At 37.8% G+C, this 72,089-nt stretch overlaps 1 protein-coding gene and 1 long non-coding RNA gene across 2 annotated transcripts; both read left to right on the top strand.

Annotated features, from left to right (window-relative positions):
- The first annotated feature begins 14,521 nt into the window (after positions 1 to 14,521).
- Positions 14,522 to 48,903, top strand: RAB11FIP2 (RAB11 family interacting protein 2). The gene is made up of 5 exons (XM_052799267.1): positions 14,522 to 15,090; positions 26,526 to 26,968; positions 27,685 to 28,147; positions 41,065 to 41,110; positions 44,214 to 48,903. Exons 1-5 carry the CDS (start codon positions 14,738 to 14,740, stop codon positions 44,439 to 44,441), a joined length of 1,533 nt encoding a protein of 510 aa, XP_052655227.1. The 5' UTR covers positions 14,522 to 14,737; the 3' UTR covers positions 44,442 to 48,903.
- A 10,033-nt stretch (positions 48,904 to 58,936) lies between these two features.
- On the top strand, positions 58,937 to 71,372 carry LOC128147481 (uncharacterized). Its single transcript, XR_008237028.1, has 4 exons — positions 58,937 to 59,893; positions 63,453 to 63,609; positions 64,480 to 64,751; positions 69,673 to 71,372. It is a non-coding gene; the product is annotated as an uncharacterized LOC128147481 (long non-coding RNA).
- The last annotated feature ends 717 nt before the right edge of the window (positions 71,373 to 72,089 follow it).

The raw sequence follows: 72,089 nt of genomic DNA, 5'->3' as shown, positions 1-72,089 counted from the left end.
CTCAACAGCATTTCTACTATAATTTATATAACAGCCAAGTGCAGGGCCACTTCTCCTTTTTCGCTTTGTCTGACAATATCTCCTCGTCTTTTTTTTTTCTTGTTTATTTCAACTCAGGAGTGACTGGGGGCAGGGGAGAAGTGGAAGTTATGCTAATGAAATTCTGTGTTTCCCTTTTAAAGATACAAGCATAATCTTTTCCTAACATGCTTATTGCAAATTCAAGCATGCAGGATCAAAATTCAAAATTATTCTCACTCTCAAACAAATACATAAAAATCTCTAGAACACAAATTTAAACCACAGCAGAGAATACCACACCTTGAAATCAACAGACAAGTTCAAATATAAACCTGAAATCCCACCACTAAAGACGCTGCGTGGTGAATCTAGCCCAAGACTTTGTCTGTAGATGCACTTTATCAAACAACCCCACCTGGGACTGGGAGAATGAAGCGATGGCAGAGACCTCTCCAGAGTCACCTCTCCAGGAACTAAACTGACTGCAACTTGTCTGGAGTTGGATGTCTGGTTCTGGTTTTATTTCTACAAGGCTGAAGTTAAACTATATATTCTTGCCCTCTGTCATTTGACAGAAGAATGTACTCAGACCCCTAACATTTGCACTGCCTGTCTTGCTGCCATGGTTAAGAGAACCTACTGCCTTGTAAAAATGTAACTACACGTGTTTCATAAAAATCAATATAAAAATAACAACACTAGGGTACTTACATCTTTCTGGAACAATTGAATTCTGAAACAAGCATCTCTGGTTCTTCCTCCTGCAAATGGATCAAATTACATTTCACTAGGTAATAAAGTGTGGTACAATAGCCTGCCCAATCTGTTTTCATCTTGTCTTGTACAAAGTCTCAGATATACTTACTCATTATTCAACCTAATGGGCCTGCATTTGGCATATATTGAATGTTAGCGCTCTCCTTGGAAGTTGCAGAGGTTAACTGCTCCTAACAGTCTCTTTCCTTCCTTTCTGGGCATGTTTTCACCATGAATAATAGGAAAAACAGAACGGAATGTCATAATACCCTAGAATGAAGGTGCCGGTACAAACCACAGAGATGAAGTAATGGTAGCAAATGTTTGTCCTAATCCCTGATCATCCCAATGGAACCTAGCCCATACCTGGAAATATTTTGAAATGTATCAGGGAAGGAATCTGCTCCTGCCAAAATGCTTGCAGAATTGAAGGCCCACATTGTTAAGCATTATTATCATTCTTTATTCGCTTTATTGGTAGTGTTTGCGTGATTGTGGCTATGCATGAGAAAAAAAAATGCTGTCAGAAGCTGAACTGGAGATGTTACACCCTTCATTCAATTATCATTTCAGAGGAGGAAAGAAATATTTCCAAATACAAATGACCTTATTTAATGTTAACTATGAGCTAAATCATGGTAACTGTAGTCCTGGAAGTGGTCCTGCTGCAGCAAGTTAAAAGTAAAATTACTTTTGAAAACAGAAGCTTGAAAACTATTTGTATATAATTCCTAGGCTCTATAGCAAGGAATTACACAAACTGCTAATCACGCACAAAAATGAAAAAACTGTTGATCCAGCTGAAATTTTTTCTTTGCTCTTGTTTTGTGCTATAATATTTTTCTAGTCCCTGCACTCAAAGTAGATACATCACATTTTGATGTAGTTAGGCTCTTTTCAAGGTGTGAAATTGGTAAGTACCAACACCAAAGGAAAAAAATTCTTTTAATACTGCACTGTGCCACTTGAAGCAGTATTACCCTTTGGCTTCAAGCCAACAAACTCCAGTGAGAACTATTTTATAGCACATGACTATAATAAAAGATATTTAAACACGGCCTAACAATGGATTAAACTAGTAAGACATAGTTTCTGTTAGATCCCAAGGATGAATATCAAAAATAGAGGCAATAGTTTTGAAACAACAGCCAGCAGTGAAAAGTTTATTTCTAATATAAACCAGACAGTCCTCAAAATAATTTGTGGTTTATTTAATTCTTACCGTTCATCTTGTGTTCTTTTGAGTAAGCTAAAGTAAGACACCCGCCTAAAAACACCAGCTGGTTTAGATTTTGATTCTGGATCTCTAGTGAGCTGAAAAACTGTAATCTGCATCTGCAAGGGTGGGGAGTCATTTCTGTAAACAGGGAAAATAAGGATTTGCTGGGGGCAGGGAGGGCAGTTATGAGAAGGTGAATTTTGGGAGAAGAGAGAAAAACCAACCTCGCTAATATATTATAATAAATTACCGTTTTGTCATTATCTGGTTATGTTTGCACAAACATCAATTGCATGTGAGCCCTGAAAAAGAATGTCTCATTGCCTTTAATATGCACTGCAGTGTGCACCCATACAAAATCATTACTGTAACAAAACCAGCTGCGTGTAATAGAAAGCAAATGATTTGCAATGTTACTATAAGAAACTACTTTATTTCATATTATCATAAAAAGCACAGCACTGAAAATTTGCATGACAAACACAAGAATCCAGGAAATTCCAAATCTAATTCATTTTTAGGTTTTAATAGGTATTAACTTACGGAGGTGAACTGTTAAGAACATTTCTTGAAGAATATTTCCAGAGAGTTTAGCTGCAATATTGGAACTTGTATTTAGTGAAATGTGAACTAGTCCAGTAGATGAAGAAAATGCATAAGCCTTAAATAGCGGATTCACTGCTGGACCTAAAAAAGCTTATTTATTTTTATCACCACGCTATGGCTGAAGGTTTGGGTCTATCAAGGATCTCTCTCTTAAGTCATTGGGACTTCACTCCTCTGAACAAAGACTGCTGGATCAGATGCTGTTCTTCTTAAAATTTCAGTTCTGTTATCAACCTGCACAGTTACAGTTCTCAACTATTGTGAAATTATAACAAATAAACATGAGCAGTTTCAAACCCATGTTCTGCCCGGTCATACGGAGTAGTTGGGTTACTCAACTGATTTAGCAGATTACGAAGGATCAACTCCCAACTCTATCTCACACAAGCCATGAACCAAGTTTCTGTTGTCTTGTGGAAGGTGAGCCTATTTTATGTAACTATCGAAGGAGATAACAGCTGTTACCAAAAAGGTGGCAGGCATGTAAAACAAAAACTAAAGTCCTGAACAAATGAAGCTTTATAAGACCCAGGCAGGACTCAAACAAATGTTCAATGAAAGTCACTTTTATGGCTTTACTTTGGTTTATCGCAAGGCAGTAATAAATGTGTCTCATTAAAAGCCAGTAAAAGAACACCACCTACACCACCAATTGCTGTAACTGCAGATATAGCAGATCTGGAATAGTTACCTAAAGACCCTCATTTCCTAGCATTTAATGCTTCCATGTCCATATAAACTAGCCTTCTATGGATTTAAAGACTGTTGGATGCTAAAAGCAGCAGCTGTTGCTGGGAAAACGACACTTGCAAAGCCCTGTTTCTTTCTCAAGGTGAAGTTAGAGGAAGGTTGAATGAACATGGAGCTCTCCTTGGCTAACAAAAAATTGCCAGAGGAGAACACGCCAACAGAAAGACAAGCAATTCCCCTATTCTGGCTAGAGTGTAAGTGTTTTGCCTCAGCTTTATTGCTCAGCGGGTCAAATTCATTCCTGGTGAAATGGCAGTTCCCATGGTGAAGCCGCAAGAAAATTCTGAAACCTTCTGGCACCTGTCAAGAAATGGGGATGTGAAAGTGGGGGGAGGAACTGGCATGTAGAAGCTGGGATTAAGGGTGGGAGCCACCACATAAAAGGTTATTCTTGTTCTAGTTGTTAGAACTTTTTTATTGCATAGAATTTACATACATGCTTATTAAGTGGTTTAAAAAAGAAGCCTGACAGATATTAAACAGCATGCCACACTCTTTATGCTGCTGCCATACAGATGTGTCCAAAGCATAAACAGACTTACAGTCAGCACTCGGTTGCTCTATGGGAGAGTATCTCTGCAGTAAATTTCTCCAAACTTTTCAGGACAATTAACTTGAGAATTGGAAACTTTTTTTTCCCCCAGATTTGATCCTTTGCTTGATCTCTCACTGCTTTCCAATTACGCAGGGAAAATATATAGCAAGTGTTTTAATACCCTAGATTGAATTTCTTAAACCTAAGCTAGCAGCAGAATTACTGGGCCAGGGATTCTGGCACAAGAAGTACAGCTGTGTGTGAGCTGGTGGGAAAACTACTGGAATATCATGACTAGTCTTGGTGTTCACACTTCAAAGAAGCCATGGAAAATTGAAAATAGATCAGAAAAGAATGATTTCAAGAGCTGGAATATCTGCCTTGTAGGGATAGATGTATGCAGCCTAATCTGTTTACTTTATCAAAAGAAAGGTTAAGAGTCTTGATCATGATAAATTAATACCTACATGTGGAGAAGATTTGTAATGGCTCTGTAATTTAGCATATAAAAATTCATCAAGACCTAGAAGCTGAAAATGGTCAAATTCTGATTATGGATAAAGCAGACAGGATTAGCAGTGAGGTTGATCAGTCATCAGGAAAATTTCTACAAAAGGATTGTGGGTTCTTCACCCCAGAAGCTTTTCAGTCAAGCCTGGATGGCTCTTTGACGTAAGGAGACCCGTGAACTGGGCTGGGTGCAGGATTCCCAGGTGAGGCATTCTGGCCAGGGCAAATTTGTTAATTGTGATGATCCCTATGACCAAGGATGTGCTGGGGCGGGTCAATCTTATTCAGTTGAACTAGTTGGCAAAATCAAGATTGGTATATGAACCGCGGTAAAACCTACATCCCAAATAGTCCCCTCTTCACAGCAACGCTGATGTTCTGGGAAGCCCTGTCACCTATGCTTAGCTTGGTGCGCAGCTCCTTCTTTCCTTCCTGATACCTCTCATGCCTGGACTTTTCTGTAGAAAATATAAAAATGGAGCCAAGTAATCTGCTTTGTCCAATCCCACTGGTGCCACACACAACCCAACTGCTCCAATCTTTCTTCTACCTCTCTACCTCTTTTCTGTCACGGACTCCTAAATTTCAGGCTTGCCACTGGATAGAAAACTCTGGAAAAATGTCTTCTTTGGGAACATATGCTGGATACTTAAATGTTGCAGTGAATGTCTGTTTCTGTGATTTAAGTAATTTCAGGGATGAGCCTGAGTAAAGGTTATTTGCACAGTAATGTTAGTTTTGTGCCTCTTTAGTCACCACTCTCTAGGCATTATCATGCTGCTCAAACCCAGCAATGGTGCAATTATCAATGCCTTACCTAAAACTTTCTGTGAGCTCTTGATATTGTCACTAGGGATGGAAGGACCCATGTAGTGGCAGGACACTGTACAAAAGATCCTGAGATAAATCAATCAGCAAGAACATCTGATTGCCAAAGTGGAGCATTTAATTATATAGCCTTTTCTATCACTGTAAATGAAGGTGGACATGCTGTTGCAGTAGTATGGGAGAGAAATGGGAGAGAAAAAAAAATGAGATTGAGCAGCAGCAAAGAAACAAAGGAGAAGCTGAAGGAAAACAAAATATGGAGATGATTTAAAATCACTTATGAGACCTGTGCCTGCTAATGCATTTTTTCAAATGATTATGACTTACATAAAATACATTCAGACATCTTCTTCTCATTAGAAATACTGAGTTGAAAAAGATATAACCAGTATCCCAGTGTGTTCCTCTTACATGAGCTTTTGAACCACAGCTACGAAGTTGCATCCAACATTGGTATGCCTTAACATCATATGTTCTTGGATGATGAGACATCTGTGTTCTTACATGGACAATCATATTTACTCCAACATCAGTGAAAGTGTTTCTAGAGAACAATTGCTGATGTGTTAGCATGGCTTCTATTTTGCTATTGAGACTGGTATGCTCCATCTTTGATTTCGTATTTTTCTAGCAGATGGGAGTTTCAAAAGAGCTGCTATAGGGAACCTTCACTGTTATTCACTGCTTTTTCACAGTGAGATAGACAATGCTGTCAAACATCAATGGAAAAAGAAGGAGCACCACTGGCTTAAGCCATGAAGATGCAGTGAAAACCTAAGGTAATGACCAAAGTAAGAAAATAAATCACTTTTGCTAATGCAAGGTCCATTCAAAGTGGTAGGTGAAGAAGCTCAGAGGGTGACGTCTGTATCCTAACACTGTTAGTATTGACTTTTTTAGTGAGGTTCAACCAGAGAGCGCCCCAGTGGCAAACTTCCACAGCAATTCCTCTTTTAGAAGCAAAGACGAAGGAGCATGAAGTGCGAAGCTATATATCCAAGAAGAGATTGCAACACCAGCTAACTGTCTTCATTTTTATTTACTCAGACTCTAAAAAGAACGAAATCTGACTACATCGCTTTGCTTTCATGAGCAGGTACATTTTCTGAGCACAATTCTAAAGCGATAGTGGGCAAAGTGACAGGAGAGCCTCGGTAGATTTCTAGTGTAGGGGAAAGGGCTTCAGAGCTGCAAATAATAACCAGAGGCTAAATTCTGCTCTCCATCCCACTGGAGAAAATTCAAAGTAATTACCCCACTGACTTCAGTGGAGTGATCCTAGATTTATATTACTGTAAATGACAGCAAAAATTGGACCCAATATAGAAATAACTTATTTAAGGCCCTAAGTATAGTTGCACAATTCAATCTGTAAATAATGCCACTAATGCACATATGGCTAATTTACATCTAGACTATGAGAACATATCCAGTGCTGATTTCCAGGATACTTGAAGAACCAGGCAGTGCCAAAATAAATTTGCAGTATTCCCATAGCCCTCACAATCTTTCCAGCTTTTGGGGTTGAGAAGAAGATGCACTACAGATATTTTGAAAAAGTGAAATTTTATCTGTTATATAACTAGGTATTGGATAATTCTTACAAAAAAGGCATAGCACGCTATTAAGCAGCATTCCACATGTACTTGCATGAGGTCTGCAAGCTCTCTCCTCTCAATAAGTTGTTTTTATGTAATTTGTCTCTTACTGGGAGCAGAATTTTAGGAGCAGCTTGAGTTTTCTAAGAATAAACCATGCTTCAAAGAAAGAAGGGTTGTAAGTAACATTGGAGAGGAGTGCTTGGAATACATACATTTAATGCACATAAAACTTAACTACAGCAATTTAATTTAGATTCCTTCTCTAATCACATATTTATATTAAGACCTTGCTGAAGCCAAATTGAAATTTATATTGCTAGGAGGCAAAGATGATATAAAATCTGAATTATTCATCAATTCAGTAAGAGAAAAAATTTCTCCAAAAGCACCAAATATTGTTCTGGGTTTCTCTCAGCTCTGCAATGTGGGGTGGAGACTTAGAAAATCCATGTCTTGGTTTACCAGGGCTTGATAGGAGACATGTTAAGTCAAAGCGTAGCAAATACATCAACTCTTCTTCCTTCCTTCATAAAATATTTTATGTTATGTTATTTTATTTTACTTTTTTTTTTTTTTGGTATCATCAGGGAAGAAGGGTTCTCCTGTTACCAACACGCAGGAGGTGTTGAGACCCTGCAGTTAACTGCAGATTAATCACGGCTGACTCAGTGCTGCAGGTGGATTCCATTAGACCCTTCAACAACAGAAGAGACATGGGGTAGTCCTCTGGTAGAAGAAAATCCCTGGGAAGAAATTTTGAGGGCAGCTAAGCCTGGGAAAAAGTCTTAGGAATGAGCAGGAAGTTTAAATGTGTTGTTTTAGTTAAGACGACCAAACTTTAAGACGGACTTTTCACTTTTTTCAAGAAGCATGCTATACTTTAAGGTGGGTAGGTATTTTACCTGTTTGCTGCAGTTGCTAACTTAGTAGACAAAGGAATGATGTAAGCATAGCAATTTAATCTTCTTGCAAATAATTCCCTTTTGTCTGCCTGTGTACGGCAGCCTACTGATGTTCAATGTGTAGGTCCTGTAAAGTATTTTGAGGCCCGAGAGGGGAAAGAAGTAGAGCAGTTCAGAACTTCCATTACTAAGAACATTTTTTAGGACATAATTTTCTGGTATTTGCTGAGATTCTCCTTAAGAGAGTTGATAACTTTGGATAATTTCTGAAGTAATGGTCTCTGAGATCCTTGGAGACCTATAAAGAGAGAATAAATGCATGAGTTATTTAACCAGGAAAAATACCTCTGAAGAAGCCTCATACTCAGACAATGATAAAAATCTCTCTTTTTTTTTTTTTTCCCTCCTAGTTCATTAGGAAACTAGAAAGAAGGTCATAATTTTGAAGTTGTTTTTTTCTATTGATAAATGTTTCTTAGGTTCTGACAAGAATGAAAAAGATTATTCTCTGCACAGATGGCAAAATTATCCTTAACTTTCCTTATATTATTTATGTCCATTTCCAATGCATAAAAGTTGTTTGTGACCTTCAAGCATCGGATATGTACTGAAAACAAGACAAGAATGTGCATATTTAAGTCTGAAAACAGATGTCATATAGCCAATTTCCATTTCTAATGTAACTCTTTAGTTTGAGCCCCAGTTTGTGGTTCTGTGATTTTTGAACGGGTACTTCTCTAAGGGTCAACTTGGAGGTTTCTGTGAAGTTTTAGGAAAGCCGACGGCAAATCTGAATCTAGTCCTTAGCGGATAATTGTAGAAGAGCTGGATGTGACTGGTCCTGTCCCCCGTGGAGGTATTGCCGAAGACAGTTTGAATTCTACAGCGTCTAGGGCAGGGCGATGACTTTTCAGTGTGCCTGAGGTATCCCATGGCTACTGCAGGTTAGAAGTGCTCAAGGAGTTTGCGTGACGGGGACGCTTTGACAGAAGAGCAAAATGGTTTGCCTGCTTACGATTTGTGCAAAAGCTGCCGAGAGCTATGTGTTTTCATGTTTTTAAAAGACTGAATTGAAATCTAACCCAGACAGCTAACTAACATCTTGAGACACAGGCAGTTTGGGTCAAATCTGGATGACTGGCAAGTTTAATTATAGCATTTGATGACTGTTTTACAGCATTTAAGCCTCTTTGAACTTCACAATGGATGACAGTGTTGAAAGGCTGTGAAAGAAGTTCAGCTAAAAATGAACAAAAAAGATGATGCTTCCAACACTCTTAGTGGTACCTGGCGTTCATCTGAAGTCTGATATTGCACACAGTTCCACTGTATCTGTGACTCCAGGTTTCTGGTGGAAAAGTACTGGATTTCTATCAGATCAATGGACGATGGGTATTTGCCTGATTTCAAGCCTTCACTCCCCTCTTCAGAGATGCATTTCCTTTGCTGTTTTTTGTATGATCCTGTTTATTGCAGTACTGCAAGGAAGACAGTGAAGAATGAGGCAGGGGAGACACAAATTGCATCCTAAGCAGAGGGTAGGATAAAACCATAGCTGGCTAGAGAGAACAACAGCACAGAAGCAATGACAGTGGCCAGTACCTGAGAGCTCAGTACCCGTGAGGTGTCTGTAGGGCTGTCAAAAGCTATCGGAGAAGATTCAGCCCTGGCGTTGAGGCCAAACGCCAGCTCCTTCCGAGGAGACGTTCCGTAAGCGTGAATGTGAAAGGTAAAAGAGAGCACACAGAGCAGGACAGTGCCTAACTCACCCAGCCTCAGAAAACCTTGAACATTTTGGGATGTAAAATTTGGGTTCAGGGCAGAAATATGAATATTCATCTAGCTTTTAATATTTACATGAAAACACTTTCAGCTTAACGAATCATTTTCAAACCCAGAGACAAGAGACAAAAACAGTAGCTTGAGAAAAACCTTCCAATACACAGTGGTGGGCTTGAGCCCAGCTATTTGATTTCTGCAATCAATTAATTCTAGTGAATTCCTGAAGAAGTCACTAATTGAAAAAATAACGGCAGCTAAGATAAAGTTAACAGACAACAATGCTCAGTCTCAAAATGTGCATAGTCTCTCCAGAAAATGTGCAATCTGGACAGTTGCAACAGCTACTGAAAGTTAGTCAGCTAGGCAGAAAGCAGAAGCTTGTTACATGTCTAGACAAAACCAGCCTGTGCCTCACAACTACATAATGTTCAAAACAAACACGCTGCCCGAGATCTGCCAACAAAGAATTATTCAGCAAATAATTTCAAAGAAGAGATAGCATTTTCATTAAAAATAACAAAATGTTTCCTACTTCATAAACAGAAATCCGGGAGAAATTAAATCACCAAATTATCTGCTGCAGTTTACCACTGTAAGCACAACTGCTCTGATCCTCTTTAGCAAGTACGTAACTGGAAATAAAAAGCAGTGGATGGAGCTGTCTCGGCAGCACAGGCAAAAAGATTTTCTTGCATTTTCTTTTGCAAGGGCAGCCAGAATATCAAGCCTCATGTTTAATCAGATGTACTGTTGGCTCAGGAGGGAGAATTGAGACGGTATTTCAAATTACTGAAATTGAAAAAAATCCACCATAATTCTGGGAATTCCCTCTTTAAAAAACAATCTAGATCTCCTGGGCCAGAAATGCCTGGAAGAATGTGTAATAGAGATAGATGGCGCGCATGAGGATTAAGGTTCCGTATTAAATACGCCATAGATATCCACTGTTGTTCTCTGATAAACAATCATTTTTTTTAAACTCACTCTCATCGCTATATCATGTTTTCTGTCCCAGTCCACTCACGCTGAGGATGTTCTAGCATGAATTCTTCCAGTCCTTGGTTTTGTTTCTTTTAGAGGATTTTGAGCTCAAAGTGTTGTTTGGAGCTTGCTATCAAAAGTAGCTCCCTTGAGGGCTATATTGTGGTAAAAAGCGTTTCTGAGGATGGCTGGTAGCTCCTGTATCGTTCTTTGCCTTGCCCCTTTTCCCTGTCCTCCCAGTGCCTGTGTAGGATTGGAGAAAGACAGCCAAGAGAAGCAAGCCCAGAATTCTTGCTGCTGAAGAAAAAGCCATCAAAGCTGGAACATCTGGCCTCAGAACACTGTTTCACCATTTCTGATTTGCACTATCTGTATTATGCTCCTGGTGGCTGTTCCAATGCCCCCTCCCCTTGTAGATAATGTCCCTCTCTTCTCTCGTGTTGTTAGTCCACTTAGCTATTCATTCCTAAATAAACCACTGAAAATAAACAAACTTGTGGGATTAAGGAGCATTTTGATGACGTGAGCTAACTAGAAGGAATATGGTGACCTTGATACATGAAAAGATGCGAGTCCTTTTCACAGAGAAATCATGAATTACAGATCTTGCCAAAAACCAATCTAAGAAAAATTCCTCCCTTTACCCAAGAGACATTTGACTTTTAATTATCTCTTTCAGAGTCCCTAGACTTTTCTTCTCTTGTATCTATTTTTGTCTGCGTATTCTAATCTGCAAAGAGACAGTGAAAACGGAATTTGTCCACCGCTTCTGTCAGCTTCATGGTATCCTTCCTCACGTGAGCTGTTGTTTGGTTAGTGCCCATTTCAAATTCAGGCAGAAAAAATGATTTCTCAAAGATTAGTCATCCTCATTAGCATTCCCACTGTACTGCTAAGGCAAAGTATTTAATATTAATGACCACTGATATTCCCGCACTGTTTGTCCTGCATCCACAATGCTTGGCCTCAACATGGGGAGGAAAACAAAAGCAAAGAAACAGTACAGTCTCGTAACCAAAATGGTGCATAGAAAACAAAATGGGTTTTCTAATATAACACTCACTAAATCATGGACAGTGAAGAGCAAAACCTACAGTGCATGCAGCCACTGAGAGGTGGTGGTGGTTTAGTGAGCGGGAATCTGAGTCGTTTCTGGATTAATGCTCTAACATAGTGCCAGGGGATACTGTGTTGCTGGAGATATCATTATTTCTCTGAGATGTTTTGTCATTTATATCGCACGTTACATTCAAGAAGATGACAATGTCCCTATTCCAAAGAGAACGAAATCAAAAGGCCGGATTGCAACTTGACCCTAGAGGGGTATAAGAGGGAATAAAATGTATCTGGTGCACTTTTGAGCAGAATTTACTGCACCTTTGAGCAGAATTTACTTCAAGCACAGGGGTGCTTGAGAGGGCATCTCCCTAATGCCTGCCCCACCAGCTGTGCAGAGAGAAGGAGAGACATGGGAAAGGGAGAAGGGCTCCGCTCTCCTCGCGTGCCAGATTGCGCATGAGGAGTAGAGGACTAATAATCTGCTTATTTTTGAAAGCAGGAAAGGCAGGTTGGGTATTGTATTGATATATTGCATGTGGAGCTACAGAAGTTCTTCCACCTTCCCCTGTTCAGCTGTGTGCATATGCATTCCAGTCAGCCCCTGTTTAGAAAGAGACAATAATAAGAAATTATAGAATACCAATAAAAGACAACGAAAAAGCACAAATCCTGCCTGTTGTAAGAACTCATAAAACTTTTCCTAAGACACAGCATGTGAGACATGATGTTTGACTTAAATTTCTGATTAAATAAATACATTCTGCCTACCTAAAATTCATTTCTTGTTTTGATTTGACGAGTGCATCGTGCTTGGTTTTGATTTAGCGCAATGAAGAATATTCTATTAAAACAGAATTTGGATGTGGTAAAATTCATTTAAGAAATAATGCGATGTACATATGTCTCCCTGGTTTCCAACAAGAACCCTGTGGTTTTCTCCCATGGCCTAAGCCTCCTGCAGAACACTGTCACCATAATCCTTCCTGGCTCTTCCAGCCTGAAATGCTGCTACTCTTTCCCTAAGCACAGCAGTTCACCCTGGGAGCTTTGTTGACAGCTCTCTGCAAAACATTTGGGAAAGATACCTGACGATGTGGTACGCTGGCAGCTAGAGAGGAGGGGTAGTGATTTTCAGGTGAGGGGGATAGCCGTTTATGCCAAAGAGTTGATGTGCAACCATAATTTGACCATTAGTATCTCACCAATACAAACCAAGGCAGATAACCATAGCATTAATAACTCTACAAAATTACTACCCTAGATAATCCATTTACACGCTTTTGTCTAAGTATGATCCCAAGACATGTTGTGAAGTTATCATTTCCAACTGGACCATCTATTTTCCAACATCAACAAAAATCAGATACAATGTGGAAAAGGAAAGAATTGCCAGCACTGTGTTAATTACCACAGCACGCAGATAAATATCGTTCCCAGTCAAAACTTAAGGGTCATTTAAGCAGTTATTTAAATTGTGTACAGAGATAATGCGAGCTGGGACTCAGTCTACTATTGACCGTGTGTAGGCTGGTGATCCCCAACCTTTTCTGACCCTGGACAATAACTCGCTCAGCATTGAGCGTTGCGGGCAGCATCGTACTTTACTCTCCCTAATGGCCTTCAGCTTTAACTTTTTAATTTCCTGTAGGTCTCAGCAGTATGAGAAGGTCTCCCAAGGTTTTTGTTGCTCGCTAACCCGTGAGCTGTGGGCTGGGGACTCATGAGCGAGGGGCGGTGGATGAAGTATTATCTGACTTGGCTGCCGATCTCCCTGCTTGTTCTGGTTTGCGGGGGTGGGATAGACAGCCTTGCAAACCCTAATTGCGTGTGGGCTTCTCTTCTTTTTTTTTGGAGAAACAAAGCTAATACCTGTGACTCCGCTTACAGGTGCGCATGTAGACGCACACGTACACATGTAGCCTCCAGGTGTACCATCAATAAAGTTACGTCTCCTCAAAACATCTGACAATTATTTCCGCTTTCTCATTTAAATCCAACAGAATTACCAGGGCGGGCGGATGGGGTGGAAAATAATGAAGGACTTCCCAAAGCAGCTCGCAGCGGGACGGGCCGCCTGAGAGCTTGCTCCAGAGCAGCCCAAGGCCGCGGCCGGCTGCACGGCCGCCCCTGAGGCCCTAATATGTAATATTAAAGAATAATGATAATAACAACAGCTGTCTATGGAAGCTCCCTCCTCCCCACAGCCGCCACGGAGATCCCTCTCCCCTCCACAAATAAAAATAGTGACGGGTTAATTAACGAGACGGGGATCTCAGGCGGGAGGGGACCCCGAGGGCCCAGCTCCCCGTCACCCCCGGGGGAACCCCGGCCTCTTCCCCGCCCGGGGGAGGGGGGCCGTCCGCGGCGGTGGCCGGTGCCCTCGGCATCGCCTGCCCCGGGTGACCGGGGGGGGGGTGGGTAAGGCGGAGGCGAGGCGGCCGCCCGCCCCGGCGGCGATGGCGGGGAGGGGGCGAACCCTGCCCTCTGCCCTCTGACCGCCGCGGAGGCCGCCGCCGCCGCCGCTGGCAGCATGGGGAAGGCGGAAGCGGCGGAGCCGGCCCGTCAGGCCGGGCGGCGGCGGCGGCGGCGGCGGCGGGGGGAGAGCGCGGCGAGAGGCTGAGGGAGGGAAGCGGGCGGGAGGGCAGCGCCGTGACGGCCGCGGCAGCCCGGCCCGACACCGCCGTGAGGAGCGGGGCGGCGGCGAAGCACCCTCCCCCGCGCTGCCCGCCGCCCTGAGGCACCGAGCCGTGAGGGGCAGGGGGAGGCCGCCGGCGGCCTTGCGGGGCCCGCGCCGGGCCGGGCCGGGCCGCGCTGAGGGGGCCGCGGCGCTCCGGGCCGGGCGGCGGAGGGGCCCTGCCCGGGGGATGCCCCGGGGCCGGCGGGGAGCCGGGCCGGCGGCAGCGGCGGGAGGGGAGCGGTGCCGGCGGGCCGGGGGAGGCCGGGGGCGGGAGGGGAGTAGTGTCGGTGCTGCGGGGGGAGCCTGCGGCCCCCAGCCATGGAGTCGCGGGTAGGGCTGCGCGGGGAGGGGGGGACCTGAGGACTGGCGAGTGCCACCCGCGGCGGGGAGCGCTGGAAGAAGGAGCGCGCCGAGCCCCTGGCAGGTGCCTGCGCCGTAAGTGCCCTTAGGCAGGAACTCGAAGACTTACGGACTCGGTGTTTGTTGCTGCTGCTGCTGCGATCTTCAAAGATGATGTTGGCAGAGCAAGCCCAGAAGTGGTTCCCAACTCACGTGCAAGTGACGGTCCTGCAAGCCAAAGGCCTGAAGCCGAAAGGTAAAAATGGCAGCAACGATGCCTACACCATCATACAGCTGGGCAAGGAGAAGTACTCCACCTCGGTGGCTGAGAAGACCCTGGATCCCGTCTGGAAAGAAGAGGCCTCCTTCGAGCTCCCTGGATTACTCATGCAGGAGAATCCAGAAAAATACATCCTGTACCTGATTGTCATGCACAGGTCGCTGGTGGGGCTGGACAAGTTCTTGGGACAGGTGGCGATAAGTCTGAATGATATATTTGAAGACAAGCAAAGACGGAAAACAGAGTAAGTCATGGTTGGTTGTTTTCATCATCACTTGTATTCCTTGTACACTTGGGAGGGTGGGAAGTAGTAGCCTTAGTATCAGTGTACTTTGAAATGAAATTAGGACGTTTCTCCCTTCTGTGGTGTGCTCAAAGCCCCTAACGTATACAGTCGTGTCACTGTGGCCTGACCTCTTCCAGAGAGAAGTTTACTGTAATCACAGTGGTCGCCCTGCTCGGGGAAGGACTGTCAATAACATTAACATTTTTTGACAAATTCTTGTGTGCAACATGAACTCATTACAGTCTGTTTTTCTAAAGTTTTTTTTTTGTTGTTCTGCTCAGGGCCATATCCCCATTCAACTCCTACCTCAGTTTGAACCATGTACGAGACTCAGACTCCCTGGAAGCCTGGTGTCGTTCTCTTTAAAAATGTTTTCCTTCAGTTGCTGCAACCAAGTGTCTTTAAATATTTTATATTTATGTTTTAGTGGTCAGTGAACCGTCACTTAATGAAGGCTTACCACAGCAGCGCAGTGCTTTTCTGATCCTGATTAGTCTTAGGCCGCGATCCTGCAGGCTGCTCTGTACAGCAGGCCTCAACAGAGAAGACTGAAGAGAAATTTCTGCTGTTGCGGTAACCTCTACCGTTACCTACATAAGCCTTTGTCAAATAAATTGGCCATTTGCCAGCAAATTCTGGCACTGGAATGCAAAAAAAAAAAAAACAAACCCAGCATCACAGCAGTTTATTAGGCTGAACTGTAAACGTATCTAACTCTCTGGGTTTTTCAACTAAGTTAGTAAAATTGTTATAATTCCTAGTTAGGACACGGTTGCACGAAGATGTCTGGTACCTGTGTAATTTATTCTCCAAAGTGTATGGGAATAAGCTGTAGGTGTAAGCGTACAGCAGGCATGCCTGTGACTATATGATTTGTGTTTGTTTTAGCTATGCTTGTCCCACAGAAGTAGTCTGAGAACAGCATGGAGACCTCCAAGCTAGCTATATGTAGGCAGAGACGTATGAGAGCTGACAAATCTTTCTGCAGTGGTTAAAAAGTTCCTGCCCCAAGGTGCCTTTCCTCCTCTAGTGTCTCTTCAGTGGAGTAAAAAGGTTCCTGTGCCCAAAGCTCAGCTGTTAAGGTTAAAGTCTGGTATTTCTTCTGTTAGTGATGCTGGGTCTATGGTAAGGTGCTGGACTTTGCATCAGAGTGACCAAGAGGCTGGCATTGTTTGTCTGTCACTAACTGTGCTGGGGAGGCATGAACCTCCAGCAGAGTCAGAGCAGGCAGCTGGAAGCAGAAATCAGTACAGCAACACCAGCCAGGTCTAGTTGATAAGACAACTGTTTCTGCAGCAACCGACTCAAAACCTGGTCCTGCTTATGTGCAGTGGCTGAGGTTGAAGGAGCACCAAAGACAAGTCAAGGCTGTCTTTGCCCTAGTGGTGTTTTGGTGGGTTTTTTTGTAAACTAAATTTTTAGCAAAACAGTATGTTCAATAACCATATAATAGGAAAGAACGTGTCTGTGCAGAATCTCTTGTGGGTTCATGGTCTGAAGTATTATACTTTTTAATTGCTTATCTTTTTAAGGACAAACCAGTTATCTTGATGCAATACATGGTAATGCCTGTAGCCTTAGGGTCTTAATTTCTATTTACACTTGACTCAGGAAGTTTCAGTGCTCTTTAGACATGCATCTTAAATATTCTTTAATCATCAGTTGTAATTATCTTGCAAGTCAGTAGGCAACTGCCTTAGTTTAAATACCTAGCTGCTCTACAGAAAAAAAGGTGAATGAATGAAGTAGAAATTCTACTAACTGTAAAAACTTTGTAAATCTAGGTAGAAATTTGTATTCAGAAACTGGAGGAAAATATGTAAATTATTCATGTATTACTGTGAGTAACAAAACATCTTTTCCCTTTGAGGAACTATACGCTTCTGCACCAATTTTAGCAAAAGTAGTGTTGGAGTCTTACAAAATTATTGCAAAAATTTGCAAGTGGTGTAATTAACATAGTCCTCGTAGTAGTTAAATAAACATTCAGATCTCTTCAGTATTTTTATATGAAGTTGTGCTTAGCAGGGCTTCATAGGTGTTCTTTATTTTTTTATTTCTTTCTCTGAAGTGTGAGAGAGGAACTCGCGCTATGTAAACGTGCAGCAGTGCTTCCCTAGACCACTGCTGAAATTACTAGGGCTCCCCAAGAAAGCCGTGCTTTGCCTGCGAGCTGTACTGCGCAAGATGGGGCCTATGGGGAAATTTTTACAAACAGCCTTAGTCCTATTTTCAGAAGTTACTTGAGCATTTAAGATTGCAAATCTTATTAAAAGTTGATGGGTGTTAGGCTTCTAGAGCCGAACAGCTGTGCTTGTAAAAGTCTTATATACATGTAAAAGTGCAGATAGGTGGTTAGTGGGATTTTTGGCAGCACATACTCACTTAATGCCAATTTAAATTGTTATGAGATAAGAGCCACTGAAAGTCCCGTTTTCCCATTGGTGTCTTTAGGTGCTTAGAAACCTAGAAAATGTCCTTTTTGAAACTCACTTCTGAAAAAATAATTCTGAGTCCTTAAGTGTTTAGATGTTTTTGTAAAGTTATCATGGTTTTCTACTTGTATGCCTTTGTGCAATGCGGGTGTGTAGTTGCTGTCTCCTTTAAGCATTAGTTGGAGACGTGGATGCAATATTTGTACATATATGTGGGAGGAGGGCAAACTTTCAAGAATATATTTGCAAACGCGATCTCAAACAAAACGCTCTTTCTTTTTTTCCTTTTATTAAATCCTTTTAGATACAAAATATTCCTAGTCCTGTGTTGGCAGTAAACTAAGGGTAATATATTTGGACCCGAAGACCTTCTAGCCGTGACTATGGTGTGGGAACTGAGACACCCAGTGCCTTTCAAGACCAAGTCCAATGTCTTTATTACCAAAGCATTCTGATGGTTGAAAGCTATATTCATTGTTTCAGAAACACTAATCTGTTTTATTAAGCAATGTTTTTACTTTCAAATATGTTCAACAGGCTTGTGGTGTTATTAAATCCAGAGTTATTTTCTTATGTTGATGTAACCTTAACATTTCTTGCTTTGTTTGGGGATGAATGAGATCCAGTTATTTGATGAAGTGTCTATTGGTAATATTTCTACTTTTTAATATATTTAATAGCTTCCTCTTTCCAACACAGCTGTACATATGGTGCTGTAAGAGACAGACTCAAGAGTCACTGGGGTATTGCAAAAAAGATATTTAATATTCTGCACAATGCTGAACCCTGTCAGCAATTCCCTAGTGCTTTTTTAGTAAGGAGGTATGAGAAGTGAAGGCTACCAGCTGATTCTGAATTCCTAGGAAGACCGTAGGGTGTGTGACATTCAGCTTTTTGTATTTTTATTTTTTTTTATTTAGCATTTTATAATTTGGAATAAAAATTTAAAAATTCACTGCAGCTTCAGAAACATTGTTAGGGAAAAATAATCCTTTTTTTCTGTATAGCTTTTTTTGTTACTTGTCATATCTTAAGAAAAATACTCTCTGCAGTAAAGTTTTCAGAGAGAGGCCTCATGATAGGATTTGCGCGTCTTTGTTCTAGTAAACTTGCTCTGGCGCAGGACTTAATGAAACAAAGCAGTATATTTACCATAATTTGATAGTGAAAATTTTGTACGCACCATCATGCAATGTCCTTTTTCTTTCTTTCTGAAACTAATGATTTTTCGAATTCTTAAAAGTGAAAATTCCTGGGACGGTTAGATCCAGATGTGGCTCAGATGGTCCCTTACTTCGTCTCTTCCAGAGACTTCAGCCAAAGCATCTGCAGGATCCTAGTTAATTTTCTTTCTGTCTTGGTGCAAAAATGCCCATCACACTGTGCTAACTTTGTAAATTTATGTCTCTGGCATCTCTGCTGTAGTTGGAAATGGACAGGCTCTTTTTACTTCTTCTGCTCTTTTCTCCAGAGTTGAAAACTACGCTGCAGATGCTGAGAGATTTTACTGAGTTTTTTTTAACAGTTCAAAAAGCTTGGGAGATACTGCTTTATTGGAAGTATATTTAGCATAAGTTTTCAGATCTTAGATTTCTGACATGGTTTTTATTTTTTGCAGTAAAATCTTGTGGTTTTTTTTAAATTCATCCTGAGAAATACATGACAGTTTTTTTGGTCTGCTGTTGCAGAATAAATATACCTCTTTTGCTCTTGCAGTTTAAATGTACATGATGATCAATGAATGTGTTGTTTTAAAGCATATATACATTTTTGTAATAATTTCAATTCAGTTATAATTCATAGTTGCCTTAATACTGCTGATGATCTGACAATGCGTAACATCAAAACAAATTTTTGAGTGATCATGGAATAAAAAAATACTCATTTACTGACATGTCTTAATTTAGTTTTTTTCAGTAGTTTTTCTTAATGACTTAATTTTCCTAAGGACTTTTCTTAATGCTTAGGTTTTTTTCTCTAGTGTGCTAAATGAACAGAACAATAGAAGAACAAATTCCGTTAGCTTTCACCATGATGTTACTTATTTCATCAGCATTTGCTTCATCCTTGTTGTTCTCTAATCCACTCTATTTATTGTCCATTCCTTTATTAGCTTTCCTGAAGAGCTAACTGTATTGTACGTTCAGCTGATTTAAGATGCAACACTTGTCTGGAATGTTATAAATTTGAGGAGGGCAGGTGATGGTAGAGTTGTTATTTCTTACGGAAATTTTGTTGGAGGAGACATCTTTTATTTGTGACTTAATTCCCCTTCTCCCTGGTTTCTATAATACCTCAACACCACACCACCCACCCACCCCCAAACCCAAATTGCAGCAGTGTTGTAAAAAGTTCTTATTTGAGCACAATACAGTGAAGGAATCTTGGCCTTACCTAAGATACTTCTCCTTTGCTTACATCGATCATATAAAATAGTCCATATAAAATCGTCAAAAACAGCTTCTCTGCAAACAAACAAAAAGAATAATGATTTCCCACGATCAATACCCCTGTGTTGTAAGCACTTATTCTTTAGTGCTGCTGAGCTTCTGGAATGATATGAAAATTGTGTGACTTCCTCCAAATGAATGTGAATTCCTTCTTGGCAGCCTCCCTCTTGGGTATGGACAGGTTCCCCCTTTGATTGCTTCTGCCCTGTCCCCTCTCTCGTCTGTAGCGGCATAAGCAAGAGGCAGGTGCTCAAGTAGGTGGCTTCAAATACAACTTGAATTGTGAACAAGCAAACAACTAGTAAATGGAAAGTATGTCGTGGGCTCAGTGCTTGTTAATGAATAGTGCCTTTTAAAAATAATTCTACAAAACATAACACTTTATAAATGTTATTTACTAGTTTTGCATCTTAAAGTTAGTTTAAACCAGAAAAATGCATTTTAGATGATTTTAGGTGATAAAACTAAATAGTGGTGGAAATGGCAGGCTGTAACAGAAATTACCAAAATGTTGTGGTTAAAGAGAAAAAACTTACTCCCCTCTAGTCAAAAGTGGGAAGAGTAGTAACTGAGAAATTTGTTAAAGGCGCAGAAATAATGAGCAGCCTGGAGGATCCATATGGATTTGTGCTGTTCCTTTTGTGGTACTACTCAGGAAATGTAAAAAGAATGAAGGAAAGTTAGTAGTGAGGAACAGAAGAGAAAGGTAGTTATGGGGGAAAACAAAAAGTTGCGCCCAGTTGTAGTTTTATGGGATTATAGCAATATTTTCAGATTATCTAGTAATATTCTCAGCATTTACATTTTGACAACAAATGCAAGCACATCCTCTGAATAAGTCATAATTCTGAGTCAGAGTCTGAGTGCCATCTGGATTGAAATACTCCATTCTCTGTGCACACACACACTCAGCTGAAATAATTGACCTTAATTCGCATACCTTCAGTTATTTTGTTTCTAAAATAAAAGTTTTCACACATAGTCTTTAGCCAAAATAATAAGTAAACTAAGACCACTTTAATTACTGTGATTCCAGTTGATGTTAGCTAACCCTTTAGTAAGGGTGTTGTGATATGTCTCAGTTCCCATATGTATTGTGGTGTTACGATGTCACTCTGTAGTATTTATTTTTAAACTCTACTTTGTATATCTCATTTCAGTTGGCTTCCAGAAAGTAATAGCATTCATCTTTGCAAATGTCATCACTTATTTTAATAAATAATCTGTTTTCTTCTTCATTTCCCCTCATACACAATGTAGTCTGTGCTCTGCCCCTTGCCTTAATTTTCCTACTTACTGACTTTTGGGGCAGTCTCTCGGCATAGTATCTGAGTGATTTATCACAAAATGTACTTCTGCATTTTTTCAAAGTGCATTTGCTGCTAATCAAAATGTTAGACAGTTCTGGGCTCCGGGTGTTGTTTTTTTATCCATTAGCTATGGTTGTTTATGTTAGTGAGATTTTGTGAAGTGAGTTTCTTCAGTGTATCTCGCTTGAACATCATAATCTAAGATGAAGTACTGCTTTCCTGTGACAGCTGATGGACATGTTCTGTCATTGGGATTTTGATGGTCCTTTTTAGGGGTAATTTTGCTGGTGTAGAAAATTCTCCTCATCACTGTGTAGCAGATTAAAGTTGCTTAGCAGATCAGGATGCTGATTTTACCTGTAAATCAAGGTTAGAAGCCTTGTCGATACTGTGATGATTGTGTGGCTTTTTGCAGAATTCCTTCAGTAATTTGTGAATTAAAATCAAGATTTTGCAAAAATCTTTGGGTGCAATCTAATGATTTCAGCAAAGCAAATTATATCAGCTCAATAGATATTTACTGGTAGAGTGAAGGCAGAGTGGCATATTTGAGAAGCAGCAAAATGGGTGGGAAAATTCCTTTAGCAGTTTCCATCTTCGCCACTGGCAAGAAGGTGGAGTCAGAAGGTCATCTGTCATGCACAGGTTGAATGTGCCAGCTAGAAGTCTTCTAATTCCTTTTGAAATTGGTAGACAAGTATCCCAGTGGTTTTGGAGGCTGTATATAATTAAAGTATATAATGAAAATGTAATTAAGATTACGTAGTGTTTTTTCTTACCCATACTGTTCCTATTTTTCTTACTGGTATTGTCAACCTATCCTGCTCACTGTTAAATGGTGAGCAGAATAGGTTGAATGACACTTCTTAAAAGAAGAGACCAGGCTAAGACTTGGAACTGTCAAATTCCGTGGCAGATTTGGAGGATAAGACACCATGACGTCAGCTTCCTGCTATTTGGAGAAGAGAAACAAGATACTGGTTTCAAAATATTTGCTAAATGCAGGATGAAGGTGCAATGAGAATAGTGTATATAAGGAAAAGAGAGTTGGAAAACCGAGTTCGTGGGAAGAAAATGAAATCAGAAAAAGGGGGGGAGAAGAACAGTTGAAGAAATTGTTTTGAAAATATGTTTGTAGATCACTAGCTGTTTAGATAGAATAGGCAAGCCAGAATTTTATAACTTGCATGTTTATAGTAACTAACTTCAGTTTTCTCCTTCACTCTTCCTGTCTCCCTTCCCTAAGGTAAAGGGTTCAGCACTGCTAATACTACAAAATTTACTTTAATAGAATTGCAGAAGATGGTTACTGTCTTTCTTAGAAATAAGGGAGTTTGCTTTTTCCACCCCTAATTGTAGGTATGGCCAAAATTGAGTAATTTTGTCACGGTTAGAAAATAGCCATGTTTATTCAGATAGGGGTTGAGTTTTTCAGGGCTGACTGGGCAGCAGGATTTTTCCTATTCAGCCTTGAATCTTGATCTTCTCTTTACGGGTTCAAAAAAATTGTCAGCATACAGAGTGGCAATTTATATAATACTTACAAAATAAAAATGATCAGAAACCTGTGCAAGACAGGCAAAGCCCATTAGCGCACTCAAAACCAGATGAGAAAAAGAAGCAAGGGTTGTTCTGATGGAAACCATAGGGGAAAAGTCAAAATTAGAGGGTGTATGGAGGACGTTGTCCTACAGAACATTTGAAGGTGAGAGCAAGAAGTATGAATGTGATTCAGAAGGCAATAGGGCTTCCTTTGAAGTTGGGAAAATTTGCCAGACTTTGTACAAGGTCTGTTTAAATAAAGACTGTCTGCAAGACTGGATGTAATATTTGGTTATTAAATAAAAGGGCATCTGCTCTCATAAAAGCCACCCTGTTTTGTTCGTGTATGTTATTGGCTATTTTCCTACTTTGTACAGGCTTTCTATAGAATAAGCTTATGGCAGCCTGACAAATGGAGCATTTATTGTGGCTAAAAGTACTGTAAACAAAACCAAAATAGCAAGTTTTATTGGCTTTTATAATACATTACAATTTTTTAAATTGGCAGTGGTATAGTGGAATTCAGTATTTTAGGACCCAAATGTTGTTATCTGAAAACAGTGGACTTCATTTTCCAGTTCTTTTTTCTATTATATACAGTGCTGTTTTTTCTATTTGTTGCTCACGCCCATGTGTTGTAGAAAGAGATTCTAATAAGAAACATTTACAGACTCAGTTGCTCATTCACGTGCAGTTCCACACAAATGCATTGCCTACATTTGTTCTCATCTGTTTAAAAAAAGTAATTATTCGCCTTTGAATTTGAAGAAAATCATGATTTGAGTCTGCTTCTCATATTGTCTTGTTATGAGCTGAAGCATATGGAACCTTCATTATAACTAAAACAAGATAAACTCTCCAAGGTAACAAAGAAACCTCCTTGAAATGCCTATGAAAATTAAATATCTGTGTTTTATACAAAGATTTAATCCAGCAATCATTATTCAGATAGAAATTCCACTGAACTCCAGAGGAATTTTGCTGGAGTAAAGAGTTTATGATGAAATTCTATTGGAATCAGTGGTAGTGTTGAACGTGGTCCCAGCAGGTATGAGGTCCAGTCTCTTATGCTGTTGTGTTCTCTTCTTAGGGTAAGGTGAGTTTCTTTGTTTTCCCAGCTGAACTTATTTTTAGTGTCAAGTTCTTCAAAGTCTGCTTTGAAAACAAATGTACAGGCTGCAAAGGCAGTGTATTAGTTGTGTGCTGGAATTCTGTCCTTCAGACCTGGTGAATGTCAAAATAGTATGCGGACATATGCCGTTAGCAGGTGAGTACTGATAGTGACACCGAGTGGTTGTTGATTCATGATAACAACGTCAATAATTGAGTTAATTTAAGTTCTAAAAGAAAATGCTTTCTTCCACACAGCAAAAGCTTAAGAATTTATGTCTTGATATTGTTCTAAAACAAGTTAGCAAGTGTCATACATCTGTTTAAAGTTTCGCTAATTCCTAAGTAGAAACATACGATAATTCGGCAATCTTATTATCAGAGATACAGTATTAATGTTTGAGACCTGGGGGGGGGGGGAGATGGAGAAGGGGAATATCTTTTCTTACAGTGTAGGCTGAACCATTAAATTTGAATGTCAAAAAGTGAGGTCCTCTCTGCCTATTAAGCCTCTTAAAACACTCATAAGCCTTATTTATGTTTAGTGTCTGTCTAAGAAATCATGGTGAGGACTTTCTTAGTTTCAAAGTGATTTTTGGTTTGTTTTGTTTTTTCTGCATGGGCAAGATCTGTCTGATGGAGATTTGTAAGCAAGAGCTTGCTCATTATGGCTGTGTATTATTTTTATTTTTTTAAGAGAATATATGAACATATTTTCTTTTAAAGAAGAGTTTTAAAGGAAGTGGGCTATCTTGTCTTCCAGTTTTTGCGATATTATATGTCACAAAAAAGATTTACTCTTGGTTCTGTTGTGTGTATTTTCTGTAATGACTCTATAGATGAATTGAAGAGTTTCTGGAATCAGTTACCAAGAAGTGAACTGTTATTAACTAAAAGGAAAAACGATCCATCTTCTTCAGACACATAACATATTTCAGGTTTTGCATTTCATTTAAAATACATAAATGAAGTTACCTCACAAGAGAAGGAAAGCTTTCTTCCTAAAGGTTTAATTGTCCTACTGGTTTGAGCTTATGGATCTACTGGTCTGGATTCATGTTGTCCAGTGCTGAGACAAAGAAGGTCTGATATTTCTCAATTATTCTGGTTTGGTATGGGATATAAAACCTTTTGGCATCACAAAGCAACAAAAAAAGTCATAATACTCTTTATCATTTCATTATTTATTTGGCGGGTCACTTTTAGAAGTATTTTCACAACTCAAAAAATAGTATCTCTGCCTGAAAATTTGATTTCAGCTGTCACCTTTAAAAATATTTATGAAATCGGAAAGGAAATTGAGGGTTATTTTCCTCCTTTCCTGACCTTGTTTTCTATATTTGGCAGTATTGAATAATGTATGTATAACCGCATAATCAATTTTGCATCTGTGCTGATAGGCAATTTCATTTCTTTGTCTCCCGTTCAAAAGTTACTTCATCATGATAATACACTGTTGTGTTAGTATGTGTGCATGCATTTCTCCTGACAGTGGGTTTAGAGTGCTTCTTTGGAGCTGGCAGATCTGAAATATGCCCTTGTGCCCTTTTTGAAATAGGAAAAGGCTATTGATGATGGGTCTGGAGATGGGGTTGTCTTTTGGTCATTCATTTAGGTGAAGCTGTGGAAGGAGGATTGAGCCATAATTCTGCAGGGACAACAGAGCACAACAGGGAATGAATAAGACACTTGGATAATGATAAAGCCTTTGTTGGACCTGGCAAAGAAGCACGCTTGGCTTTTTGAAACAGATGATCACACCTTTGATCTCTTTTCAAGGAGTGGGGGTTTATGTCATGGTTCCAAAGCCTGTGGAAATATTTCCGAAGTTAATCCTCCTGGTGACCTGCAAAAGAAGGGTCGGCCGTTAGATACACCTACGTGCTCACTGTTCTGCCACTGGCGCTTGTGGAGTTACCGTCAACATCAGTAGGGGTTGCAGGTGCAGAACAGAAATGATGGTTGACTATTCAGGGGTCTCGGATACTTCTTTGCTAGTGCTAGTGCAGTTGACATAAATCTTAACCAGTGGCTAGAAGGAAGGGGAAAAATGTCTGCTAGCATATAAACCGGAGCAAAACCAAAGGAGAAAAGGTTACTAGATGAAATACTTGCCACATAGTATACATTCAGGTTATATACATCACTGTTAAATGAAGGCCAATTGAAAAATATCAAGTGTTCTTTTAAATAGCAAAACAAAATGTATTTGGATTTATAATTAACATTAGATACAAATACTCCTTTGTGAGCAGATGTGAGCCCATTAGCTGTGATGGAGTTTAGCAAGCTTCCATGGAGTTGAGGTTGGTTCTCAAAACACGTAAACACTGCAAAGAGCTTCGTGCTTGCTTAGTTTTAAGTTTTCTTTTCAAAAACAAATAATAGACAAAGAAGTTTTTCAGTACAGGAGTGTTTCAATTTTTGATATGAAATTTGGTTTTCATATTTTAAATTATACTAGCCAGATATATTAACCAGCTAACCAGAGTTTAATGACTAGCCTCCAGAAAACACAACTTAACTTGCTCTTTTTCTCCTTTAAGGTGGTTTCACCTAGAGTCCAGACAAGGGAAGAGAACTAAAGACAGAGGAGAAATAAAGGTCAATATTCAGTTTATGAGGAATAACATGACAGCAAGTATGTTTGATTTGTCAATGAAGGACAAAACCAAATCCCCTTTTGCTAAACTAAAAGACAAAATGAAGGGTCGAAAAAATGATGGGACATTTTCGGATACATCCTCTGCAATCATCCCAAGTACTCACATACCTAATGCAAACATAGAGGTATGTAGTGGTGAAGTACAGATGAAATCAAAACCAAAAAAACCTTTCCTTTTGGGACCTCAGCGGCTATCCTCAGCTCATTCGATGTCAGATTTAACAGGCTCACATGTCTACTCAGAAAAAATGAAATCCAGCACAGTTGGCTACTCTCATCTTTTCAGGCGTCAGCTAGACTCTTTTGGTTCCGTTGATGAAGGTGGTAAGTAAAACTCATGACCATTATAATTACAGTTCACTGCTATTAGAGCATTCAAAAGTCTGTTTCTTTAGTTTATGAAGCAATTACAAGGCCAAAAAGTTAAGAATTATTGTTGGCCTATTTTTTTTTTTTTCACTACCATTAGTTGGTGGTAACTCAGAACTGCTGTTTCTGAGCATAAGAAATAACTTACATTGGTCATAATTTATGGTAATTTAGCATTTTTCTTCTTATGTCCTCATTTGAGAGTATGTTGTAGTGAAGTATTGCATTCTAGAGGGAACTGGAGGCAAAATAACGTCTTGTGAAAAATAATTCTGTTTAAAAAGTTGAAAACTCTCACCAAAGTTTTAAACCTGATTTATACAAAGAAGTGAAAATACTTTGCATTGGTCAAAGTTACTGCGCAGCAGTAGACTACTGTCGCTTTCTGGAATGGCACACTAGTCACAGCTGCCTTCTTTGTAGAATTTAGTTTTCACACAGGAAACAAAAGTTTGCTGTAGTGTCTACCCATAAACATTTCTGAATCACAAAGTCAAGGCCATAGCTGTTCTTTTTTGTTTTTTTTTTTAAATAGCTTGCTTACTCAGCAGTGTTTTGAACTGAGACTCAGTTGCAAAGCTTCTAGACCTAAGCTAAAATGGGTTCTCTGCATGTCATAAACTATGCTATAGTATCTCGCTGATAATATACTAATGACAGATTGTTTGCAGGGAGTCTAAAATCTCCACATAGAAGGACATTAAGTGTTGATACTTCTAAAATGAACCAGCTTGACAGCACAGTTGATGAAACTGCACTTGAAGCACAAAATGACCCATTTACGAATGTGAGTGCTTCGTTACCCCAAAAATTTGCTACACTGCCAAGACAGAAGAATCCATTTGAAGAAAGCCCAGCAACATGGGATCAAAACATAAGTCTGTTTTCCAAACCTGTTGAAATCAGAAAAGAAATTAAAAAAGAGAAAAAAGAGAAAGTTAGTCTTTTTGAAAGAGTGACTGGAAAAAAAGATAGCAAGAGGTCAGATAAACTTAGCAATGGGGGATCAGACAGTTCTACTGACTTGAAATCACCTAGTGCGTTTGGTGAAACTCATCAGGAGAGTTTTGATTATGATTCGACTAATCCGTTTATGACAAACTTCAAGCCTACAAGCATGTTGCCATCTTCAAGGTAGGTTTTTGCCGTATTTCAGTCTGATATCTTGAACATGCTATATAAATGAAAATGTGAAGTGTTGAGGAACACAATCTTTATGCTTTATATACATTTATATCATTGCTTATCTGTTTCTAAGTAAAAGTTATGAACTTTTTATGTAGTTTGATCTTTTCTTACTTCATTTTGAAGTTACATTTATATTACTAATACGTACTGTGAATGTTCTTGGGTACTTCTGTTTTTGGGAGACCTTGTTCGTACTTCAGAATTGTTTCTTCCTGAAAGTCTTCTGCTTTCACTGAACACTCATTGCTAATTATTACACTGTCCAAAGTCAGTGTTTTAGAGGGAAAGGTTTCAAGTCTAAGGGAAAGGTGAAACGGAATAAATAAACGGGTGAAGAAAATGTGAGTAATGAACACAAATCCTGGATGTCACCGTTTGGGGAAAAAAATGGATTTAGGTTCTATACATTAAAGCACAAGAGTTAAAGACCATTCTGTTTTTAAATTGGAGCACCTACATGGGCACTTATCACGCTTGAATTCATTTGGCTCACTGTAGCTTTGCTGAATTCAAGTCATTGCACAAGGCAGCAGTTTATGTGCTAAGCAGAATGAATTAGGTTACAGAGGCTGATAAGAAACTTTGATTTAAATAATCCATTTTAATCTTTTTTTGTCTATCAACAGTTAACTTGTTTTCCTTAACAAAAAAAAAAAAAAAAAGGTGTGTCCCACAGCTTGTTTCCTTTCTGGCTTTTGTTTGCTAGTGAGGAAGATATACTCTGCTCTTTCGCCCTCTTTCTTTTGCTCCCCCTCTTCCCCCCCTCTTCCCCCCCCCCCCCATACACTGTTCCCAATAGGTAAATATTTAAGCAGATAATTATGTAACTTTTATTCATTTGCATTCTCATTTTTTTTCTGTATATTAATACCAGAAGTTAAGTCCTTTTTTTTAAGGTAACGATTAATTTTTATTTAATGACTTAAATTTGGTAGAAATTGAATTTAAAATTAAAATGCTCCAAACCGGAATTTTAAGGTTGTAAAACAAATCACCATTTTAAAGGAAAACATGGCTCTAATAAATTTGCCTTTTCCCTGTCTATTAGTTCCTTAATTAATGACAGAGTAGTATTTTCTTTAAAAAAAAAAGTAATTTGTTTCTTGTTATCTTGTTCTTTAAGATTTTACAACAGATTGATCTTATCATATCCCAACTCAGTTTTATTCATAGGTTAGAATGCATGCACCCCTGATTTAAACTTATAATCATTTTCTTAACAAAACTAATCACGGATGTGAATTAGATAAATGAACTGAAATGGAACTGCTATAGAAAAGATTTGGTTGCTAGAAGCTCATGCAGACTTCAATGAATTATCTTCTTAGCGTCTTCTATGAGTCAAGTCAGTTCCTAGTGTCTTAAATAACATGTTTACAGACAGAGTCTTAGAATATTATTTATTTAATAAAGGATTTCTCTAGATTAGAGTAAGGTTAGGTTGTAGCTTGGTTTGTCAGAAGTTAAACTTCCATTTAAATAAGCTCCTTTAAAGAGAAGTAATTTAAATAACAATTAAAATTACATAGCATTTAATTTTTTTAAAATGAAAAAATGTATTCAGGCAGATGCTAGATATAAGTAGTGAAATCTTTTGAAGTTCTTGAATGCAGCAGATCTTGATAAATATAAATCTTTAACGGTAATCATGATGGACTTTTTTTTCTTTATTTTGTAATTAAAAAGCTCATCACAGTCCCCATTCAGAAGGACTCTAGTCATTTGTTCCCCCTCTTTGTATGAGTCTCTTTTACTAGTTCTTGACTTTCATGTAAACATAAACTTTTGATAAGACAAATAGATATTCTGTTATTTTCAAAAAGCCAAAAATAGTAAACATTTTGACCTTTTCTATAAGACAGCTGTTATGGAATAATATCTATCACGCAATAATTTAAGTTAGAAGCTCTCAGTTTTTATATGCTCCAGTATTATGTTCTGTGAGAATCTTTTAGAATAAGTTCACTTTCTTTCAAATGTATCTTGTACAATTATTTTCTTTTGAAGTAGAAACTAATACAAAATGTGCATATTTAATAAGTTTACAGTTTAAGTTTACCTTTTATCTGTGGAGGATTTGTTGAATAGAATCCATTTTTAATTTTTCAAACTAGTAATACTGTGAAGAAAGAATTGTATAAATCTGTGGGCACAAAATAAATGAGGTTGAGTAACAAATTCAGTATGCAGAAAGCATACACAGGGAATTGAGACTTTGAGTTGTTTTTTATTTACTTAACACGCTATTAAGCTCTTTTGGATGGATACCATTTCCACAAGTAAACCAGGCAGTATCTTTTTATTAAGGTGTGTCCAAAATCAGTGTTCTGGTGTGAATGAGGAGTTTGCTCTGCAGGTGGATCTCCCAGTTAACCCCACTTAGCTAAACCTTTGTTTGAGTGATGGAGCGGTCCTGGGGCATGTGAACTGGATTCCTGTCTGATGAAACTCAACTGAAAGATGTATTCCAGGAGCACACTGTAGCCAGAAAAGGGCGTTCAGTCCATGGGACCAGGCTGGAGATAACGCAAAGTGGAAGAAAAAAACCCCACAGCAACCCTCTTTTCCCACCCTCAAAAAAAATGACCAAACCCAACTCCTTTATGTGCAGAGTGTGAAGGTCAGGTTCTTAGCACCAATGAACCTATGTCTGTAAAGTTAGTGGGAGTCTTTTCAGCAACTTTGGTGAGCTTTGGGTCAGGCTCAAGTGCATCCTAATTAATTGTGTTTGGTAATGTTGACTAAGCAGTAATGATGTGCAGGACAGCAGCTCATAACAACATCACTAACTGACGGCTAGGTGAGTTGCAGAACAGAGTTGCTGAATAGCCATTCCCCCAACCAACTGTACTCTGTCACTAATTACTCTTATTTGCTAATTAAAAGAATGAAGATAAATGCATCTTCCACATGTGTTTCAGCTGCTGATACAGAAGATGTAGAAATGGTTCAGCAACAGTTACAGGATGTTTTTTTCCTAAAAGCAAGAAGTATCCCAGGGTTATTTGAAAATTATTATTTACTTTTATTACTACTATTTATTATTGTTATTTCAAGAAGGTTTGAGAAATATTTTGGAAAAGCAAAACAAAACCTGCCTGGTTTGTGTATAATACTAGTTGTCAGGAAATCACAAAATATGGACCCCTAATTTCTATTAACCTCTGCTCTGGCAAAGGCTTGTTCCGTGGCTTTGGCTAAATCACTTAGTCTCCCTGCTCCTGATCTGTAAAATGGAGATGATATTTTGTTACCTCTTACAGATGCTGAGTGTATAAATTAGTATTTTTTAAGGGTTTTATAGATACGGTATTACAGTATTACATAAGTGTTAAGATTGGGGTTTTTTATTGTCTGGTGTAGGTGTAATATAGATATTTATGAGCTGATTTCTTGACAATTTAAAAATGCTGCAGTCTCATAGTGAAACAAGAAACGCTGTTTCTGCAAATATTACAAAACCTGTTAGCTCCAGAGGATTTATATCATACAGCCAATGAAGAATTTTTAAGTGCACAATATGTCTGGTATTTTTAGCCAGCATTTACCAATGATAGTTTCGTCATTGTACTTCTTAATCCACTGCTTTGAAACTTTTACCTAATATTATCTTAAATTGCATTCATTCTTACAATTACTGCTATGGTCATGGCTCTCAAGAGGTTAATTTGCAGTCAGGAGCCACGTGGATTTTGTATTGAACACAGTTAAAGAAATTGAGGGTACTCCTGGAAAACAAAGATTTTTTTGTGCCGTGACCAAACCTTATGCATCATTTCTCTGAAATTGTTTGTGTTTAGGAAAATACACTACAGTAGGCTAATAAACTGATGTGAAAATTTCTCAATTTACACCACTTGACAAGTGCTAAAAGAAAAGCATCTTTAATTTTAATGTGTTATTAGGACCTTTTTAGAGAGATTGTACAAGTTATTAACAAGGTCCTCTGAGACAGGAGACGGGTAATTAACAAGACCTACAGAAAGAGAGTTTAGGTAATTAACAAGATCTTAGGCACTGGACAGAGGGAAACAAATAGTCCAATATTTAAAGCTGACAGGTTGTTACTAGTCTGATCAAATTCCAGATCTGGGAAACTGAATTGACAGGTGTTTGGGAGCTTTCTAATGTTATATATGTAATATATATACATAGACACAAACAATATAGCTGTGTGGCTGTGTATACATATATGTACACATATATAGAGAGATGCATTAAAAAAACCTTTAAAAGTAGCACTTTCATGACCTAAGTATTGTTAAACTCAGACAAAAGAAGATAAAGCTTGTGCCTACATACCAGTTACACTTTATCTCAAGTTCTGGCAATAAATATGTTACATTCTAAACAATGTGGAAGATGGAATAGTGGAGGAGAAAGAAACATGTATCTTCTTAGGATTCACTGTAACAATTATGAATAATGTTCATATTTATAAAATTAGTTATTGGTCAGTTGGACCATAAAATACAAAAATATTTTTTAATTTTTTCTCTGTGTTCTTTTACTGCTTCAGCCTTTTTCAAAAATTGCAAATCAAAAAAACCCCAAACAACCCAACCTTTAAACTCATTTCTTTTGCATCTTTCTGCTTTGTCTGTCCTTTCCGAATGTGGTTATTTTCTTCAGCCTCTCTCCCCCATACTGTCATCACACATAGCCGTTAGAGCTGCCTGCCTCTCCAGTGTTGCCTCTTCCAGACAAATCAGTATCTGCAGTTTCATTTTTCCCAATGGATGCAATGTTTGAAATAAGCGGTGTCTCTGCATTTTGATGTGTTCATTACTAGATTTGGAAAAAAACAAACACTGAGGTGCCATGAAAACATGAGGCTCTTGATAACTGTGATGTGTTTGGATCATGTGAAATTGTTAAGTCTAAAGAGCAGCTGATGTCTGTTACATTTCAGCAAATATTAAAATTTTGTGTGTGTGATGGTCAACCAGTTGGAGCAGCTTTTGCAAAATCATGGTGTTACGCTGACTTTCTAGGTTACTGCTTGTCAGTTGAGCTATGTTAGTAGAGCAGGTGCCTGTCTCTAGTCAACTGCAGTGGTAAAGTAAAACCTGTTAGCTTAAACCATAGTGAAGATAAGTTATTAGTGCAATAACTTCAACATCGTCAAAAGATAAATGACTGTTAAATGGTTTCGATCTCGCCTGTTACATATGATGTGCCTGAGGCATAGTTACTGGCCACAGCTCCATTGGAATGAACCTGAGATGTTGCCTGATCAAAGCAAAGGATTGTCATGGCTGTATATTTCTTTACCAAATAGGTCATCCTTTTCCAGTGTACAATACAGCTCACTATTTTTAATTTTCATATGCCTTGTTCAGAAATGTTCATCTCTAACAAGTTTATTATTCTGCTTGCTAGACTGTTCTGACATTTTAACGTATTTTTTTTCTCTGTTAGTCAAAAAATGACATCAAGTGAACTATGCTATTTTCAGAATCTTGTTTCCCCTGTCAGTGTTAGCATGTTTTATTTTAAGAACAGCATACTTCTGCATTGCTTTTCTTGAAATGAAAGGATTTTTTTCGGTTCTCTACTGAAATTTGACTAGACTTATTTCTAGTCAACTGTGATTATCTATAGTCTAGGTAGAATATTGATAGACTATGACAGTGCATTAATTATACTGTAGACCGTTAATATTTGTTAATTCAGGGTGGTAAAGCTGTCAGCAGAGCATTATTTCAACAAAACAAATACATTACGGGTACGTGAGAGGTAAAGGGAAACTACAAAACGAACAGAAGTCATGCAGGGATTCTTAGTCTGTCCTGCCAGGACTGTTATCATCCAATTTAGAAAGATCACCGCATGTGATGAGAGAATAATGAAATCTTTTGCAAAGCTACTACAAAGCAATGGTCACAATATTTGGGACATCACTAGAGTGGGTTGGAGCAATCAATTCTGAGAGAGATATTGTAGAAATACTTAGTATTAATCTTGACTTTTGCAGACTCTTCACCAGCAATCACTTACTCCTTATTAGTTGTCTTAGGAACATTGTTTTGAAAGTTCATCCTGCTGGCTGCATGACAAGATTTTTTTCAAGCTGTCCTTGTCTATTGGTGTACATTAGGGAATGTGAAATCTTTTCTGAGTGGATGCACGAGGCATATTATCTGTCCCAAGGGGAAATGCACTGCCTGTTCTATTTTCTTTTAAGAGAAAAATAATTAAATAGTTATACCCAGTTTCTTTATTAATAAATGCAGAAACTATGTAAAATTAATGAACTTTTTTCTTCCCTGTTTCATTATAAGAACTAAGAATTAGTGCTATTTTTTTAAGCATTCAAAAGTGGTTCTGGAAGTTTCAATATAAGATTTTACTTTAGGGTTGTTTGATATTTTTGGTTGACTTACAGATCTCTAATAGTAGGGTCTTCTAGTGGAGGTGCTGGCACAACTTTTAGTATAACAGTTCTTTAGTGGTCTCTTGAGAATAAAACTTCATTAGTTTTTTAGCCATAGCACAACTGCCTAGTAAAAGGAGGAATATTTATATGCTTTAAAACACTTTTTATGTAAAACTGTTGTTGTTTGTTTACAGAAACTTTAATTAAAATTCAGTTGAGTACACTGTGTGAGATCACTTGATTTTAGAATGTCTTATAAGTCCTGAATAATAAATGAATTTGCACGACTAATGCATCCAGCGGTGTGCAAGTACAAGTGCCATTGTTTTAAGATACTTACATTTTTGGAAGGAGAAGGCTAGTGTTCTGGAAGAGCTTGTGAATACAGCCCTGTATGCTTCTGCTTCCCTTGATCTGTCTCCAGCAGTATCAGACACCTCAGAATTGGTCACCAGCCTTTTGTGGATCCAGATTCATGTCTGTTTTCAAAGTGAAGGTGTTTATACATAAAGCCAAAATTTTGTTAAATTTTTCGAGTTGTTTTAACTGAAAGTTTCTGTGCTTCTGTATAGTTGCATTGCCATGTTTCTACTGTGCTAAATTTGAGATATACGTAAGCTACAAGAGAAAAGGCAACTTCCTTGAAGAGCATGTTGTTCAGGATCATTATCAAGCACTATATTCTGAAACTATAACTTCTTTATCTCATGGAGCCTTCTGCCTTCTTTGAAGGGCTCCATAGAGTGCAGCAGCATACTCATGAACAGACCATTTCCAAAGTAGTCTATGTAAAGAATATGTAACTTGAGAACAAATGATTTGCAAAAAAAGTGTGTCTTACATTGAAAGTTGAGGATTTTTCGTCCAGTTTCTTAACTCTTGGCCTGAGACTTTATAGTAATATTAAGAAATGGAGTGATAGCAACAAAACCTGATACTCTTTGTGTCGTCCTGGGGTTACACAAACTCCAGAAGGCCTTGGAGCATGGCTTGACAGCAGGACAATTTATATAGTGAAGTGTCTTAAGTGATGTTCCCCAGAATCTGATTGGGAAATAAATGGTAATACGCTTACTCCGTACTTGCTTAGCTGCCAGACATGACAGTCATTTCTTCTCAGAGTATAAAGTGATGTCTGCATTGCCAGGCACAGCAGGCTAATAATATTCTATGGAAAGCTAAGTTTCTGAATTTCATTAACTGTATCTGATTTTATTCATTTCTTTTGTGTTTCTAGTACATTGGTAATAACTTAAATTGCATCCTAATATTTCAAGGTTTTGATACGTGTTGTGAGAATCCAAAGAAAAATGCATAAGTAATTGTCGTGGTTTAACCCCAGCCAGCAACTAAGCACCATGCAGCTGCTCACTCGCTTCGCTGCCCACCCTGTGGGATGGGGGAGAAAATCGGGAAAAGAAGTAAAATTTGTGGGTTGAGATAAGAACGGTTTAATAGAACAGAAAAGAAGAAACTAATAATCATAATGATAACACTAATAAAATAACAACAGTAATAATAAAAGGATTAGAATATACAAGTGATGCACAATGCAATTGCTCACCACTTGCCGACCGATGCCCAGTTAGTTAGTTCCTGAGCAGCGATGCCCCCCAGGCCAACTTCCCCCAGTTTATTTACTGGGCATGACGTCCCATGGTATGGAATACCCCTTTGGCCAGTTTGGGTCAGCTGCCCTGGCTGTGTCCCCTCCCAACTCCTTGTGCCCCTCCAGCCTTCTCGCTGGCTGGGCATCGGAAGCTGAAAAATCCTTGACTTTAGACTAAACATTACTTAGCAACAACTGAAAACATCAGTGTGTTATCAACATTCTTCTCATACCTAACTCAAAAACATAACACTGTACCAGCTACTAGGAAGACAATTAACTATCCCAGCTGAAACCAGGACAGCAATGTAATAAGAATCAGTCCAAAGACTGAGAAGTAGGAATAGGAATGATATTTCAACTCTAATGGAAAATGAACATGGTAGAGCTTTGCTAATTACCTGTACACAGACGTTCCATATTAAAGGATAAAACCTGAAAGCTCATACTGAGCTTATTGGTGTAATGGATATTTTACAGGATGTCAAATTACCGTAGAAGATTTCAATACTTTGAATAGTAATGTTTAATGTAAAAAACCTAGTTTTAATTTCTAATAATATATAGTACAATGATCATATAACTAATACGAATAGCAAAATATAAGTAAAAAGGTTTTGTTCCTTAGGAAAATATGCTTTCCATACAGCATAATTTAGGAGCCCAATTCCCATTCATTATGTTGTCAGAGTAAATGGTTCAGGCACTAAAATGTTTAAATCAGTTATAGGAAAGATTTTTTTTAAACATTGTTTTAATCTCTAGGCATTTAGAAACTAAATATTTAAGCAGCCACTAGACCTAATGTTTGAATTTTTAACTACTATCACACTTCAAAAGACAAAATTACAAGCTCCAGTCATAAACTTGAGCTTGTGATACATCCTGAACTCAACTCCACTGTATTGAAGTTTCTATACAAACTGCAAGTAATCAGCATGCAATGTAGGTATTTAACTACCTCATAAAAAGTAGGTGTTATGAAAAAATGTGAGAGTTTCATGTAGTTCTAATGAAATGTATTTAACTAGGGAAAATAACAAGAAAGTATAAAATAATATGCTTGCTATGATTATGAAATAGTCATCCAAAACAGTCTACAGAATCAGCATTATAATATGTCTGTCTCCATTATTAGTTAATATTTTTATTTCTCATCACTTTTCTCCCCCCAGCAACATGGCGGTAGAGAAGGGTTCTCATCTCAGATGAGCTAAAATTTAAATCCAAGCTAATAAAACCCCCCAAATTCAAACAAACTTTACTATTCAGTAAAAATGCCCATGTAAAGAAAAAGGTGCGATAAAATAAGGGATATGATACAACCTGATAAAAATATCTGATATAAAGTAACTGTTAAGGAAAGTAGTTGAATTCCCAGATGAGTGAAATGGGGGACACAACTAATTTCTCTGCTAGATTGAAGAAGTCTGTTCTACTTATAGTGGGGTAGGGGCAGTGTAGAAGTTGGGTGGCTTGCTTGGTCAGTGTCACCTGTGTGATCCTACTGCAGCTGATTTTGAATCTGTGCTGGTGTGATTTACCTCCCTTTTACTAGTTCCTAACTTTCTTGAAGGTGAATGAAAGTTTATTAGCTGTAAAAGACAACCCGTGGAGCTTCTGTTAAAAATCATTATGGGACCTGGGACCTGACCTTGAGGCACGTGAGACTCCGCAGTGGTGGAGAGGGGGGTTTCTTGTCCTGTCTGGATAAGTGGAAGAGGTAGATAATGACTTGATTCCTTGAGATGATGCAGGATGCAGGAGCAAGAAGCTAGATAAGCTCTTTTCAGTGAACAGAAAGAGGAGTAGTCAAGCCAGTTTGTGTAGGTTGGAAGGTATTTCCAGTAAGGACGCGTTAGACTTAGGTGTAACACCTGGGAGTTACAGTGTTAATGACAATGAGCCAGAGAAACCCAGTTTGACTTTAGTTCTCGGGGTGAGTTGGCAGAAAGTCCTTCTGTTAGAAAAGAATCATCCTTTTACTTGTAAACTGAGCAGATTTACTTTGGGCATAATTGAGAAACAATAATTATAGAATCCCACAATGCTGCTTTTTTTTACAATCACTGTTCACAGAAAACTGCACTCAGAAAAAAGCTAAAAGAAATTTTTTTTTCCCAAGCTGTGAACATAGTTTTTTCATGCTTCCATAGCAAAAGTTCCTGGCCAATTTATCTAACCCTAGGGAAAAAACAGAGATGGGACTATAACTAGCATTATCACTATAAACTGTGATTTTAACACAGAAAAAAAAATGACATTATTTTTTATAATTGCTTAGATCAGTGGTTTCAGAATGCTCTTAGGAAGTCAAGAAAATGGCTGCTCGAAGGAGGCTTATGATGGTTGTACAGCATGTGGGCTGTAGTCCTAGAGGCATGTTTTCTGTAACCGATTGCCAGTAATCAAATGAGATGGTAACTTCAGGAGTGTATTTTTGTGATGAAATTTAAATTAAAAAATGAACGGTCTCATGAATTTCAATACACCAAACATGCAACTCCCCCAACTGTAGGCATTCATAATTTTACAGTATTTTCTTTTGAGGTATTACGTGGTCCTCTGACAGTGAATTATGGGTACAGCGGTGAGAGCCTGCGTCTGCTCACACTCACCTCGGGCTGGAAGCGCTGGCAGGAAACCTGCGGGGCTCAGCGAGGCCGTGGAGCTCCTACCTTACTTAGCAGACAATCTGATTTAAAAAATGTTATATGCAATCTCAGCACCTGTTTCTTCCTTAAGAAGCAGTATATTTTCCACATATCTCTTTAAAATATGAGTAAGAGTATTCATGGGGTTGGGGTTTTTATTGGGGAATATTTTGTTTAACAGTTTTTCATTTTTTGCAAGTATATTCAAATTGCTTCATGTAAAATAAGCAGATGTGCTCTTTTGTAATTGCAGTTACAATGTCCGCAATGTTACGGAAATGATTGCGGGTTTTTTAGCTAAAAAAAAAAAAAAATTAGTCCGTATTGCCAGTGATTTATATTTCTGATTTTCAAACGTAACTTTTAGTAGTCAGAACTGCTGCTTTTCTTTAACTGCTGCTATGAAAGAGTCCTAGAACTTATTTCACATAAACTATAAAGTCATTCAAGGCAATGAAAGATCTTGCTTTTTTAACCTTTCAGAAAGTCACTCAGTTGAGCAGTCAGGCCGTATTATTCTATATCTTGTCTAACATGAGGAAACAGTCCCAAAAGAAAGATATCCCAAATTAACGCCACACTTCGTTAAATAGAGACATTCTTGGTTTTCACCAAGCTAATTCGATCCAGTTCAGTTAACTCATTTTTTTTGTACTCGGATCACGAAAGGCAGCCATGAATGAAGGAAGTTCATCATGTGTTTGACACATCAGTGTGAAACTAAAAGGCGGGCTGTGAGGGAGTGTTCCTGCCTTTAGCTTTTTAGACAATACCCTATGAAAGAGGCCCCTCATTCAAAACTGGTCTCCAGCAAACTAGGCAGGCTGCTGCGGATCACTGTTACAAACAGGTATAATGGGAATTAGCCAGAACTTGATTCGTCAGACACCTCTTGATTTCTAGTTGTGACTGTTCGTGTAATCCAATCTTTATCTAATATCCTCAGTCCAGCAGATGGTTCACGGGACTTCTGTATAAGCAAGAGACTGCCTACTTTGGAAATAAAAAATAATGTAGAGAATAAAAAAATTTCATGTAAAAAAAGAAAAATTGTAATGTAAACAAAAGGGTTTTTTACAGAAACGAATCAGGTTTTACATTTTACATAATTTACTAATGTAAATTATGTCCCTTCCACTTCTAGACCATGAAATACATGGCGCTTAAACTCAGATAACAGTGATGAACAGTCACAGAATACATGTTCCTTACTTTAAGCTACCTTTAAAATAAAAAAGAAGTGTAAACATATTTTTGTAACTTTTTGCATTATTCTCAGTCAACAAACTTCACCCTTGACAGCCAGTACATGCAATCTAACGAAATAGTAGGTTCTGTGATGTGAAAGAATGATGTCTGCTATAATGCTACCAAGTAAATGGTACTTGGGAGCCATATCCAAATTCTGAACACATTTTCAGAGAGTTAGTTTCCTCTCCAAACTTGCTGTAGCAAGTACATGAGAACATAGCAGTACAGATTTTTGAAGATATTTGCATCAACCTGAGAGACCAGTGGACCATGTCTTAGGCCTGACACGTAGACAATGGCTGCTTTTATCAATATCAGCTGCACTTTTGCAGTTGAGGAAGAAAAAAAATCTGAGCAACATCATGAAATAGCTTTGCTTTTTGGATATGTGGGATAATCACTAGGTTTATAAAATAATAGATTATTTACTTGATTTTAAGTATGGAACAAAAGTTGATGACAGAAGATGGCTTTTCAGCTCTGACTTAAGCTGGTGATCTCACTGGAATTTCTAAAGGACCTTTCTCCTCTAGCAGCTGCCATGAAAGCTGGGAATACATGTTAGTCTGCAGGGTTTTGTTGTTTTTTAACAATCTCATCCCAGGGACCTGTTTCCAGAATATTTCATTTAAAGTATCTCCTTCTGCTTAGAAGCTCGAGCTAAGTCTAGAGATCAGAGAAGAGCAAGGGAAGCCCTATCCATAATATCCTTTCTTATATTTCTTAATTACTTACTCAAATTTTGTGACAAAATAATACAAAAAATACAAAAAAATATGGACAAAGAATATATGAAGATTTCCATTAATTTTGAATATTTTCCTACTTTTCCTAAGTTCAACAAATCAAGAAAATAAATCATATTAAATATTTTATGGCTCTATACCTAATTCAGTAGCGTCTTCTAGTAGGTGTTTTGGTCAGATAAGCATGCACTGCTAATATTTGGGGTTTTGGCTTTTTCCCACAGTTTTAATATGAATCCTTCTGGCATTGAGGACCTCAAGAAAACAATGGTGAGTTATGAAGTGTTACGGAAACCCATCAGTAAATGCCAGCTAATTGGTGCTTGACACAATATAAGCTATTCTTGTTTAATCTCTTAGAAGGAATGTTGGGGTTTTTTTGTTTTTCTTTTGACACATCCAGAAAATCTAATTTGAAAATTACAGGCTTAATATAAATTTGGAAATAAAGAAGAGTTTTACACTCAATATACAGTGTACTTTTGGTATGATGATGTAGAGAAGAAGAGAAAAATTAGATCTTCGCAAAGTAATCTAAAGTAAAAAGAAAACGTTGCTTTCAGGTATTTCAGATGACTCTAGAGAAGTAATAGTCAGGTGAGGAACTCTGCATTAGGCAGTGATGTATTAATTGACCTAACAGGAGTTTCCTATCACTACAGTTGGAGACTTGAGGACAGTCTTTAGATGGCAAATCAAAATGGAAGCAATGAACTGATATATATGGTAGGATTAATAATACAAATAATAAATGAACAGCCTCTCAGAAAACACTAAAAACAGAAATACTAGAAGTTATTCAAAATACTCTTTTGACTCTAAAAGTACCTAGAATAAATTGTGTACCAAAAAAAATCCACAGATTTCCTATGCAGTGTCTTTGTTTGAAGGAAAATGTGGTTGTACTAGAATCTGTTCTGTGAATAGATGAAATCTTTAAAAGTGGGTTTGTTTTCCGTCTTTAAAATATATGGAAAACAAGTTTCACAAGCGAATATGACTCTGTACTGTTTGGTTTTTGCTGGTTTATGTAAATGATTTGCAATAACATTTGCTGTTATTGTAAATGCCCAAGTTTTTATAATGTAAGTAACTGGTGGGAGATGTCAAAGTATATGAAGGCTGCCTTTGATCAGATAGTAAACTGAATTCTACCAGGCGGTTACTTAATCTCTGACAAAAAGCGACATCAAAAAAATTGATTTAACTTAGCAGCTATTGTCTGTAAAGTAACCATAATTACAGTTTCTATGTGCTTGCAAATGTACTACCGCAAATCATGTAATTTATTGCTGGTAAAAGCATCGGTTTAATTCTTTTAAGAAATAAGATGTGAATTGTTTTATTTAAAGGATTTAAAGGTGATAAAAGAAATCCTTGATGATTTTTCTTTTGGAATACCGGCTATCCTAAATGTCAGTTGTAGGATTATGAGGTGGTGCTCATTTAATACAAAATACAAATTAGGAGGAGAAGAAACTATATCTCAACCATAGTTTTGAATGAAACCATTTGAATTTTTTTTTAATATTCAAGATTGCTTTCTAAGGTGTTTGAAGTAATTTATTATTAGATTCTGCAATAATAGCCCTCACCAAGTTATTATATTTCTTCCTTGTGCATCACATTTAGTAATTATGTTTGTATGTCTTCTACTCTGGTGCCAACACCTGTCTGAAAGCGGTGTTTAAATGGGAGCAGTAGCCAGTTGAAAGGGCAGCGTGAGCTCTTTAAGGCCTAATTAAGAACTGAAAGGAAGATGAAGTAAGTAGGACAAAAGATGTGAAAGTAGCTTAGATGATATTCCCAGAGCAGAATTCCTCATTAGAACAATAAAGAGATGATCAGAGATTTCCAGGCCTTCATTTTAGCTAACTCCATTTCCTCTGGCTGTCAGTGTGTACCCCCAGAGTATTTTGTAGCTGAAACAATCGCTCTTTGCGTAGCTTGTTATTTAGAATCTTTTTTTCTTAGTAATTCATTATAAGATTAATGTTTTGTATTAAAATTGTAGTATCTGTTTTTGTAAAGATATAGTTGTTCCTTATACATTTAAGTATCACTTATTTGCTCAAACTGAACATTTAAAATCTTAACTTTAACAATATTTATTTCTAAGTACTAACATCCCTTAACTAGAATTTTCTTGTGTAATTAATGTCATAGGTTATTCCCCCCAAAGATCTATATGGAGCATGTGTATGATTAAACATCTTTAAAGCATATGTATTACACACAATTTTCCAGTAAACATTATATAATAATTAAAGACATCATTGCATCTTAATTCCTGTTTCTTTGCCAAATCAGAACATTAGGCAACCCTGTATTTTAGATGTGGAGGTGTTAATGATGTCTTTTCCAATGTGTACAAAAATTTAGTACCAGAAAGGGAAAATTTCACTTCCTTCTTGTAGAAGAAAATGTGCTAAAAATATAATGACCACAAAGTGAAGTTATTTTCTCTTTTGTACTAGTTGGAAATCAATTACTAACCAATTTATAGATTTCATCAAGTTAGCCATTTTAATAAAGTGGGAGTTATCGATCACTTACAATCTTGTAACTTGATAAGTTTAAAATCCTGAATACACGTACATAAACGTGACATTAAATATCTCAAATGTAGTGAGAAACCCCTAAAAGCGCCTATTTTCAAGAGCTACTATTAGAATATAATTGATGGAGAGAGGCTGATTGATCTGTCGTACTTCAGCCTATTTGCAGTACACCATCACTTTTAATTAGGTTTATTTGAAAACTTTGGCCACCTGCGTATTTTAATGATTCGACATATGCCAATGTGCAAATACGGAGCTGAAGGAAAAGGAATGAATATGACTTTATTACGTGGTGTGCTTCCTAGCTGTGCAAGCTTTATCGTTTTTAATGACAAGTTTCTACTATAAACAAAAGCTATCTTGTGTTCTTCTTCTGCCCTGTTAGATGTGCAGGATTTGAGAGGTTAGATTATTTTACTTAATTAACAGTTCCATATTTTTTAAATGTCTCCATTTCTGAATCAGATGAAACTTACTGCTTAGCATGTCTAACAGTGCTAATGCTTTTATAAACCAACTCTCACAATCTTTTTCTCAGTTGTACATTTCCAAATTTTTCCTAATCTGGTTACTTAAGGTCACAGCTAATTCTTCTTGACACAGAGTAAGACATTCAAGTTTACAGTGTTTTGGATCACATGTTGCATGTTGTTGGGAAAAGCTCTAGAGCAAATGGAGGTATGTTGTCTAGGAGAAGTAGCTTCTGTCAAGAGGTGCACATGAGAAACATGGGAAAAGTGACAACCCATCAACTTGTTCAGAACACTGAACTATTTAATAAAATCTGGTGTTTTTTTTAAACTTATCTCTAGGATGGAAATCCTTTCGACGCCACTGCAGGATACCGTAACCTTACTTATGAAGAGGTTTTGCAGGAGCTGGTGAAACATAAAGAGCAACTTAAGAAGAAAGACACCCATATTCGTGAACTTGAGGATTACATTGATAATCTTCTTGTACGAGTAATGGAAGAAACACCTAGTATTCTCAGAGTGCCATATGAACCTTCTCGAAAAGCTGGCAAATTTTCCAAAAGCTAAGATAGCGATACTTGATGGTACTTTCTGCTGAATACGTTTGTGGAAGGAAATCACACTTTAACATTTTGACTTCTCTTCATTCCTTTTCTCCTAAGAAATTCCAGGAATCAGGAGAGGACGGGACTATGGCGTGGATTTTTTTCGTTTGTTTTTTACTCCAAACACTAGCAGGGACTGCCAAAAGTAATATTCTGTTAGATTACCTAAATAACCTTTTTTTTTCTCTTTGAAAACACCTTTAGGTACAGAATACTTACGGTAGAGTTAATAATACACATTAAATACGTCCATGCAGTTTATATAATAGCTTAGTGTTCACCATGTGGCAGTTTCAGCTGGGAAGCCTGTGCTGTTACAAATGTTTTCTTGAATGATTATTGGTATTATGCAAATACATCGATTCTGATACTACAGCATGCCATCAAGACCACTGTTTTCAAGCCAGTGTAGTATGCTTTACTAAAGCTAAGTGTGGTTTGTTGCAATGGAATGTGGTTTGTTCTACACATATTAGAGGAAAACAGTGATGCACAGTCTTTGCAGAGTAAATGCTATATTCTATACAATGTGCTTTTTGTATAACAATGTAAAAAATACCATGCCATTTCAGTAATGGCACATGCTGGCATCAGTTATTTTACACTTAAATGCTGAATTTTGTGTATAATGATTGAACTTTGGTAGTGAGCTCATGACATAAGGTTGTTTTGAGGATCTTTTTGTATGAAGTTATTGCATGCGTTTTTATATGTTAAAGTACTTTGAACAGTGTTAATAGAGTCAGAGGTAGGACTGGAGAAAAGTATGGAATAAAGGTATGAATACTTTGTTCAGTCAAAGTCTACTACAGTGAAAATGTAGGAGAAATGAACAGACTGACTTAAATAGACATGATAATTCAAAAAATATAGAACTGACTCAATTTAAGGTTGAGTTTTACATGATACATATCTGTCTTAGGTTTTTAAAAATCTTATGACAACGAAGTATATGCCTTTAGAAATAGGCTATGTTGCTTAAACACATACAGAGTACTTAGAAAGGCTTTTCATTAAAAAAATCTGTATTCCTTGTAAGTACTTCTAAAAGTCAGTTTTCATTGAGGCAAATGAAAGAAGAATGTAGTAAATGACTTCCTGATCATTTAAGAATTGTTTGTAAAATGACATATGAAAAAGGTATCTGTTATTCAATAAATTGGCAAAATATAGTGATGAACGTATAATGGGAAAATACTGTAGGAGAAGAATCCTCACAATATTAACATAAATAGATTTTAATTTTATTTTCCTTCATAAGAGTCTCAGTTGGATTGTCTGTTGCTGTGAAACAGTAAGATGAGATTAAAAAAAAGTACAGAGAATATTTTAGATTTGGATTTAAGAAAACTAATTGTCTTCTCCTCCTCCTCTTCTTTTTCTACACCTGATCTGTTTTTTTCTTCTTACAGCACCATGTAATGGCTGTTGCTGAGGAGGGGAAAAAAGCTTGAAATTAAATTGCAATTTTTTGTTGTTGTTGTAAAAGTTCTAAATATGTCTTCATTTTTAAAACTGCAAAAATTAGTAGTATCTTGAATAATTATGATCTGGAAAAGTTGAAAAAGTTCTACTGTCTGAATGCTTTTGACGATGTTAGTGTTGTTTGACAGCACAAAATGATTTTTGTTAGAAAAAAATACTTCTTTGTACAATTGTTCTCAGATTTCATGTACTTACTTTTACCTTTTTCTTCTTTTCTTCTTTCTTCTTTTTATTTTCTTCTTTTTTTTAGCAACTACCTCCCATCCCCCTAGTGCTGTGTCCCTAAAATGTATGCAGTTTGAGTGTTCCCAACCCACCGTTGGGATCCCTTAGCATAGATCATTGTGCCTGGATGGAGCCTGAGTGATTCAAGCCCTACCTATTTGTAGTGCTCTGCAGTTAGACATTTGTAGCACAGAAATGGGCCCGCTTCATCAGGTAGTCTCTCTTTTGACTACCTAAGGATTTATCAAGTTCGGTACCTCATAAACCGATGAATGTTCTTTTGACCCACTTAAGATCTAAATGACTGTAAATTTGTTGTAATATATTCGAAGTGCCAAAGGTTATGTACTAAGTTATGGTACGTTTACTGTTGGAAGTTAGGTTTTGCACTCAATTAGATTTTGATTTCCTAATTACACCAAGATGTATTTTGGTTACACAGTATTTCCATAAAAGTTCTTAAACATTTTCAAATGTTTGGCCGAAGCAAGTGGTTTTCTCATATTGTTAATGGGGAAGTGTGCAGTTGTTTTGAATTCCACAGTCATTTTCAAACTAACTGGTATGAGACCATCTGTAGTATCTACAGTGATTAAATCATACGCACCAATGGGGTTTAACAAGTAAACTAACCAGAGAATATGCTCCAATGACTTTTCACTTGCAAGCCAACTTATAATTATTAAAATGAAACTCTACTATATTTAGCACCTCTGAAATCACTTCTTTTAGAATGTAAATGTAGAATATCAAACTGCATAATTGACTAAAAGCAGATCATTTGACATATTTGCATACCAAGAATGATAAGCAGATTAAAGGTAGCGAAAAGATCAATTTTTGTGCATTAGTGAAGAAATTTAGTGAAGCTTTGAATGTGCTATCTAGTCTTTATCTGATCTGTAAGTGAATAAAAGCACCTTTTGTTTCTAACAGTTTGTCAAGAAAGAGGGGAGAATGACAAATGCAATTTAGGAAAAGGTAAAGTTACTAAGAGAGGCAGAATGGGACATTTACAACTATGAAAATATTTTTATAGAGTTCTTTAGCTAAAGATAGAGGCTGCTTTTGGAGCAGTTCTGTAAAGATTACATGCACGTCCTTTTCTGCTTAGAAAGAAAATTTTAACGTTTTTCTGTATTTTGAGATTATTTTTGAAAAGCATCTTCACCCCACATGTATTTTTTGAACCATGCAGCTTTTCAAATGAAAACATTTCATACAGAGTAATTTATATGTTGAAAACAAAGTTCTGTTTCTCCCATAGGATAAAATTGTAAACTTTCTTGCAGATAATTTTAAAACTGTAATAACTTGCCTCTTATGGTCAGTCTTTCTTGCCCTTTAAAATGTAGGGATGAAAATTTTGGACCTCTCCACATTATTTTGGTTTCTTTCTCTCAAAAATTAGCTTAAGAGTTTATCCATGTACACACTATACTTTGAAATTATCCTTTGAAACAGCTCTGCTCATAGCCATGTACCTTACGTACTTTAAAGAACAAATATCAAGGCCATACTTTAAAGTTGTAAGTAACAAATTTAAATTTTCTGCCATTCGAGAGGGATGTTTAATATTTATATATGTTACCTCTTGCTGCTGTATTTTACATTTAGCTGAGTTTTCCACCTACTAATGAATGTAGCATTCTCCCTAGATTATACATAACTACATTTATTGCTGTTGGCTCTGTATCAAGAACTATTTGTAATTTTCCAGCTGTGAAAATGTTGCCTTGCATTTAGAAAGGTTTCAGGATTTGGGGACCTAATGAAACTCATGCTCATTGGGTACTAGTCTGCATTTCTTTCTGTACAGGATGCTCTTTCTTAGATGCATCTTAAAACAAACAGAACTGCTGTCTTAATATGTTTACTGCTGCACTGGAGGTCTATTTACTTCCAGCTTTAAAGAAAAATTATTGTCCTACATCAAGTACGTAAAATAAGCTCATGGGTTTTCGCTCTTTATGTATCCATTACTGTTGTAGATATGATAGAGGCATTAGCTGTGGGCTTTTAAAATGGTGGTACTTAAAGCATGTTGACTAACTTCCCCTCTTTGAAGTACATGGTGAAGGATTATAGCGCTGCTGTGTTGATGATGCTAGATTTAAGGGTCTGTCAGCACTTTCGGTATGAAACCCTATTTTCAGGGATTTATAACTTCTAAATGTAGATACAGTCACTGGAAGTATTTAATATGCAATAGGTAGCACTTTAATCTGTTAATGAAGGGTTTGAGATTTGTTTCTGTTGAAAAAGTCATGGTCTCTTAAAGCATGGTGGGCATTTGCTTTACCTTTCATAATTTGTACATTGAAGAAGCCACTGTATGTTACAAATGGTAGAGCCATTCCTATTCATCTTAGAAGCTTCCAGATGTCTTGTATTACAATGTACTAGAAAAAGCTGAAGATCCAGGTTATATAGGAAGTCTGTAAAAGATATGAACATACTTATAACTTAAGGGTTGATTTCGTCTCGTGCAATCAATGGTAGTTTGTCTACATTTAATAATGGTACAGAATCACAACTATATGCACATGTGAGAACTATAAACTTAGGATGCATGAAAAACTTTATTTTTGTTTCATTATTGCAACTTCAGCTCCTTTAATTTGATTTAAATGTTAACTTAATATTTTAATTTCTGTTCATTAAATAAATATTGCATGTCTAACACTAATAAAGCACCACAATGCACTACCGCAGTATTTCTCGATTTGTGATATTAATCTGTGTTATGCAAAGCATCTAACTCCTAAGCTCCGCTTAAGTATGTGTTTGGAAGAACCCTGCTGTTAAGACTCTCAGACCACGGAGAGGTGTATTTCCTTAAGGACAGCTCTAAATGAATATCCCAGCTGTTTGCAGGGTAGCCATTAAGGGAAATCTCTTCAGTAGTGTCCAAAACTTATAATTAGTGAAACAAATGGCATGTTCTTAAATGTGCTAATATCTTATGTCTTTTTTAATATGACAGCTGTAGTGCCTTTAAATGCGCCATTCCTCCAGTTCTGTAGTTGTGTAAATATTACTAGGAGATCTTTGGCACTGCAGGCCAGATCGGCATTTAGCATGAGGACAAACAGTGTGCAAATTTTGATATGGAAAACATGATGCGTATTGCTCTTCGTGCTTGACAGAATAAAACCCAGCCAGAATGACAGAAAACTAGAGCATTCTCCCCCACCTCCCTGCCCCATAGGTATTTTTTTTCTATGCTCCCACAAGTTTTTCAACACACTTTTCTCAGAAAAAAAATGCTTTCGCCTGTCTTCTTTTCCTCTTCCTTGAGGCAACAAGACAGCAAAGTCTGTCCCCTGACAATAGTAGGTTTTCAGGATGCTAAGGAGATAGGAAGAGTGGTCCTGGCTCAGGAGAAGAATGTTGTGAGTAGTTCACCCAATTACTTGGAGGCTTGAATTTCACTGGGATGCGATTCCTTTCCTTGCAGTTCACTTGCTCCATGACTAGGTCCTTTGTCATACAACTAGGAGGTTTAGAAAAGGTTTTTCTCTTTGAGGTATGCATGAAATGTGGTGGTTATGGGAAATCACAGTCAATTTTTGAGATGTACATGTACTTACACGTGCTTTGTTATGCAGGTTTCCATCGGCTGTTTCACCTCATGTCTCACTGACTTTGCAGCTGTCCCCCGATGGGTGAGTAGATGAGGAATGAGGACAGAGGAGGAAGGCAGGTTTCTGAAAGCACCATGCTGCTTACAGTTTCCATCTGTAATTCACATCTGGTAACTAATCTCAGTTCCTATGCCCATTGGAAAATGGAGCCAGCGCAATTTCCCTACCTCAGAGGCATAATGTTTGTTAGTTGATATCAACTGTAATTCTGTTGATGATATAAGAGCCCAGCTTGATGAAATAGCTTCCAGTTTCCCCAGCACGGAGGTGGGTTTTTGAGTTTTCATTATTTAACATCTCAACACCCTAGTAAAGGTTTTCAAGGATATTTTAAATATAGTTTAGTAGTTAAAGAGCTATTGAAATATTTAGATGAAAACTAGAAGGATCATTAAGGACAATTCTCTCTTCAGTTACATTTATCAAAGTTAATTCTTTATGGAACCATACAGAGTAAAAATCAGGATTTCATTTCCATATTTTGTTGTTTAATTTGTTTTTATGGGAGTGTTCTGCAAGCTCTGGCTGCAGCTCACCTGGCATGCGTTGCCTTTTTGCGTAACACTGGGCGTGTTAGTAAAGTTATAAATAATGATGATGATGACCAAATCCTGTCTCTTATTCTGCATTAATAAATTAAATGTTGGATTATTATGTTGGATTATTTTGTAAGTGTCATTTTATGAGAGATAGGAATAAGGCTATCTGCTAAAGGAAGCTGTTTTCTCTTTGTCTGTACTACTTATTGAGTAATGATGATAGAAGGCTACCACATTAAGTACAGCCCAATTTGAGAACCGTGTGACATTGTCTGTGTAATGTTTATATAAATATCAGTGCTGGAAGCCAATGGCTATTAGATGGAGATTATTACAATGTATTTATAATGTGTTTTTACAGCATTTAGCAATGTAGATCAGTCTTTGATAAATGGATGATGATTGAGGACAGAAAAGTACCTTCTGGGGCTAAATGCTGACATGTTTATACTTTAAAGGTAAGCAGCTTAAAACAGTTTTAGGGACATGCAACATCATTTAAATGAAGCCAAATATTAAAAAGGGGGAAAACTTCATGGAGCGGTCTTTTGTATCAGCCTTAACAGTATTTGCTGTGTGACACAGAGGGAATGAGTATAAGCAACACTGGGGAGATTCCACCGTTGGGATCCAAAAACAACCCAACAACAAAAAGTTAGTAGGCCTAGGATTCAGATTTTAAGGGGTCTATTTGCCCAGCACGTGCCAGGTTCTTTTTGTAATAGGAAGTTAACACAGCATCCTTCACTAGCAAAATCAGTGTCAGGGTGAAAACCCCCCAAAAAAGTGGGAGTTAGTTCCCAAGGTGTTGGGCGCGAGGCAGGTGTCGGACAGAAGCGCAGTGCTTTAGCCAGCTGTCACCTCTGCTTTTTTAGTCCCTCTGACACTAGCATTAATTCTAGGGATTAAACGAACCACTTTCCTAGGAAAGTTAGGAAGTGCCTGAGGAAATTTGGTGTATGCAGCACGTGGCTGGCCAGATTGCCTCTTTTGTTACTTGAAGTAGGTGTCTGACTCAGGGTCTCATGGAGTCTAACAAATAAACCACCAAAATGTGTCATATCACCCTCTTGTCTAAATGATTCATTCGGGGCCTTCTTAGGTGATGAATGTCCCCTTCTCCGATAACTTGCTGCTTACATTATGAATTCCTTGAAAATTGACTCCCTGGGACATCTTTACAGGAGACATCAAGGGTCTCCATTTAAATTTAATGAATATTATGTAATTTGCCAAGGACTTCTACAACGCATTAAGAAAATCAGCCTCTTTGAGGCCAGAGCTTTGTCAAAATAATGGCAGCCTAATGGCATCCTTTAAAAGCAGCTGCTGACTCTCCAGCTATGAGTATTTTCTATTTCCTAACAAAATGTTTTCCCCATTGAAGCAGCTTATTTCATTAACTTATAAGTCATAGCTTAAATATGCTTATATTTTGCTAATTGTAGATTACTTAGTACTTATTTTTAAGGAACATTGAAGCACAAAATGCAAAATGTCTGTTTTTTTTAAAAGAAAACTCTTGCCTTGTGCATAGCAATTGCATTTGGATAAGCATTTTTCAATACACTATTTTTAAGTAGTTTTTATGTGCTATTTTAAACTAAATCATTAAATGTGTATAACAAGAAACAATTCAAAGTGCTCATGCAATTTACAGTTTTAATTCCTTTATAGATATGTGCTCCAGTATTTTATAGTTATGATTCAAAAGCTACCACAGTTACATATTTTAAATTGTAAGGTAACATTGTGAGATTCCAAATCTGTACTTTTCCAAAGTATACAGAGCCAAAGTATCTCATATACTCTTTTGCGTATTGTAGAAGTTAAAAATGAGCTCTGGGAGAATTAAGGTTTTCCTAAAAAATTGTACAATCCTTTGTGTCGAACTGCAGTGCAGCTAAACTTGGGTATGTAGCCTCAGGCACTCCTTTATCCAACAGGCTAGCATCAAATTTACTTTATTTCTTTATAAACTGGAGGACAAGAGAATAGGGATCGGTTTACAACAGGTGCTAGCTACTGCTCTTATGGAGCAAGGAAAAAAATGTTGATGCTTTGTGAGATGTGGTCTTGACTTTTTGTTGTGTATGAAGTATACTGAATGTGAACAACCAGGCTTATGTGTTTCCAGAATCAGATATAGAAAACTTCCTATTTTCTTATATTTTCACATTTAAAAACTTGTATAAATAACTATTTCTTTATTGTTAAGGGCCAGATTATTGTTGGCTGCTATATATGTAACAGTTCACTTGATTAACATTACTGCTATTGGAGAGCCTCTTGGAATTGGCCTCCTCGTAATCCACACAGAGAATACTGTGAAATAGTGTGAATTTTAAGTTGAGGGACTAAATGAAAGGAACATCCAACAGCAGTGGAGAGGAATAAAATAATCCTAATTAAAAGCAAAAGAATTGTGTGGTCTGAATTAAGATTCAGTTGGTGGATACTGAAGAGTATTTTTTCTGGTATTTTTATTATAACTGTCCAGTATAATTGCTTTGGAAAAAAACCTCATCCTTTGTGTTTGATGGCATAAACTTCACTAGCTCTTTGTAAACCACATACTAAGTTAAGGACTTGTGCTTAACCTTTGCTTCGTCAGACATGGTTTCAGAGAGTTGAAGCAGCGTTTTATTGATGGAGTTGATCACGACAGAGTTATATTTACTAATGGGGTCTTAGCTATTCTTTTATCTGTTTCAGGATTTTCTTCGTAGTTTTAAGTTCTGAACATTTCACCACAGTCTATTTAGAGCATTATTTAAAACTTGTTCCAGTTCTCTTCATTCTTGCACACGCCTATGTGCTAAACTACTCCAGAAACCAGCTTAGCTCTCACCATATTTGGAGGCTGTTCCTCTTCTTTGCTCTTGGACTGTTTTGGCTGGGGACTTACGTCTAAAGTAACAAATGAAATATGTGACGAGAGCTGACTGCCAAAACTGGGATCAAAGCAAGTTTCTGATGGGCTCATTGGAAAACTATCTTGAACTTTGGAAGGATGACTCAAAGCCACAGTCTGAATAGAGCAAAACATAGTGAAATAAACGTCAAGGTGAGAACAGATTTCTTGAATACAGGTGTGTGTGTGGGGGTACCCCTAAGAGTAGACAGTCACTTTAGTCTTAGGGCAAAGGAAGCAAAAAAGCAGACGAATTTCCAAATGCTTATCAATCAGGATGGGTTGGTCAGGGTGTTCTTCATCTGCCAGCCCACAAAGTTTTGCAGTTCCTGTTTGGGCTTACTATACAAAAGTGTGTTAGCCAAGGAGCATTCAAAATAAAAGGTAACATTTGTTGATAATGTCATGTGGGACATCATTAACTTGTTTGAAAAGTTGCCAAGTTTGGAGGTGTGTTCTGTTAAATACATTCAGTGTCTTCCTCATCTAACTTAAAAATAGGAGAGCATTCAGCTTCGATTCATTAGTTTAAGCCAGCTCGTCTGAATAAAGAGACCACATTTTTCCCTGTATCCTTCTAAGAAACATGTAGACTTGCAGAAGACAACTGCTGTAACTGAGTGGATAGCTGTACTTTGTGGTTGAGTGTGTGTTAAAAAAAAGCTAGCACTGGAGAAAAGAGAGTTCTGTGAAAAACCTAAACCTCTCTCACAATCACAGCATCTCGCAAAGTCCGAAGATTTTAAGGTGTTCAGAAATAGGAGGAGAAAACGATTCAGCAGTGATGGTCTCTAGCAATTGGGAGTTACACATTTAGTTAAAAAAGAGAAATGTTAATTTTAGAAGGAGAGGAAGTGAGACAGTTTTTAGATAGTCACTGTATTGAAGATTGATCAAATGCTAATATGTAAGATAGCTGTAGAAGGGAACAGTATCTCTCAGAATATAAAAGGTGAAGAATGAGCTTGTTGAGTTTTCCTGTGGTAGGCATGAGAAGCAATAACTGCTTCCTTACAGGAGGCAATAACTGACTAACTACAGTAAGCATCACACTTCAGGAGTGTGTTAGATGCTGTGAACACAAATAGTAACAGATTTCTCAGATTTTCCTAGTGCCTGGAAAAAAGTACACAAATTTTCCCCCAAAGTGAATTGCTTGAATTACAAGCCCCTGATTTTCTTTCTTTCTTTCTTTCTTTCTTATGCAAAGGATAATTAGCAGATACACAAAATATTAAATATTTTACTGCTTTATTTGATTCCTCCTTTGACTTGTCTTTGAAAGAAAAATTATGGATTTTAGTCTGACTAAAGGCTGATGGAATCAATGCTTTGTTCAAAGGCTGACATATAAACGAAGAGTGATGCAGTTATGAAGGGGAGATACCAGGCTAGTATAGTTCTTTTTACAATTAAAATCTTTCAGTGAAATGGTGGTCTTCTGGCAGGAGTGCTTTTTGCGATGTCCTTAGAAACATCCTTCCCTCAATAAATCCCCACACAATGTAGCCATCATTCTAGCTTGAGAAGAGTTAATAGGATAATACTGGCCAGTTGAAATAACCACTCGCTGCAATCCCACATACAAAGTGATGCTTTTTCTGAAGTATTTTAGAAGGCAATGCTTCCTCATTAGAGCACTCTAAAAGATACTGAGGGGTAAGATTGTCACATTATAAAATTTCCAGAATTTCATCTTTTTCTCATTGCTAACCTAGGACTGGCACTTGGATAGCTGAGTCAGGGTCTGAAAACGTTTGAGCAAGTTGGTTGTAGCCCTTGCAGTTTGCACTGTAGCAGATCTCAGCATGACTTTGGATTATTGTTATCCTTTTGCTACGGTACCCAATGGCACCACCATATATTATATCAGCTTGTATCTCTCAACTGCTGGATATTAATTATTTAGACCATTGGAAAGCTGAACCTCCCTGCTTCCCACAGGTATAAAATCTGTTTATTTTAGATGTGGCCCTGGAGTTTACACTGCCTGTTGCTGCCTGTGAGAAAAGCTGGCAGCATATCTGCTAAAAAACATGAATCTCTTGTTCTCAGACCACTTCTCATGAGCAGCAAAACCCAGGAAGCTCGCTCCTGGTTAAAGGTTTTTTTCCTTTTTCTGTCTATAGACCCTTACTAAGCAGAAAGTTGTGGAATTCTCAAAAAGTGTAATTAATTTTTTTCAAACTTTGACATTAATGCCAAATTTTAGCATTATACCATGTCAAAATGAGCTTAAAAGGCTACTAAATTCCAATATTAACAGTTATTCCCACTTTGCACTGGTTTTAATGACTATCTTAGATCCAGGGCAGCAGACACTTACCACTCCTGTTTTCAAAGTAGCAATTAGATTTGCTGACATAGAGGAAAATTTAGGGCTGAGTATAAATCCTGGTCCCTATGAATGAAATATTTTGGCTTGTCTGGTGGTAAAGTTACACAAAAACTAATGTGTTTGTAGCCCAGGATTTTTGTGAGATGGCAGTAGCATCAGTCTGTTTCTTCCTGAGGCTTTTTCTTCCTCATGGCACACAGCTAAGGAGTTGAATACATTGATTTACACAGCTTCAGTTCTGAATATAAGCTTTTTCTTCAGCTATTGAAATACTTTCTCACATGTTGGTGCACCTGTACTTTCAATTTGGCTTCAAATCAGTATAGAGCATGCACTTTGGCAAGTTGTAAAAATTAGTGGAAGAATAATAATAAATAAAATGGCAAACTGCCCAAGCACATTTTATTTTCTTTAGTAATCTAATTGCTCATTGAACATATTTTCCAGATACAGTTCTGTATATTTAAGTATGTATCTGAATAACTGCACTTTTAAATTCCAAGAGTCAAGTAGCTACTTTGTATGCCGCGCTTATCTTAAATAGAGTTTGATTTAAAACATTTATCTTTCCCGGTATCATCTCCCATGTCAAAGCACATTTAAATCATGCTCTGTTCCTAATAGCGCTCATGTTTAAAATGGTATCCGAGTACAAAAAAGTTTGATGAGTGCTCTGTTATTTGCCCACTTTGTAGTTACTAGCTGCTCTGTCATTGTTTTGAATATCACTGAAGTTGAGAAGGAGAAGCTTCAGCAAAGTAAACTTTTAAAAATTAAAGCCAAGGTCAGACTCCAGGGTTAGCAACACTAGAAGACTGCAATTTAAGATGCATCCAATTATGCAAAATCATGTGTTGAGTTACAGCTGCAAGCCTCCATTGGGATCTGTGAGGTTACCTACGTAAAAATATCAGAGGAATTTCAGGAGGGGTTTTCTTTTGTTTCTCCCTTCATCTTGACGGAGAATGATGCAATTCTGGCAGTACTCGTCGTTTTTAGATCAGTAACTCAAAAGGAAAACTGTTATTCCAGGAGCATGTAGCAAGCGCATCATTTTGGTGAAGGCAGCAGACCCAGCATGAGACTTCGGAGGCATTTGGCACTTTGTCGTCTTTTATTGCTTTGCACAGGTAGAACATTCAGGCCACACCTCTGAATCTAGAAGTAAATCAGTCGAGGGACAGCAAGTGACCCACTAAGGCAGAGCAGATTTTGCTGATTATATTCTCAGTATTTAAACCAAGCACAGTCACAGTTAAGTGTTTTTTCCCAAGATCTTAACTTATCCTTACTTTTTCTTTATCTTTTCCTTCAGATAACTGGAAAGCTCAAGCACGCAGTGGTGCCAAATGGTGGCTCCCAGAAAGGCTGGAATGGAGAGGTCAGACTCAGTTTACTTGTATGATTTGCGTGGAAGTTAGGATAATTAATTTGCCAAAAAAATCTATTTTACTTCTCTTTTCTGGGTGAAAGAACATCATGTGCTCTGCTTTTGAAGTACTTATCCCCAAGCCAAAACACTGTAGAGATATTTTGTAGTCTTCCTACTTCAGAAAACATCAAAACTTAGCACCATTACATTTTCTCAACTTCTGTGTGAATCTGAGGTATAAAGTTTCATAATTTTGATCATTTGTATGAAAGCATTCTTAATAAGAGAAACAGACAGATTATGTTCAATAAAAACAGAAACACAGTTCTGAATATGTTTAAACAAGTTTTTGCATTGATAAACAAAACCACTGGGTATTTTTTTTCAATCGCGCAGACACAAAAAAAAGTCATCAGTACTTACTAAAGAATTTGTACAGTGTTCAGGGCAAGTTACAGCTGGATCCTCTTAAAAACCTCAATCTTTTCTAATAAATGACTCATAAAACTACTGTAGCTATGAAGCTTTTCAGAAAATTTATATAATTAAAAGGGGTTTTCACCATTTGAACAAATGTTATTGTAAATATCTGCTTTAAATATGAGGGAAAAAAACATGTGTTGCTTTTGCAAAGCATTTCTCTTTCAAACGGCCCAGAGATTGAGTTTCAAAACTGACAAATTTACTACAGTGATTGTTCAAATGTTTTTGACAGAGTGACACTTCCTACCAGGCAGGGCTAAGGCACCTGGAAGGAGAGTCTTGTGCATCTCTCTGTGTAATTAGCTGAGTACGTGGGAATTTGCTGTCCAATTAACTCTGTAGCAGTTCTACTGAGCCAAACAGCCTTTTCTTTTCTTATGCGAGGAAAACGTATGTATTTGTAAATATTACTCAAATTCCATTGAGTCATTGACAAAGGAAGTAAATTCTAAACCTTAACTCCTTCTGTCACCCTCCGGGATCTGCTCTCATCTTTTGATGTTGTTTAGCCCCCAAGACATCTCTTCTGCCTTCCACGGCTTGCAGGTGAAATCCTATTTTAAGCTCTTCCTCCCATCAGTAGTTTTTCCTTCCCCTGCAGGATGTGCCTTACCTCTGCTGCCTGCGTATCCATGTGGAGTCAGGAGACCCTCTGGTGAGGCATTGGGCAAAGCCACCACTGAGAAGATAATGACACAGCCTTAGAGAGGAGAAAAAGTTGAATTTAAACATCTATCTTCTTCATGTCCACTCTAGAAGAAACAGCCTGTGCAATAAGGCCATTAGCAAGTCTAACCAAGAAGGCTAAATTATTTCTTCATGACCAAAGCACTAGCAGGAAAGAAATTCCCAGTCAATTTTTAAAATATCTAATGACTCACTGGGATGGGATCTCTCTTTTCGCTGAGTGCCATAGGGACATTTTTATCATAGAGTAACTCAGGTTGGAAGGGATCTCAGATTGGATCATCTAGTCTGGCTTCCGGCATCTTCAGGCAACATCACCTTTCCAGGAAATTTGTGGTAATTAAACAGTTTTTTCACAGGAATGTAACCAACTCTCATGTTTTTATATCTCGAAATGCGGAATTGAACTGGGTAACATCTTTTAAGATGTAAAAACAAAAAAAACCCTTGCAATCCATTATTCTTCTATGTTGTCCTATTTATGTTAACAGGACTACATTTGTGAGTAATGGGTATGGGATTAGGTCATCTTCTCGTCAACTGAAGGGTCTGATAATAATGAATTCAAACTGACATTGCAGAACTCCCCAGAGATGCGTGAAGGGAAGTATTGATGTTAAAAGTGAATACTACTTCTAGGAATCCAAGAGCAACCTTTTATAAAAACTAATATGGACTAGAATAACAGGTAATATTAAAATATGTTTTTATTCTGATTAAAAATATTCATCTATATTAGCAGAAATATCATTACTGAAACAACAAGAACAACCACAAGCTTTATAAAAAATTATTATAATACTGTACGATTATGTATTCTCCAAGGGTCATGTTAGAAAGCGCTAGCTTGTAAAAAGGATAAAACTGTATCTAAATATACTGTCAAATAAAGTTCTCATAGCCAATGAGGCGAAAAAAAATTAAAAATCACTTAGGGCCTATAAACAGATTTAGATGTAGAATAAAACATGGAATGTTCAGTCTATTGATTTATCCACTGATATTAGAGAGATAAAATTTATAATAATCTAGAACTTGGCAAAGAATTTAAAATGTTGTGAGGTTACCATTAAATGCGTATTTACCCCAAAGTCAGAGGAGGTAAAGGGAGTTGGGTTGACAGAACTGAGTTAACATCTATTTGAACATAAGTGAGTAAGTAAATTCAAGAACCACGTTGGACAATCATATTCTGATATCCTGTAAAGCTCTGGATATACTGTAAGTTAAGCAATGCATTCCTTAAACTAGGAAAAATTATAGTCATATAAAATTTATATCGAAATAATATTACTGAACTTTTATGAACCAAAACACAATTTGATGTACCAAATAATAACAAAGTCTGTACAGCATAGTTAAGGTAGGATAGCTAATGAGGTTAAGGAGGTCAAAATGGAAATTATTGCAACAGGAGCAGAAGCAAAATCAAAAGCTTAGCACACTGAGACGACCAAGGTTTCTCTAGCCCAATCTTCTAGTAAGAATGGAGACGTGCTAGTAGAGGCTTGCAATAAAGCCTAGAAAGACTGAGCAAGCAGTTCAAAGATAATATATCTTCTTATTCTCTGCAGCTATCAATTCAGTGTTGGAAGAAAGCACCTTTTTCTATGCATGGATACCACTTCGGGAAACTACCTGTTTCAGGACAGCATCCTCAGAGACCTCCAAGACTGAGCAGCTTTAAAGGCAAATTCAAGCTTGCCATAAAACGTAATACAGAGGTGCAATATGGATAAATAAATGGATCTATTCAATGAGTGTAGAGGTTGAAAACACATGGTAGTTTGTTGGGGTTTTTTTTTTATGGAGTGAAGAGATCCAAGGAAAGGTAAACCTTTTACAAACAAATGGTTGATTGTGCTCATCATGCTCATTCAAGATAATCCAATATTTGTTTTTTCTATAAAAGGAAAATTCTATGAAATTCATCTTTTATTACCTAAAGGTCAACAAATACTTACCATAAGATTAGACCAAAGCTACAAGTCACAGGAAAAAAAAATATTTCTGTGAGCCAAGTTGAGCAGATTCAAACGAAAATAGTCCAAAAGTAATTTAAATAATATTAATAAGCAAGCAGAACACCTTTAAGGCTGCTATAACTTTGTCTGAAATTTGCTCATATGTAGGGCACACGATATCTTGTATCTATTATTTAGGCACTTGTATAGATTTTTTTATATTTGCATTTATTATGGTGTGGATAATGATTGTATCCTCATTTGTGTAGAAATTATAATTCTAATGGATAAAAAAATCTAGGAATTAATCTTGTTGATGCTACTGAAATAAATTACCCTAAGTAGGCTAGATATATAAGAAAACAATATAAATTCATCTAAATTCAATTATTAAACAAAGGGAATATTATATTTAATTAGAAAATTGAATCAATTTACTTACATTCATCCTTATCCTTCATAATTTTAGAGATGATAGATCTCTTCCTCTTACACTGTATTGTTATACACAGAAAGAAGAGAATAATCTCTCTTCCATTTTTCAATTCCTGTTTGATTTTTTTCAGCTGTGGATGAACTAATTACTAATCAGAACTAGTGGAATAAACTGAGGCAGAAAAAGTATTCCTATACAATAGAAAAGGATAGTGTTGTCAAAACCTGGCTTAAGACTTCAACAACTGATACAGATGTTTAGCCAGGATTTCAACTAGCTCAGTAGCTTGGCTTTCTTCAAAATTTAGAGAAAACTTGCATGAATATTTCTTAATTTTAAATAGTTGAATAGATTATAGTAAGATTAGAACTGACAAAAAATATTGTGAATTTATTGAAATGCAATTATTTTTGAAAGATTTTTAAAAATCAAACTTTTAAATTGTTTCTGTTTGTTAGTCACCTCAATTTATAGTGGATAAGTGGAAAACAAAACAAAGAATATGAAACTTAGGATACCTAATCCAGCTGTTGGAGAATTCTTTAATTGTTGAGTCCAGTGCAAAGTCTGCTCAAGCTGAAACCAGAAGGTTGAGCACAACAAAAGCTAAATGGGGAGAGATAAAAACCAAGCATGAGGAGGACATGAACTGTGCTCTGATTTCCATATAAGCAAAATCACTGTTTTCTTAATACTGAATGAAAATAAGTAAAAGGCATTTTATCTTGGTTTAAAAGAGTGGAATTTGGCCACAATACTGATGCTCATAAAACAGAAATTATTTTTAATCCTGACATTTTGTCATGCCTTTATCATTATTTAACCCCTCCGAACTCCCCTAAAGTAAGCTGATACCGGCTTAGGGTGTAACTTGTAACTGATGTTTGAAATCCCAAGTCACTGGACTAAAGCAAAACTCGTGGTTCAGAAAGGCACCATATTTTCACACAAAGCAAGCAAAACAAAAAGAAAAGAACAAATCTGCTTTTGAAATAGACTTTATTATTTGGGTTTGCTGGACTTTTGTTTTTTTCTAAGGGAGACTTAGGGTACTTAATGTACAATAATTAAAAAATTGAGGATTTCTTATGATACTTCAAGATATCATAAAGGCTTATGCAAACCAGAGTTCAAATTGCAATTGGTCTAGTTCCTTGGAGCTGTTTAAGCTAGAAAGAACTCATAAGTTTTACAGTCTAGGTTTTTATGAAGCGTATTATCCCAAATGGGTCAATCTGAAAATCACCATAGTAAGAGCTTGTTATATTTGGCTGGGATCTGCAGTTGTTAGGAGTTGGTCCAAAATTCAGTGAAGTCATGGATTTTCATCAAGTCAGTATAGATTAATACAGACTAGATCTGTCACACTTCAGCTAACAATGACCTTTCTTTACATGTATGTGCATTCCCTTTCTGAATTCGATTACCAAGATATCTGTTTCTTAAGCCCTACAAAGTACTTTTCTTGGGAAAAATACCTTGCCTGTCAATTTTTCAACCAGTGATTATAAGTAGTCATGGTAAATCCTGCAAACTACAGTGAGACTAATCCTGGGAGAGGAAGACCTGTGCAAGTATCAGGAGCACAGGTATCCAATTTTTCCAAATAAATGCAAGTATATTTAAGTTTTTAAATCATACATGAATATTGAAAAAGATGCACCAATAAGTTTAAGGAGCGTCTTTGCATTATTTTTCCTGAGAAACTATTGGGCGAATTTCCACCCGAATTTATCATCACATACAAAATTGCTGTAGTTAAGAAAATTGCTGTTTGATGTATAAAGGGGTGAATTGTTCTTCTGAAAGCAAGGTATTATAGGGCTTGGCAGTTGTTATATTAGGGTTTATGAACTGTGAATGTTCTACAATGTTCCCCTGTACCTAGTGGGCTCAAACTGTTGATACATCTCTGAATGAATCTTGTAAACGGTGGTCCCATGGGTGCTTTCCAATTTTGGAACCTTTGTTACAGCAAATGGAATAAAGGTTTTGATAATCAAGTAACGTATATGCTTACTGTAGCATGTAAATTACACCACTTCTGTTTCTCTAGATTCACTTTAAAAATACTTGATTGGCACCACACACTTTGTATATGGTTATAGAGTTTTCTTACATTCACTGGCATATGTGGAAAAGTTTTTTGCAATACGCTGCAGATTATTCATTGATGCAAGTGAATCTAAGGACAGTATTGAGGTATTTAAGCGGGCATTTTGATTGACTGGGCCACAATAATTTGTAGACTCCACTGAGCTAGACTGTCTTCTGTAATTAAGATGTTTATGTAGTTCCTTTTAAAAATGGAAGTGATACTGGCCTTTTTTATATTTTATTTTAATGAAGGGAAAGAGAGACATGAGCAGGATAAAGAGCACGTTAGTGATTAGAGGGCTTGGCCAAGCTGTAAGAAATTCAGGTTCTCTGTCCTCTTCTGCATGAATGTATTCAGGTCCAAACTACTGGCTTTCCAGGAAGATGCTTTTGCCACTGGCGGTCATAGTCCTGGGCACAAGGACACTCCACTTCTGTAGCTAAAGCTTTGCCAGCACTGCAGAAAGCACACAAAGTATGGGGCTGGGAAAGGAAGGAGGCAGAATCTCAGTTCTCTGATTCAGTAATGATAGCATTTGGTGCCTTAAAGCTGCAAGAGCTGTTGATGAATGTTCAGTGTTAAAGGCGATGCCACTCGTGTTTAGGCATAATATTAGAGCTAGGCACTGAGCCCTCAGAGGATGATGGTGGTGCTGGGCTATAAACATTGCGGAAGTTTTACTGTTAAAAGTGTAGGTGCATATGTGACCTGTGGAGTCATACTTCTGTACCGGAGTGTCTACGTTTTATTCTTGTCTTGCTTTTTGTGCTTGCGTCCTTTGGCAGGTGATGGCTTTGGCGATTTGCCGCAAATCATGCAGAAGGCTGTAATGGAGAAGGAAACTGAACCAAAGCCACCCATCTTTCAGGCTAGTGATATAATCAGCAAATCATCCTCTGGCCCTGCTGTTCTGTTCTGGATGATCCCTATGAAGAGGATCAGGTTTGTTTGTAAGTTATCCACTCCATGGCAGATCCTAGGGGCTCCACAATGGAGAAGGCAAAAAGGCTTAATTAGGACCTGCTGGTGTGACCAAGCAGTTATTTACAAATAGGTCTGGTAAAAACCCCCAAGTCCAACAGGGCAGAGAAGCCTGTAGGGACACTGACAACCATCTTGGAGTGCTTACATCCATGTGGACAGGCAGAAGTAAAAAAAAAATTCAGAGTGGAGGTGTGCTTCACAACTTAGCTGCCTCAAGAGTCGTACTCTCCCAATACGATATAGCCTTCAAATTACGTCACACGCTTTTCCTTTTCCTGCAAAATCTCCGCTTCATTTGTCCGTCAGTCAGAACCGACTGTGGCCTCTGTGCTTCCACGTCAGCTGCTGAGGCATTAGGCCCAGTTCATCTCACTTGGATGTTGTAAAATAATGAGTTAACAAGTGTGAAACATATCAGATGCAATGCAGTCAAGGGTCTTTAAAAGTCTCTAAGAAATGAGTCTTTAAAGCTCGTCTCCTCTCGTTAATTGAGAGGGGGCAGGGAGAGAGCAAGAGGTATAATTTCAGCTCTTATCGTGAGCACAGTACATCCTCTGGAAAAAATTAGATGTGAATAATAAGGCAACGGTAGTTCTGTTATTTCTCAGCTTTGGAGCATTTGACTTTATAAACTTATATTCCTAACATTTCTTGATCTAGAATTTGATACAATTTTAGCATAAGGCTATTTTCTACCAGCACCGGGAGGAGTTATGAACTCACCCTAATGCACGTGAATAAGGTTACACCTTTGGAGAGTCATCAGAGAGTAAGTGACCTTATTAATGAATTTAAGAGTAATGATGCTGTTCAGTGGTGTTCCAACAGGCATCGAGGTGTCAGCAGGGTTGGGAATCTCATGATATATGCTCTGGAACAGCCTGTTCTTACAGTTTTAAGAGGCATGAGCTGGCACGCGTGTATTTGTCTCCGGGGCTTTCTGCTGGAGCGGTGCGCTGTGTCGGGCTCTCCTCACACCTCCGGGTGCTGCTCCTGGGAGGCTCTTCCCTGCGTGGGGCGAAGGTGCAGCACCCAGTCATGCTCTGCCGCATTCCAGGAGTGCTGCCCGAGCCCAAAATAGAAACTCCTAACCACCAAAGGTGAGAACTTTGTTTTGTAAATCAAAGAAAAGTGTTAGTTACTAAGCCGGGGAGGCTGTGGAAAAATAGTTATTTAGCAGTAGGTCTGTCCTGGAGCATAACAAAATATACACAGAGTTCATAGAGCGTGGCTTATAAATTTGCATGGTTTAGATCAAATTCTGTTCTTAACGTCAAGAAATTCTGTACAAGCCCAAGCAACACTGACAAAAGCAGTATTGCTCTGTAGTTCCTCTGATTGAAGGGGTCATAATTTGCCCTCAATTACCTTTAGCTAAGCATGGATCTAAACTAAATCCTTGGAGCTGACCCTCCTCAGATTTGCAAAAAGTTCAGATGAGCTCTGGCTTTAAATGTCGCACACAGCTCCCATCTCGCACTTTAACTGCAGTAAATGTACCTTTTGAGTTTACCTGTGCATTTGCAGTTGGAGAATTTCAGAAGATAAAAAGTTAATATGATATAAATTTAGGGCCGACATGCTTGCACTGTGAAGGCAGGTTAATCAGCCTCTTAACATCCTGTATTTCCCCTGGCAAGTAATGACATTATGCTTCAATCACATCAACCTTTTTTTAACACTGCCCTCAAGAAAGATTTGGAAAAGATAAACATTTCCCGTAACATTTTTTTCCCCCCTGACTTGCATCAGCTATATATGATTTATCTTTTAATGTGTTAAGGCCAGCTCAGTACTCCCTGCCCGAGATAATCTCTCATTGACTCCACCGGGAGATTTTCTCATGGGAAGAACATTAAACAGAACACCAATTTTATTTGATTTTTAATGTGCTTCTGACAATTTTTTAAAAATTTGTATCTCTTTTTTAATTTCCATTTCTGTCTCCGTGATACAGTAGAGGTAATATATTGGTATATAGTTTCTACACTATTGTTTCAGCCCCGCTTTAACACCTGCCTTGGATGATAAATAGATAGCCTGGCTACTGGTGTAAATTATGGAAGTGCAAGTATTGCATTAGTCTTTCTAAAACATTGTCAACCACAAATTACTTAATGGTACCCAAAGTTAATAGGACATTAACAGTATTATTGTGGCCAGTACGGAATGTACAATTGAATGGGGGGCAGGTGTTTGCATCACAGGTGTGTAATATGCCATGTGCTAGTATATCATGAAATGTGATTCTTCCTCCTATGCTTTGCTTCTAACTTTATTTATTATAGTGGCCTTTGTGCATAGGCACCGAGTAGAGTAATTTTTGGATGGCAGGACTGCTGTTATCAATGATTTTTTCTTCATTCATATTGGCACTTACAATATTTTCTGCTAACTTCAAATATTCATCCTTTTTCGCTACAAAGGCACTTTGATAGTAACCTGGTTTACGAAATTGAAAGCCTACATAAACCTTGCCTTAATATTGTGGACTGTAGAGGCTAAAAAGTTATTACACTCTTTTCTTTTTGTACTGTGGAGACAGTCCAAAATTTTATCATGTGTTTGCTAACTTTAAATTCCACTCTTGAAAATGCTTGTATTGATGATTACCTTTAGCAACAAAAAAGAACACATTAAATCAATGCTCCTGTTTTTGCTATGAAAGTTAAACAGGTTTGGAAAATGAGGTCCTGAATTAGGATGCTATAGAGAAATTAGCTTTTCTTTGATGATGTTCTTTTATTTTACTCATCATGGTAGCTGTCATAATTAAATGCTTTAATTGGAAAATATTTTTTGTTTACTTCTTGGGAGTAAATTTTGATTTTTTTTTTGTATGACTTTTGCATGAGCTACATTACAAAATGACATGATCAATTTAAAACAGTTACCCTAATGATTTTATAAGGCTTTCGAACCTTTTTCCTCATTGTGTGTAGTTACTGACATGTAACCAATTGCAAGATCAAAAGATAATTTTGCTTATGGTACATGTTATGAAGCACAGTGACCTTGTCCTTTTCAATTTTTCACCGAGATGCTTAGAATTTGCATCTCCCAACTTATGCCAGTTTCGGTGTGAACTTTGCCATCCAGTGATATTTAATATGAGGAATGGGGAGGAGTGGGGGGATTGTTTTTGTTTTGCTGTGGGCTAAACAGACAACCAGAGAAGTGTGCCACTGAAGGTGGCAAAGTGTTAGTGAAGGGACCCAAAGAAACTATGTCATTGCTGCCTTCCTCAGTTTCCTCTGACGTCCTTGAATGGAAGGAGTTGGGTGCAGCAGGATGACACATGGGGAGGTCGTGACGTTTCTGTTTGCCTTGGGGGGCCAGTCATGCTGATTAGACTCATTTTTCAGCTTTCGGTTTCAATCAGCTGTAACCCTAAGAAAATGTAATGTCTTATTTGTCCTTGTCTGATTTTGGTATGTAAGAGCTATTATGGAGATCCACATAGGGATGGAGGATGTATCGCCGCTGTTTTGCAGTCACTGTACTTCCCTGCTGTTTGGCACATGATATGATGGAAGTGAAGTCACTTGACAGTCCTCTTGCTTAATTAGTTTCAAAGCTGCAGAGAATGTTTCATGGTAGACTTTCACTCCTGCTTTCGTAAATGAAATGAAGATGTCTCAAACAAAAAAACCCCTTGAATTCCAGTGCCACAGCTAAGCCTTAATCTCCATCCAGGCTGACCAGGTTGCAAAGCCCTACTGTGGAACTGACCCTGCAACCCTGCACAGCTCCAAACCATATGCCAGGTAACTGTGCACAAAGTCCAGGCTCTCACTTGGATCCTTCTGCTCCATTTGTGTTTTATCTGTGTTTTGACTATACCAAATCCCGCTTTCCTAGTAGCAGAAATGGTTGCCCTACCTTGGAAACTATGGGGCCAGGTGTAATGTCTGAAGAACAGCCAGGAAAAGCAAAGTAGACCAATCCTTGGGACCCCTGCCCATCTTGCAGGAAGCATTGTCTGCCACAGTATCAGACCTTAATTATAGTAATAGAAATACGGTAACACAGCAAGAAGAGATCAATATCTACTAGCTTCAAGTTCAGAAAAAATCACTTTGTCCGTGGGATGATGGGTTTCCAGGCATCCTCAGACAAGAGTGTGTCTTTCCATGGTTTGGTACCCTCATGGGTGAGGCTCATCTACGAAGCAGTCATATTTCTGGCCTGCTTGCTAACAGTTACTGTCCCTTCTTCGTGTCAGCTCTAAAAATACTTTGCCAATGCAAAGTGGCAGAAGGTATTGAAATCACACTTAAAATTGCTGTCACCGTGTTTAGTTCATTCACAGTCATTCCCATGAAGGAGGTGGTTTCTAGAAACATTTCTTTTCTGTGCTTGCACTCATTGCAATGCAGACTGAATGCCTCTGCATAAACAATTAATCTGACTTCTTTGCATCAGGCACCCTTTTGATAAATACTGCTGTTGCAACTTGTTTGCACAGGGTGAAGACCTATCACTTAAAAACATTTACTTGATATATTTACATATAATTCTGCATTCTCTCAAGACCTGTTGGCAGCATTAAGTTATTCTACAATGTCAGCTGTTACAAGGTTGTGAGTTTCTTGGCTCTTCAGTGTCGCATAGAAACAAAGCGCTTGCAGATGCTTTGCCATTTGGCTGTAATGTTGCTTTCCATTTAACAAAAAAAGCATTTCTTGGATGTCATATGAGCATCAGTATCAGATTTCTGAGCGATTAGACTGGTGGTACAGGTAGATCTAAAACTGTTGCTACTGCTGGTGTGTACTAAACCTTTAGTAAGGTCTTTGATGTTCTACCTGAGTGCTTACAAACTGTTGCCACCTTAGTCTGTCAGCATTTTTGATGTTCCAAAATGTGAAAACGATAACCACATTATCATTAGCAACCTGTTGCTGTTCAAAGATAAAAGCCAGCGATGGCGGAAGCAATGTTAATAGCCACGCTGTTATCTTAAGAGACACGTTAGCTGAGCTGTGCCGTGCACTAGGATTTGTCTTGCCATCCATTAAAATAATTAATCAGCAAAATGACATGTTAATGAGGACTGTAGAGGTGCCTAGATGGGTCCATAAAAATGATCCTTTATGCCTGAGGCCAGATTCTGTTGGCACTTACAAAAAGGAAAGTCCAAAGAAATTCTGTTGCCTTCGGTTACATTATTCTTCTTACAGCAGCGTGTGAATGAAATCAGAAGCAGATCCGTAAAACTGAGGCAAAGTATAATATGAATGAATGATTTTTAGAATGATTGTTAGATTCATCTGAGGGAGAAAAAAAAACTGTGGAAAGCGTGAAATATTGCAAAAATTAGTTTTGTTAGTAAGAAGTAACTTAGGGCTGTGGTTGCAAGTAAATCATCTGTCACTGAAATGTATGCAGGCCTGGACGATAGTTGGGGAAAGAAAAACCCCCTAAATGTTGATAGGAAAGTCCTTGGAAGCAAAGTGCTTAGTAACAATCAGAAGAGATGACAGATTGTATTATTGCACAACAATAAGTCTTCAAGGTATTAGAGGTATCAATTTACTGCGCTTTCTATACCATCATTACCTGCCACAGTCTGACTCTAATCACAGCAATAGAAACCAGGGTAGCTCCATGGGTGTTTGTGACTTTCTCTGAATATTTATGAAGGTTATAAATGAAATCAGGATCTTGCTCTCTGTTCTTAGCCCATCTGTATAACCATGAAGGCCAAATGAAGCTTTTAGTCATTATACTTAATTGGATGAATGGCCTTCAAAGCTGTCAATAAGTGGTGTGTTCACAGTAAGGTAATTAATAACGCGATTTCCTTTTGGAAGACATATCATTAGCCATTATTTCTCGAGATATAACACTGATGTCTTTATTCAAAGAGGTAATTGCAGGTTACCCACCAATTCCCCACCAGTGACATCATCTTTGCAAACCGAATCTCACAATCTGTCACTTTTGAATTCATAATTAGGATATTTTTCTAATGACAAGTGAATGTTATTGAAAGAAATACCTACTTTGTCGTTACAGGAATAAGCACAGCCGTACTGAAGAGTGAGGGGCTTGTAACACAAATAAGGCATGTGAGTTGTTAGACTGAACATCTGGGACCTTCAGAATGACTGTATTGAAGGATCCAGCAAAAGTCACAAAGGCAAACCAGCAGCTGTATCATAACCAGTGTGTTACCAACAATTTTGATGGCATACTTGAACAGACATGCCGAAAAGATTCTCTGCTGAAGAATTTATTTGCTAATTCAGAGTGTTTTATAATAACAGATAAAGAGGTTCTGTTAGATTGCCCCCATTCAGAAAATATGTACTATATAGTGTGAATGTCCCTTTTCACCCCTCTTAATTAGCTAATGTGCTATGCAGCGTATTTGATCTCTGGCCCTGTCCTGGAAGGTCAGAAGCATGCATAGCAATGGGATACTTTGGTGCTTTTTATTTGTTCGTCCTGTTTTAAAAAGTATGTGTATAAAGAACAAGAATCCTTCACCAAGAGGTGAACAGCTCTTGCTAGTGTTGTAAAGCTATACAGGTAAATTATTTATGTCAGTGTGAAATCCTTAAATACCACCATAGTTTTCAGGTATCTCAGAGAATTACTCCTGTTCTTCTTGCATTAGCCATTCCGGTTTTTCAGTATCTTGGGAATTTTGTAAAGGTAGAAGCGACAGCATGGTCTATGCACTGACTTTGATCTGCAGACTTCAAACAAATACACTCTGCAAGTACTTGTCACAGACCCAAAAGTCTAGCAGGAGCTGGAACCCATTCTATATCCAAACCCAGATATTTTGATTCTCTTTTTATATCCACACCTTGCCAATAGCAGGACCCTATTTAACGTGGTTTCTGCTTCCCTGATCCTCGCCGTTTGTTTGATCGTAAGTCATCTTTCACGTGCATCGTCTTCTTGCATCTTGGCTCTTCCCCTGCCAGAGCTGCCCTAAGCCCTTTGCTGTAACGGGACAGCGGTGAGGTGCCCGTGGAGACTCCACGGACCTGCCCCAGCTGAACAAATTGGCTGCTCCAGTCCTACACAGGGTCGAATAAGAAACTGAAGAGAACCACTCTGCAGGTATGTCTTTATCATACTCTTGTTATAGCAAGCCTCTTAGCTTGCTGCTCCTCTGCTCCAGTTAGCATGCAGGCAAGCACGTGCTGTAGCTGCAAGGCAACAACGAAGATCTCATGTACTGTTTCAGCCACAGGGTAGTGTCAGGAGCCATTTCATATTGCCTTTTAGCTCTTAATTCTGCTCTTACACTGCGTTTTTGTCTGTACCCAATTACTTACGTGTTTTAGAAGTGAGCTGGCTTTCAGCTGACCAACTCGTGTACCCCAAAGAATTCAAGATGCAGACGAAGGGCTGCAAAGGACCTCACTTAGAGGGCTAATAGCATGGCTAATCACCAAGCAGGGCACACGATTTGGAACAGGTCCTGAGCAAAAATAGTGTTGATGGCCTTGGAATTCTTGACCCAGGATAGGAAGATTATTTCTTATTTTACCTGTATAGCTTTGCAACACTAGCAAGAGCTGTCAGAAAGCTGTAATGTAGTGGAGACTCTCTGGAGTTTCTTTCCTGGTGGTTTAAAGATATGGTGCTAAGCAGTTTCTTCTGGTAAAATATTTTAAGTAGTGACATAATTTCCTTTAAATAACTATCATTTTCAAGCCCAATAAAAGTCAGAGCTTTATGGTCTGTAGTAACTCAAACAGCCCTTTGGAGAATGTCTGACATTTTATGAATACTTATTGTCTGGCTTTTCTACCTACTCTTAAATAATGAAATACCTAACACCTGGAAACGTGTAATGATGTCAAGAAAGAAGATCTAACACCTAGTGCTGCCTGGAATATCAGGCATCAGAATTTCTCATTTGTAAACAATATTTTTCTTACAGGGCTTGCAGGTATCAGGAAATCTTTATCTCAAAGCCACTGCAGGAAATGTTCAGACCTTCAGCGGGGGGGTGCACTACGGCTGATGGCATACTTAAAAAATGTACCTCCCCACGTTAGAAATTTAGGCCTTGAAAAACCATAGGCAGCATAGTTGCAAATGGCTCTTGCAGAAGTACAGTGTGAAAGATTACATAAAATTCTCTCATGGGAATGAAGAGACATGGTATTTCAAATTTAATACAATAAAAATTGAGTTCAGTGTCTGATCTTTTTCTTGGCTGACTGTATTTGCTATCTAACTTGCTGTGTGGAAAAGATGACACTTTTCTTCCCCCCCAACAATCTCATCTCTCTTTAATCTTTTTTTTCTTGCAAACATCGCACTGTAGTATTTACCTATTTAAAAATCTAGGGAGAACACTAGTGCATGGCTGCATTTAAAAAGCAGCATTAAAAATACAACTTCTTGATTTATTAAGCAGAAGGAAGGTGTATTTTCCTGTATGCTAATTTCTCGAATGTATGACA

This window comes from Harpia harpyja, chromosome 10 (assembly GCF_026419915.1).
Source record: "Harpia harpyja isolate bHarHar1 chromosome 10, bHarHar1 primary haplotype, whole genome shotgun sequence".
Lineage (NCBI taxonomy): Eukaryota > Metazoa > Chordata > Aves > Accipitriformes > Accipitridae > Harpia > Harpia harpyja.
Note: the sequence above shows the minus strand (reverse complement) of the source record. Positions and strands in the feature narration are given on the sequence as shown.

What these genes read in the sequence shown, in the direction of transcription:
- RAB11FIP2 (XM_052799267.1), top strand. Translation starts at nt 14,738, where the DNA reads ATGATGTTGGCAGAGCAAGCCCAGAAGTGGTTCCCAACTCACGTGCAA. An exon ending in TGGTTCCGTTGATGAAGGTG is followed by an intron (nt 26,969 to 27,684) that starts GTAAGTAAAACT and finishes GATTGTTTGCAG; the next exon opens with GGAGTCTAAAATCTCCACAT. An exon ending in AGGACCTCAAGAAAACAATG is followed by an intron (nt 41,111 to 44,213) that starts GTGAGTTATGAA and finishes ACTTATCTCTAG; the next exon opens with GATGGAAATCCTTTCGACGC.